Source organism: Gracilinanus agilis, chromosome 3 (genome assembly GCF_016433145.1).
Source record: "Gracilinanus agilis isolate LMUSP501 chromosome 3, AgileGrace, whole genome shotgun sequence".
Taxonomy (NCBI): Eukaryota; Metazoa; Chordata; class Mammalia; order Didelphimorphia; family Didelphidae; genus Gracilinanus; species Gracilinanus agilis.
In genome coordinates this window covers 191,234,865-191,306,953 of record NC_058132.1, presented here as the reverse complement: position 1 = coordinate 191,306,953, position 72,089 = coordinate 191,234,865, and positions in this window count along the sequence as shown.

Below are 72,089 nucleotides of genomic sequence, written 5' to 3'. Positions count from 1 at the left end.
ATAGGGGCAAGCACTCGAATGTCCCCGAGTCCATTTCAAAATTGTGATTATTCGGACAGGTCAACTCTCCCTGGAAGAATGAAAATACTTCATCTCTACTATATATAATACTCTAAAATATGTGTTCATGATTCTTCTATACTATACATAAAATAAAATACGTGTTTCTACTTCATCTATATTATATCTACTAAGTACTCCATAAGTACTACTATAAAATATTATATGAAAAAAATTCATCAAAAATATGAAAAAACTTCATGGATAACATAATACTGTAAAATACTTCATACATACTTCATATACTATAAAATAGTATATGTTGATACTATATATGAGTATGTATATTTAAAATAATATGAATTATTATAGAAAGACATTAGTTCTTTATTAATAAGGAAAGATAATAAGCATTAGCAAATTATTGAGGGAATGTAGCACAGGGAAAGATTCATTCAAGAAACTGGGCTTTACAGGGAATAATGGATAATGTTAGAATTTAGGTCAAGCTCTAGGTAAATCCTGGTATCTTTCTTTGGTTAACTCCTATTTAAAACAACTGACTGAACTAAGGTTTGGCACCTAAGATTCTCACTGAGAAAGGCACTGGGAACAAGCCTTTCTATTTTTGTGTATCGTACAGCACCAAATATGATCTAGGTCAACTTGCAGAAAGCTTCAAATCATCTTGTCTGGCTGACAAGGACTTTGCCTAATTGCAGATTTTCACCTGCTTTTCCCACCCTTTCCAAAATCTTAGGCATGAGACATCTGGCATCAGGAATTCTTGGAGAATAAAGATATAAGTCCAGGAAGGATGCTTTGGGCCATGTTTTCCATTTTTATTAAAAATCATTTCTTGTCTTCAGAAGCCTTTTCAGTTGGGCCAAATTTAGTCTAAGATCTGATTGTTTCCTTTCAATTTACTTGGCTGACCTAAGTATATTTTAATTATTGGTGATATTTGTGAAAATAACCAGGGTTCAGAATTTATAGTTTCCAGGTTTCTGGTAGCCACCATACATTTTGTCTTTATTGACTGATTGAGCAATACAACCTTCCACTATTCTGGCAGACTTCCAGTCATCTTTGGCTAGCTCTTGTTGCCTATCTGTTATTAGTGATAGACAAGGGTACCACACTGAGAGCAGCAGACTGGTGCCTTTGGACTTGTTACCTTTGCCTCGTAGGTGACAGGTGGAGAGTCCTATTGGAAATACAAACTACTTGCTATTCCGGTATTGTTTCTACACCTGACCAATAATACACAGGACAGGAAAGCTCTTCTTTTGGTCCACAAAAGCTCTTCTTTTGGTGACATCATCTAAAGTATCCCTGCAGAGAAGCAGCCACTATTTGGTATTCAGTCCTGATGATCATTTGACAAAAGGGATAAGATGGGGATCTGATCAATATTTGCTATTGATTCTAAGATGGAAGGTAAGGATTTTTAAAAAAAATTGTCTTGTCCCAACCTCTCATTTTTATAGGTGATAAAACAGACTAAGACGCAGAGTGAATTGCCCAAGCACCATGTAGCTTAGTAGGTAATATGTAACGTGTTGCCTTTGCTGTGTCATTTCAGTCCTGTCCTACTCTCTGTGATCCTATTTGAGGTACTGGCAAAGATCCGCCATTTCCTTCTTCAATTCATTTTCCTGACGAGCAACTGAGGCAAAAAGGGGTAAGTGGCTTACCCAGGGTCACTCAGCTAGTGTGGGAAGCCGTTCTATGTATTAAAACCTTTGGAGAAATAGGATCAAATTTAGGGCCTGTTATCTGGATTCCCTATGTGACCAATCCAGGCTGAGGCAGTCTTTGTGTTTGGTCCTGGTCACCTGAGCCCCAAAAGGCTCTGGTACTAGCAGGTAGGTTAATCCAAAATCAACTTGATCCCTCCAAGAGGCTATTAGGAGTCATTTAGAGAAACAGAGTCTGTAACAGATATTTTATCTGGATCCCATTACAAAATCATCGGCAAGTAAAACTGTGTGTATGATTTTTCTGCACTGCATGTCAGGAATGCAGACAGAATGGGCCATCTAAGATAAAAATCTGAGGCTCCTCTTTTGACTCAGTTTTGATCCCCACCTTTCTTAGAACTCCTATTGGAAAACTTTGAAGCGGCAGACCAGCATCTACTGAGTTAATGATTCCTCTCCTTGATAATTAAGAAGCCTGGACCCTGACAAACATTACTTAAGATAAGTCTGCATACTTAGATAAGTATGGCGCTTTTAGTCTTGACTTTATTTGTCCAGGTGCCTATAATCCTGGAAGATAGAACTCAATAAGTGAGCATCTCCATAAAAATATTTCCTCTCCCAGAATTATCCCTACTAATTGATGGTTGGAATTTGGCCATTGTCTTGGTACTTATACGTTTACTCTTTAGACTTTAATGGGTTATGTATGATCTGTTACCCCTTCATAGCTGTGTTCTTTGTTTGAAACCAGTATATAATAAAATCCCAAGCCCACAGACTTTGGAACAGCATGGGCTAACCACTAGTCTAGTTGTTCTCATTTTCTTTCTCCTGCCTTAACCATCCTATGCCACCACGCCGCTCAGGACCCCAAAAAATCATATAGAGGCATGGCCCCCTATAAGCTAGTAAATATCTAAGGCCAGGTTTGAGCTCCGGAAGATGAGTCTTCCTGATTCCATGTCCAGGAATCTATCTACTGTGCTACCTAGCTGCCCAGAAAGTAGCATAGCCTTATCTCATATCTTCTGGTCAAATGATCTTTCTAATTCATCATGTTTTAAATCTAGGTGAATATCAGGATGATTAATTGAAATAGGGGTGATGGGAGTGAGTAGAGGAGGTCAATTAGAGCTGAGTGGACAAGAAATTACTTTGGTTTTAGATATGTTAAGTTTGAAGGATAGCCTTGCAGAAACATTCAGCAGTATTATCTAAAACTAGTTAGATAATGAGGTCCTTATTTGTTACTGAAAGTAGGGGAAAAGATGATAATGATATAGCTATTCATCTTCAACTGGATTTGAAGGAAAATATCTAAAAATCATGACTTGTAATGCCATATTATATGCTGTAAATGAGTGGTAGGAAATTATAATTACATTCTTTCCCTTTCCCCAAACACCATGTAACACAAAAGAAAATAGAATATCCAGGGAAAGGATTTTCATAGTCATGGTATTTTAGTGCCTTCATTTTACAGATACAGATACTTAAAGCCGAGATTTTGTCTATAATATAACTGAACAGCTTTTAAGATAGCATTTAGAGAAGTATAGTCATGTTGCTATTACCAATTCAGAAAACATCAATTCATTTCTGCTAAAAAAAAAAAACAAAAAACAACTTAGGCTTATGCATCTTGACCCTGAATTGACCATAGTGGAAGAACTACCTCTCCCTTCTCATATCTAACCAGTTACCAAATCACAGGATCTTAACATAATAGGATTTAGAACTAGAATAGATGGTAGAGATTAGTCCAGCACCATCATTTTATTTCTTAAAACTATTTTTACTTATTAACCATTTTCCAATTCCATCTAAAAATTTTTAACAATCTTTTTTTATTTTAAGTTCCAAATTTTTCCCCTCTTCCTTGAGAAGGCAAGCAATTTGATTTTGATTATACATATAAAGTTATACAAAATATATTTCCATATTACCTATGTTGCAGAAGAAAAGAAAACAATAAGAATTAGGAAAAGAAAAGGTGTGTTTCAATCTGCATTCAGAGCTCATCCATTCTCTTTCTGAAGGTGGATAGCATTTTTAATTGTGAGTTCTTGGGAACTGTCTTGGATCACTGTCATGATCAAAGTAGCTATGTCTTCCACAGTTGGTCATTCTTGAATGCTGAATTGTTGTTACTATATACAATATTCTTCTAGTTCTACTCACTTCACTTTGCATTGGTTCATAAAAATCTTCCCAGGTTTTTCTGAAACCATCCTGCTTATTTCTTTTAGCACAATAGTATTCCATCACAATCATAACCACAACTTGTTCAGCCATTTCCCAATTGATGGACATCTCCTCCATTTCCAATTCTTCATCACCACAAAAAGAGCTGCTATAAATATTTTTGCAAAAATAGATCCTTTTCCCTTTTCTTTGATCGCTTTGGGATGCAAAATAGTGGTATTGTTGGATGAAAGGGTATGCACAATTTTATAGCCCTTTGTGCATGGTTCCCAATTGTTCTCCAAAATGGTTAGATCAGTTCTCAACTTCATCAACAATGCATTAGTGTCCCAAATTTCCCACATCACTGCCAACAGTTGTCATTTTCCTTTCCTGTTGTTAGTTAATCCAATAGGTATGAGGTAGTACCTCAGAGTTGTTTTAATTTAACTTAATTCTCTAATTAACATTAATTTAGAGCATTTAAAAAAATGTGATTATTGATAGCTTTGATTTCTTCTTCTGAAAACTGCCTGTCCAGCTCCTTTGATCATTTATCATTTGGGGAATGGATCTTGTGTTTATAAATTTGGTTCAATTCCCTATATATAAGGCCTTATTTTTTTTTTTATATTTTTTTTGAGTTTCCAGTTTTCCTACTAATTTTGGTTAAATTAATTTTTGTTTGTCCAAAGATTTAATATCATGTAATCATAATTATCTATTTTACTTCCTGCAATCCCCTCTATCTCTTGTTTTGTCATAAATTTCCCTTATCCACAGATTTGACAGGCACATTTTTCTATACTCCCCTAATTTACTTTTGATAACACCCTTTATGTCTGATTCATCCATTTTGACCTTATCTTAGCCAACAGTGTGAGATGTTTCTTCCAAACTGCTTTCTAGTTTTTTTCTAGCAATTTTTGTCAAATGTTGAGTATTTAACCCAACAACCTGAACCTTTGTGTTTATCAAACTCTAGATTACTATGGTCAGTTACTATTGTTTATTGTGTATCTAATCTATTCCCTTTATCCACCACTCTTTTTTTTTTTTTTTTTTTTTTAGCTATTGCCAGTTTGTTTTGATGATTACTGCTTTGGAATATAATATAACTTTAAATTTGGAACTGTTAGGTTACCTTTCTTAAAATGTTTCCCCCAATGATTCCTTAATATTCTTGACCTTTTGTTTTTCAAAATGAATTTTGTTACTATTTTCTAACTCTTTAAAAATAACTCTTTGGTAGTTTTACTATTTTAAAATTATTAAAACAATTATTTCCTAGTTTGATTGATATGGCACTGAATAAATAAGTTAGATAGAATTGTCATTTTTATTATATGGACTAGTCTACCTATGAGCAATTCATATTTCTTCAACTGTCTTTATTTGTTTTATATTGTGTTCAAGTGATCTCTGGGTTTGTCTTGAAGGTATACTCTCAAGTATTTTATATTGTTTGTAGTTATTTTAAATGGAATTTCTCTTTCTATGTTTTCTGATGAGTTTGTTTGGTAATATGTAGAAATGCTGATCATTTATGTGTGTTCATTTTATACACTGCAGTTTGCTGAAGTTGTTCATTGTTTCAACTAATTTTTTAGTTGATTTTCTGGGGTTCTCTATAACAGCATCATTTTAGAAATGAGGCTAATAGTTGAATCTACTTCTAGACACCTCTCAAAATCCATTATATTTTTTTCATTCCTACAACCACAACCCTATAGTAAAGGCTCTTGTTACTACCCTACAGGAGTTGTTGCAATGCCACTTAACTAGTCTTCTTCCATTACCTTTCCTCCTTTTAATATGTTCTTCACACTGCCAACAGATCTTCTTGCTCGTGTTACTCCTTTGCTTAAAACTTTTCTATGTCTCTTTATTTCCTAGCAAATAAATTCTAAATTCCTCAGCTCAAAATTCAAGATCCTTTGCAATCTGGAAGCTCCTGCTCTTCCACTCTTCTCTCACAGTATTCCTTTCAGCATGTTCTTTGTTCCAGCCAAAACAAATTATACATTGTCAATGAAACATATCCAACATTTTCCTACATCATACCTTTCTTCACATCCTTCCCTATGCCTAGAATGCTTTCCCGCTCTCATTGTTCCTTTTTGACATCCTACTCATCCTTTAAGACTCAACTCATATACCCAAAATTCCTAAATCAGCAGCCCCAGGAAAACTATGTTGGAGAATACCAAAAAGTTTGCAAATTGTGATTACTGTGCAAGTAATTGTGAAAGTAATTTTTGAAAGTCATTGGGAATGGGAGCAGTTCTGTAGTATTAGAAGAGGAAAAGTGTTTTAGTTTTCAAAAAAGACAAGAGGAATATAGTTTACAAATTGTAAGTCAGTAAGCTTGACTTAATTTTTTTTTTTTGCAAAATATCATTAAAGGGATGGTTAGTAAACATGTAGAAATCAAAGTAGTAATCATAAAAAAATCAGCATGGCTTCACAAAGAACAGATCATGTCAAATAACTAATCTCATTTTTTTCTTTATTCCTTTTTGTTCCAGATAGGGTTATTATATTGCCAGCTTAAGGAAATATTTTATAAATTTAAGGAATCACTTCTGGGCTCACAAAGGCTAAAATACTATGCCCATACTCTATCTATCCTATACCCATACATACAGTTTTGGACCTGTTTATTCCTGGGAAACTGAGTCATTAAAAGAGAACAGACTCCTTGTTCTCATATTCATCAGTTAGTTAAACCCTGACCCTGGACTTCCTAGTTAAGATGGCGGCAGAGTAAAAAGCAACTGCTTAATCTCTCCTAACCAAAACATAGAGGACTCCTTAAGAAGACATAAAAACAAATCCAGAGGAGCGAAGGGACCCTACAACAGGGCGCAGCATTGGAGGTATGTGGAATCGGGGCATTTCCATGCTATAAAGGGGTGAAACAGCTCTACTAAAATGTGAGCTGAGCAACCCCCTCCCCCACCCCATACCACCTACAGTGCCAAAGCCAGCACACAAGAGTTAGAGCAAGTTTGGGGCACCCATTAAGTCCTTGGCAGCTACCTGGGGTCACCAGGGCCTGCTCCTGAGAGCAGCAAGACTTAAGACCCCAAGAGGCTAAAGAACACGCAGACTTTGAACACAGACTCTAAGCACAGGCACAAGTGTGGGCATGGGCACAAGCCCAGACAGATCCTGAGTGCAGGCAAAGACTTGGATCTTGAGCGCAGGCGCAGACCTTGAGTGGGGACCCAGTGCAGAGGGGTACATGACAGTGGAAGCAGCGCCCTGAGAATGTTAAAGGAGCCTTAGGCAGAGGAACAAGCAAGGGGACCACCGGGAGGCATGACCCTGAGAACAACCAGACCTGAGACTTCAGGAGCCTAAAGAAAGCAGACAGACCCTGAGTGTGAGGATAAACCTAAGAGGGCCCAGGGCTAACAATGGCAAGCCAGAGACAAAAACCACAAAAGAGAAAGATCATCAAGAAGAAATCTATAACACTCGACAACTTGTACACAGATAAAATCCAGACAACAGAGCAAACATCAGAGGAGAACAAACAAGTAATCATATACAAACTTTCCCAAAATAATGAAAACTGGCCACAAGCTATTGAAGAATTCAAATCTGAGATGATGAGAAAGATGGAAGAGATCTGGCAAGAAAATAAAAGTTTAAAAGGCAGAATTTTGCAATTGGAAAGTGAGGCTCAGAAATCAAATGAACTGATAAGCAAATTGAACACCAGAAATGACCAGATTGAAAAGGAAAACCAGTCCCTGAAGGCTAGAATTGAGCAATTAGAAGCTAATGATCTCACAAGACAGCAAGAACAAATAAAACAAAGTCAAAAGACTGATAAAATAGAAGGAAACATGAAATATCTCAATGAGAAAGTGAAAAACCAAGAAAACAGGTCTAGAAGAGAAAATCTGAGACTCATTGGTCTTCCTGAAAAAGCAGAAATTAATAGAAATTTGGTCTCCATACTAAAAGAAATTATTCAGCAAAATTGCCTGAAGTTCTACAAGAGGGCAATATAGCCATTGAAAGGATCCATAGATCACCCTCTACACTAGACCCAGAAAAGACAACCCCCAGGAATATAATAGCCAAATTCAAGAGCTTCCAAGTAAAAGAAAAAAATTTACAAGAAGCCAGAAAGAGATAATTCAGATATCAAGGAGCACCAATCAAAATCACACATGATCTGGCAGCCTCCACACTAAAAGATTGCAAGGCTTGGAATGTGATATTCAGAAAGGCAAGAGAACTGGGTCTACAACCACGGATCAACTACCCATCAAAATTAACTATATACTTCCAGGGGAAAGTATGGGTATTTAACAAGATAGAAGATTTCCAAGCATTTGCACAGAAAAGATAAGGACTAAATAGAAAAATCGATATCCAACCACAAAAATCAAGAGAAACATAAAAAGGTAAATAAGAAACAGAGGGGAAAGAAAGAAAACTTGTATTTTTTTAAATTTGCCTCTTTAAGGGCTTCAATAAGATCTAATTATTTGTATTCCTATGTGGAGAAATGTTATGTATAATTCTCTGTAGTGAACTTTATTCACTATTATAGTATTCACTATTATAGTAATTAGAAGAATTATTCATAGGGAGAGGTTGGAATACTAAATGGTCTAAGATGATATGGGGGTAGGAAAGAGGTAGGTGAATAGTAGAGGACACCAAGAGAAACTTCAATGAATAAGAAAAATAGGATATTCTATTACACATAAAGAGGGCATGGGAAGGGGAAGGGATGAATACTATTATAAGAAGGAGAGGAAGAGAGCATGAAGAGGTAATATCTAAACCTTACTCTCAGTGTAATTAACCCTGAGAGGGAAGAGTAGCTTTATCCATTGGGATATAAAACTCTATCTAACCCTACTGAGAAAGTCAGAAGGGATAAACCAAGGGGAGCAGGGGAGTGGGGAGGTCAAAAAAAGGAAGGGGAGAAGAAGGGGGAGGAAATTCATTAGGCCTTAAAAATAAAAATAGGGGAATAATAAGGGAGGGGGTAGAAAGGGAAGTAAATCAAGGGAGGGGACAAGGGTTACTGGCATAAAGCAAACAACTGGTTTAAAAGGAAATAATGTAAGAAGAAGAGGTAGAACTAGGAGAGGATACCAGAATGTCAGCAAATACACAACTGATAATTATAACTCTGAATGCGAATGGGATGAACTCACCCATAAAAAGGAAGCAAATAGCAGAGTGGTTTAGAAACCAACATCCTACCATATGTTGTCTACAAGAAACACATATGAGGAGGGTGGACATGCACAGGTTTAAGGTAAAGGGCTTGAGCAAAATCCTTTGGGCCTCAAATGAGAAAAAGAAGGCAGGAGTGGCAATTATGATTTCTGACAAAGCCAAAGTAAAAATAGATATGAAGGTAATTACATCCTGATTAAAGGCAGTATAGACAATGAGGAAATAACATTGCTCAATATGTATGCACCAAATGGCATAGCAACTAGATTCGTAAAAGAGAAACTGGCAGATCTCAAGAAGGAAACAGATAGTAAAACCATACTAGTGGGAGATCTAAATATCCCTCTTTCAGATCTAGATAAATCAAAACAAAAAATAAATAAGAAAGAGATAAGAGAGGTGAATGGAGTCCTAGAAAATTAGATTTAATAGACATGTGGAGAAAAATAAATAGGAACAAAAAGGAATACACCTTTTCAGCTGCACATGGTACAGTCACAAAGATTGACCATGTAATAGGGCATAGAAACATTGCTAACAAATCCAAAAGAGGAGAAATAATAAATGTAGCCTTCTCAGATAATAATGCAATAAAAATAATAATTAGTAAGGGCAACTGGACAGGCAAATAAAAAACTAATTGGAAATTAAATAATATGATTCTCCAAATCCAGCTAATCAAAGAAGAAATCATAGAAACAATCAACAATTTCATTGAAGAGAATGACAATGATGAGACATCCTACCAAATTCTGTGGGATGCAGCTAAGGCAGTTCTCAGGGGGAAATTTATACCCTTGAGTGCATATATTAACAAATTAGGGAGGGTAGAGATTAATGAATTGGGCATGCAACTTAAAAAATTAGAAAGCGAGCAAATTAAAAATCCCCAGTTGAAAACTAAATTAGAGATACTAAAAATCAAGGGAGAAATTAATAAAATAGAAAGTAAAAGAACTATTGAATTAATAAATAAGACTAGAAGCTGATATTTTGGAAAAACAGGTAAAATAGACAAAGTACTGGTCAATCTAATTAAAAAAAGGAAAGAAGAAAACCAAATTGACAGTATCAAAGATGAAAAGGGAGACCTCACCTCTAATGAAGGGAAAGTTAAGGCAATCATTAAAAACTATTTTGCCCAATTATATGGCAATAAATATAGCAATCTAGGAGATATGGATGGATATTTACAAAAATATAAATTGCCTAGATTAACAGCAGAAGAAATAGTATACCTAAATAATCCCATATCAGAAAAAGATATTGAACAACCCATCAAAGAACTCCCTAAGAAAAAATCGGATACGCAAGTGAATTCTATCAGACATTCAAAGAGCAACTAATCCCAATACTATACAAATTATTTGATATAATAAGCAAAGAAGGAGTCCTACCAAAGTCCTTTTATGACACAAATATGGTACTGATTCCAAAGCCAGGGAGATCAAAAACAGAGAAAGAAAACTACAGACCAATCTCCCTAATGAACATAGATGCAAAAATTTTAAATAGAATACTAGCAAAGAGACTCCAGCAAGTGATCAAGAGGATCATCCACCATGATCAGGTGGGATTTATACCAGGAATGCAAGGATGGTTCAACATTAGGAAAACCATCCATGTAATTGACCACATCAACAATCTAACAAACAAAAATCACATGATTATCTCAATAAATGCTGAAAAAGCCTTTGACAAAATACAGCACCCATTCCTATTGAAAACCTGGAAAGTATAGGAATAGAAGGACCTTTCCTAAAAATAATAAACAGTATATAGCTAAAACCATCAACAAACATCATATGCAATGGTAATAAATTAGAAGCCTGTCCAATTAGATCAGGAATGAAACAAAGATGCCCATTATCTCCTCTATTATTTAACATTGTGCTAGAAACACTATCAGTAGCAATTAGAGAAGAAAAAGAAATTGAAGGTATCAAAATAGGCAATGAGGAGACTAAGCTATCACTCTTTGCAGGTGATATGATGGTCTACTTAAAAAATCCTAGAGAATCAACTAAGAAGCTTGTAGTAATAATCAACAACTTTAGCAAAGTTGCAGGATACAAAATAAATGCACATAAATCATCAGCATTTCTATATATTTCCAACACACCACAGCAGCAAGGGGTAGAAAGAGAAACATCATTTAAAATCATCCTAGACAATATAAAATACTTAGGAATGTATCTACCAAAAGAAACACAGGAATTATACGAAAACAACTACGAAACACTTTCCAAACAATTAAAACTAGGTCTAAACAACTGGAAAAATATTGATTGCTCATGGGTACGAGGAGCTAACATTATAAAAATGATCATTCTACCCAAATTAATTTACCTATTTAGCACCATACCCATAAAACTACCAAAAAACTTTTTTACTGAATTAGAAAAAACTATAACAAAGTTCATCTGGAATAACAAAAGATTAAGAATTTAAAGGGAAATAATGAAAAAAAATGTGAAGGAAGGGGGCCTAGCAGTACTAGATATTAAACTGTACTATAAAGCAGAGGTCATCAAAATGGTATGGTACTGGCTAAGAGACAGAAAGGAAGATCAGTGGAATAGACTTGGGGTAAGTGGCATCAGCAAGACAGTGTATGATAAACCCAAAGAGCCCAACTTTGGGGACAAAAATCCACTATTTGACAAAAACTGCTGGGAAATTTGGAAAACAATATGGGAGAGATTAGGTTTAGATCAACATTTCACACCCTACACCAAGATAAATTCAGAATGGGTAAATGACTTGAATATAAAGAGGGAAACTATAAATAAGTTAAGTGAATATAGAATAGTTTACTTGTCAGATCTCTGGGAAAGGAAAGATTTTAAAACCAAGCAAGAGTTATAGAAAATTACAAAATGTAAAATAAATTATTTTGATTATATCAAACTAAAAAGCTTTTGTACAATCCAAAACAATGTAGCCAAAATCAGAAGGGAAACAACAAATTGAGAAAAAAATCTTTATAACAAAAAACTCTGACAGGGGTCTAATTACTCAAATATACAAGGAGTTAAACCAATTGTTTAAAAAATCAAGCCATTCCCCAATTGATAAATGGGTGAGAGACATGAATAGGCAATTTTCAGGTAAAGAAATCAAAAGTATCAATAAGCACATGAGAAAGTGTTCTAAATCTCTAATAATTAGAGAAATGCAAATCAAAACAACTCTGAGGTATCACCTCACACCTAGCAGATTGTCTAAAATGAAAGAAGGGGAGAGTAATGAATGCTGGAAGGGATGTGGTAAAACTGGGACATTAATGCATTGCTGGTGGAGTTGTGAACTGATCCAACCATTCTGGCTGGCAATTTGGAACTATGCTCAAAGGGCTATAAAAGAATGCCTGCCCTTTGATCCAGCCATACCATTGTTGTGTTTGTACCGCAAAGAGATCATAGATAAATAGACTTGTAGGAAAATATTCATAGCTGTGCTTTTTGTGGTGGCAAAAAACTGTAAAATGAGGGTATGCCCTTCAATTGGGGAATGGCTGAACAAAATGTGGTATATGCTGGTGATGGAATACTATTGTGCTCAAAGGAATAATAAACTGGAGGAATTCCATGTGAACTGGAAAGACCTCCAGGAATTGATGCAGAATGAAAGGAGTAGAGCCAGAATAACATTGTACACAGAGACCAATACACTGTGGTAAAATAGAATGTAATGGACTTCTACTAGCAGCAATGCAATGATCCAGGTCAATTCTGAGGGATTTATGGAAAAGAATGCTACCCACATTCAGAGGAAGAACTACAGGAGTGGAAACAGAAGAAAAATAATTGCTTGAACACATGGGTAGAGGAGGACATGATTGGGGATGTAGACTAGAAACTACCACACCAATGCAACAATCAACAATTTGGAAATAGGTCTTGATCAATGACACATGTTAAAAAACCAGTGGAAATACGCTTAAGCCATGGGGGCAGGGGGCCCTCGGGAGGTGAAGTGGAAAGTAAGAGTATGAATTATGTAACCATGTTAACTTTTCTAAAAAATTAATATTAATAAATGTTTAAAAAAAACCTGACCCTGGCAATGTATGGATGTTTACTTATAACTTAGGTTATTTGCTCACATCTAAGGCTTCCCCCAAAGAAGAAGTTAAAAGATATTCATTGTATAATATGAATCAGAAAATTTATTGCTATATACAAACAAAATGAAAAATGAAAAATTCACATAATGCATTAACAGACCTGTTTAAATCAGGATTTAGTAATTTAACTTATAAGTACCAACCACATATGTATCAAGCACTATTTTAAACATTTTATAAATATCTCATTTAATTCTCACAATAACCCTTTGAGGTCGATGCTTATTATTATCCCTAGTTTAAGTGGAAGAAACTGAGACAGAGGCTAAGTGACTTGCCCAGGGTTATACAACTAGCTCTCAATTAAGGCTAGATTTGGACTTGGGTCTTTCTGACCAAGAGCACTGTCCATTGCATGATTTAGTTGCTACTAGCAATGATAGTATTGATTTGATTACTATTATAAGAACAAGAGGTAGAATCTGGATAGGGGAGAGCATGTGATGATCCTTTTGCCTTGCACATTAAGAATTGATAACTTTCTTAAGTATAGTACTTGTAACTTTATAGTTTCCATACTAAAACTTCAACAATTCTTTTTCCTCTTTTGAAAATTAAAAAAAAATTTAAATTAATTTAGAATCTTTTTCCATGATTACATGATTCATTTTCTTTCCCTTGCCTCCTCTCTCCAACTCCTGGAACCAAGGAGCAATCCCACTGGGTTTTACATGTATCCTTATTCAAAACCTATTTCCATATTATTAATATTTGCAATAGAGTCATCATTTAAAGTCAGCATCCTCAATCATATCCCCATTAAAATATGTGATCGATCATATGTTTTTCTTCTGTGTTTCTGCTCCCACAGTTCTTTCTCTGGATGTAGATAAAGTTCTTTTTCATAAGTCCCTCAGAATTGTCTTGGATCATTGCATTGCTGCTAGTACAGAAGTCCATTACATTTGATTGTATCACAGTGTATCAGTCTCTGTGTACAATGTTCTCCTGGTTCTGCTCCTTTCACTCTGCATCAATTCCTGGAGGTCTTTCCAATTCACATGAAATTCCTCCATTTCATTATTCCTTTCAGCACATGGAATAGTATTATATCATCAACAGATATAATTTGTTCAGCCATTCCCCAACAGATGGACACCCCTCATTTTTCAGGTTTTTTTTTGCTACCACAAAGAGCATGGCTATGAATATTTTTGTACAAGTCTTTTTCCCTATTATCTCTTTGGGGGTACAAACCCAGCAGTAGTATGGCTGGATCAAAGGGCAAGCATTCTTTTAAAGCCCTTTGGGCATAGTTCCAAATTGCCTCCCAGAATGGTTGGATCAATTCCCAACTCTACCCAGCAATGCATTTGTGCCCCAATTTTACCACACCCCCTCCAACATTTATTTCTTTCCTTTGCTATCATATTGGCCAATCTGCTAGATGTGAGGTGGTACCTCAGAGTTGTTTTGATTTGCATTTCTCTAATTATGAGAAATTTAGAACACTTTTTCATGTGTTTATTGATAGTTTTGATTTCTTTATCTGAAAACTGCCTATTTGTGTCCCTTGTCCATTTGTCAATTGGGGAATGGCTTGATTTTTTGTACAGTTGATTTAGCTCCTTATAAATTTGAGAAATTAGACCTTTGTCGGAGGTTTTTGTTTTAAATTCCCCCCCCCCCCCAATTTGTTGCTTCCCTTCTCATTTTGGTTGCATTGGTTTTGTTTGTACACTTTTTTTTTTGCAAGAAACTCTTACTGGGCTTTGCTTTCTTGCCTTCTCCTATCCTGAACTCTTAAGATAATGGTAGTTTCTTGAAGGTTATTGAAAGATGGTCATACCCTTGATCTTATCATTGCCCACAAATGTGCCATCTTCTATTCAAGAATTCTGAAATCCCTTTATCCTACCATAATCTATGGGCTTTTCACCCACCTCTCTGCCTTCCTTTATAATCTTACTCTTCATCCACACTGGGACCTCCAGTCCCTTGACCCCTCAATCCTCTCTCTCAGGCCATCTCCTCTGCTCTAGCCACTTTCCTTTCCTCTCTCCATCTTGACCTCTTGGGGAACTAACTCAACTCAACCCTGTCCTTCTCTCTTGAGTCCCCAGCCCCCTAATCATATCTCCAATCAAGCCTAGTCCTACCTAGCCTTGGATCACACTCCACAGTCCTTTGCTTTTGCTCCTACACAGTTGGGGCTGCTGAATGGAGGTAGGGAAAATCATACAACTATTTTGACTGAATCTACTACAAATTTATGCTAAGTGACCTCAATGGATCCTTTATTGCTACCAGACAACCCTACACTATCTCCTTTGTCGACTCATTATCTAGCTCTCCACAGTGGCTCTTCCAGATGTCTTCATCTCCTCCTCAAACTTGCCATGAATCCTCCATCTCCACTTTCTCAGCTGAGAATCTTGTCTCATATTTTATAGAAAAAATTGAGGCTGTTTGCCAAGAGGACCCTTTTCTATACTCTTGCTTATCTCTTATCACTCAGGTGCCTTCTTGCCACTATCTCCTCCTCTGTCTCCCATGATGAAGTAGCCTTACTCCTTACCATGGCTAACCCCTCTATTTGGGATCCCATTCTATCGTGTCTCCAACAGATCACCCCTCTGTCATCCTTGCTCTGTCACTAATTTTCAATCTTCTCTTCCTTACTGGCTAATTTCCTATTGTCACTTAACCACTCTAGCCATTTCCACTCTTTTGCCTTAGAACCTCAGCTTCCATTTTCTAGAAATCTCTCTCTCTCTTTGTGGAGATGTCATGAAGTACCCCTTTGGGGTCCGTAGCTCTCTGCTGGACTCCAAATCACAGTGATCTTGTGAGTCTTAAGGCTGCCTTTCCAATCTATCCACTGTGTCCTGAGCTCCAGATACAGATGTTCCTTTTAGCCTTCTGTTCCCAGGGACATTGCTACCATCTCTAGTGGGAAGCATCCCTCCTTTTGAAGTTCACAAGATCACCTTTAGATCAAAGGGTAAGGGAGGACATTGAGACTCTCTCTTTCCTATCTCCCAAGTTATTCTATCTCAGGGGCTTGACTCAAATTGCTCTACCATTAGGTCGGCCTGCTGTTGAAATACAGGAGTCCCATCTCGCTTGCTGTTTTAAGATTCTCTTTGTGTTTTGACCAAACGCAAGACACTTCCCATGGCTATGCAGCCATCCAATTTGAGCACAGAATTTACAGTTTTGAGTAATTCAACAGAGGTGTCTTCGAATTGTTCACACCTGGTTTCCAACTTAGATTGCTCATTCTCCAACTCAAAGAAAATTTCTCACCATATAAAGGTATTATCAGGGAATAGAGAGTCTTACAGCGAAAAGGCATATTCTCTCCCCTTTAATTCTTTGTTGCACTATGGCTAGTGTACATTATATAATATCATATATCTATATATGTTATCTTCCCTGCCATATTGGAAGCTCTATGAAGGTTGGGAGTATGTCTTAATTATTTTTGAATCTCTTCTAGCATCTTGCACAATCTGTTGTACATAGCAAGTGTTCGATGAATCATTTTTGAAGAATAAATGAAGGAAATCTCTGTTACTTAGCATCAGATGAAGATACAGGAGTGACTGATTGCTACGAAGTTTAAAAAAAAGTGAATATTCTTGATTTCATGGATTTTATGGTTTAGAAGGACAATACTTTTGATGCCTTCCCTCAAACCCTACAGTGGCCACTAGGAACTTTGTTTCTAGTTTGTACCCAGTAGCATCTGTGGGTTCTACCAAGAGAAACCTTCCAACCGAGGCTTCACTGAGACCTCATTTAGGATTTCCTTAGGTATAAATCAAGATCAGCTGCCACTGGTACCACCTACGTATACTTCCTCTTCTTTTTTAAACTCTTACCTTCTGTTTTAGAATCAATACTAAGTATCACTTCCAAGACAGAAGAGCAGCAAGGGCCAGGCAATTGGAATTAAGTGATTTGCCCAGGGTCACACAGCTAGAAAGTGTATAAGGTCACATGTGAACCTAGGATCTCTCATCTCTAGGCCTGGTTCTCTACCCACTGAACTACCTGGCTGCCCCTCTGTCTATGTAATCTTTCTAGAGGTTTCTCAGTTATGCCCTCAGGGTCCTGGAAGTAACATATTTTAAAGATATTATTATTATAATTTATGTTAATGCTTTTTGTTTTATATGAGTCATTTTCAGATACCTTTCAACTTCCAGTCCCTGAGTCACTTCAAATAAAAATAGTTAAGTAAAACAACTAATAAGGTGGCTGAATTTGATAGTATGTGCAATTCTTTTGCCCCTTTTCTCTTTTCTCCTTCTTGCCCCCCATCTCTATCTCTCTATTAGAAGGAGGGAGATAGGTTTATTTTTCCCCCCCTCTGGGACCAAAATTGGTTCAGCTTTCTGAGATGTCAATTTTCCTTTCATTATTCTTTTTATTTACATTTTTGCAGTGATTGTACTTACTATTCTTAATATTCTGATTATATTACTCTCTACCAGTTCTTCCTGTGTATTTTTTGGAATTCTTAATTTCTTACTATACACCGGAACCGCATTCAATTGCATTCATATGTCTCAATTAGACATTCTCCTATGGAGGAGAACCTACTTTATTTTTTAGTTCTTTGCCACCACAAAGAGTTCTACTCTGGATAATTGAGTATGTTTGAGTCTTAAAGATAAATCTTGAAGGCAAAGCATACTAAATATTGTTTGCAGAGCAAGAGCCATTTTTCACATGTAATGTGCCAGACAGAGTGCAAAACTGATGTCAGCAGACTCTCAATTCTTGCTTTGCTTCTAACTCTTCAGCCATTGAATAATTTCCTATCTGGTTGTAGGATTTTGAACCCACAGCTTTCTGGAGTCAGAACAATATGGCCTGGAATAACTTTCCATCCACTCTCTACCTCCCGTTACTTAAAGAATAATATTGGATGATTCCGGTGTTCTAAGATGTGAGGAATTTGAACTCATTCCCATCCACAACAAGCATTTGCTTGTCATTTAACATCACGGATGGGATACTGGCCTATGAGCTATAGATATGATCCCAGTAAATATAAGTGACTACAAAGAATAACTCTTCAACAATTTCTTTGTAGACAAAGAGCCCAGAGGATATGAGATGGAAGATGACCAATCTTGGGGTTTTCTATTGTGGTTTACCACCAGTCTCCTTATCATCATTATTCCTCTTTTTCATTGCTGGCAGGAGGTCATATGATAGGACAGTGATATAGTTTAAACTATTATGCTATTGCTAGGCTTATGTCATGCTAGTTTTTTCCATCTGACCCAGATGGTGGGTTGTCCTGGTCTCACTTTGCTTGACTGAGTTAGGTATTTTGATAAGAACAAACAGGTTAAGACTCATTTTTTTAAGGAGGCAGCTGGGTGGCTCAGTGGATTAAGAGCCAGGCCCAGAAAAGGGAGGTCCTGGGTTCAAATCTTGGCCTCAGACACTTCCTAGATGTGTGATCCTAGGCAAGTCACCTAACCCCCATTGCCTAGCCCTTACTACTCTTCTGTCTTGGAACTAATACACAGCACACTGTATTTATTCTAAGATGGAAGTTAAGGGTTAAAAAACAAAAGACTCACTTTTTAAAAATTAAGCATCAGGGACTGATAGGAAAGGAAAATCACCTCGTGGTATGACTATGGAAATAACTCAGTTTTCTTTTTCTGTGCACCCTTCACCACTAACTTTTGTGAGATTCATACAATTCTGAATTCTTAGGTTTCTCATGAAATCTTGGCAAGTTCAAAGTACCCTTTTCTGTCTGTAAAAGTATCCTTTGTTGAAAAAGAGATGTTTAATATGAAACTTAAAAAAATGCTGAGATGCAAAGGAAACTCATTTTATATGGCCTGAAGCCTAAGATTTATCAAGTTTTCAGAGTACATCATCGTGTGCCAGAGGACCCTGTACTGGTAGGTTGTAGATACTACATACTCATACTATTAGATGCCTAAAACTTCCAGACACTGTAAATACATAAGCAAAAGGAAGTTGAAAGAAAGTTTCAGGAACTGTGTATGTCAGGGAATTCCAAAGCATAAGAGAAATTTCTGTGGTTTGGTCGAGGGGGATAGAGCCAAGAAAGGGAGAGCCCAAAGTTGGAAAAAAAAAAGTGCAAGGTGAGGAGGTACAATCCTGAACATGCGAAGCCCTCCCAATAGACAGATCGTGGGCACAGGCATCATGGGAACACTATCTCCATCCTTCAAAAGTTTCCAGCCTGTTCTTCTTGAAGATTTTTGGTGGAAACTCCCATTCACTATTATAATAAATGTAAATGAAAGAACTGAATTCACTTTTCAGACATTTGTTGCATGGCTTATTTTTTTCTTAGTATGCTGAATGATGGACAGTGGTGAGATGGTGGTGATTGGGAAAGGCCAGGAAGAAAGTAGGAAAGTACCATATATTCAGACAGGTAATTAGTCAAATCCAAAGAAATAAAAAGGAGTAAAAGGGTTAGGTGGAGATCACAAGTCAGGTAGATATTGTGGTATCTAATCTATCTTCTTCAGACCTATGGCAGACCATCCCCCTTAACAAAATGTTCTTTTTTGCCTCTCTCATAATTCAGTTACCTTCTAAATTTACATGGCCTGCTACCCACTACATGAAGCCTTTTCTGATTCCATCTAGCTGTTGGTACCGCCCTCCAAGCCACACATCACACATATTTATTTTGTGCACATTCTGAGCAAAAGGGATAAATAATATTATATACAATCCACATGAGAAAAGCAATGAAACCTAACTACTTTTGACCCACTTAACAACATATATCGAGAAACATTGTTTTGTTTTTCCTCCATAATCTACATAATTACCTCAATTCTCATTTTATTTTCCATGAGTAGATGCAACCTATGGGGAACCTCATGACAGAGAAAATTACTCCTATAAAGGAAAAAAAAAAGCCATCCAATTACCAGCTAAGATTTTAACCCTGATCGTTCTCCAAATACTATATTTCAAGATCTTTCAGTGATAATTCTTTTTTTTTTTTTCTGTTTGAATCCCAGAGCTTGAGAGAAAAGTCTGTGTTCAATCTGAAGGGAATATGGCCTATTGGTAGCCATATCCTTAGAGTTAAGTTCATCTGGGGAAAGAGGGAGCTATTGAGAGGGAAGGGCAGCTAAGTGGCAAAATTGATAGAGTACTAGGTGTGGAGTCAGAAAGATCTGACCTCCTGAGTTCAAATCTGGCCTCAGACCCTTACTAGCTGTGTGGCCCTTGGCAAGTCTCTTTATCTTGTTTGCCTCAGTTCCTCATCTGTAAAATAAGCTGGTGAAGGAAATGGCAAATCACTCTAGTATCTTTGTCAAGAAAACCCCAAATGGGGTAATGAAGAATCAGGTATGTCTGAGACAACTCAACAACTCAACAATGTATTTGTGTTTACTCATATCTTGTACTTACTTTCTATTATGATAGAATATAAGCTCCTTGAGCTCATTTTTTAAAATTAAAATTTATCTTTACTTTATTCCAATAGCAAATTTACATTTACATTTCCCAAAGTTACAGGATTCATGTTTTCTCCTTCCCTTCTCTTCCCTCCCTCCTCCCGGAGGTGACAAGGAATTCCACTGGGTTATACATGTGTTATTATTCAAAATATATTTCTATATTATTCATTTTTGTAAGAATAATCTTATAAAACCAAAACCCCAAATCATCTACCCAAATGAGTATTAAATCATATGTTTTCTTCTGCATTTCTACTCCAAAAGTTCTTTCTTAGAGATGGATAGCATTCTTTTTCATAAGTCCCCTCAAACTCATTTTTAACCCAAAGCCTCATCTAGCATAGTGCTTGGCATAGCCACTTAATGAATACTTTTGCCATCTTTACTGTCTCTGCATTCACCATATAGGATGTCCAGAAACCACTCCATTTTGGAACTCTTGTGCTGGACTGAACCGTGCTGATAGGTTAAAAAGTAAATGCAAATTTACATAGCTCATTATATATAACCTCAGAATAAATCATGCTTCACATCTCATTCAGGTAGCTGCCTTTTTTTTTTTTTTTTTTGGCTATCCAATCTATCACTGAATTTCTACCTTCCTGCCCTCCTGTTCTCACCTTACTATTTTCCACCTTTTGTTCTGGGAATAGTAACTAAATCAATACGACCATTGCTGTCTGCCTTTTGCAGACTCAAATATCCTTGTAATGTCCCAGAAAAAAAGAAAAAAAATACCCTTTCTTTAGCCATCCTTCCCTTACATATTATCTCTCTAGTTCGAGCAGAAACTCCTTGAGGGGAGGGAATATCTTGTTGTTGTTTTTATATCCCCAGTGCTTAGCACAGTGCCTGGCACATAGTGAACACTTAATAAATAATATCATTCATACATGCATGCAGAAAACAAGTCAAGTTCACAGATTTGTGGCTGTATAAATCTCAGGGGTCTAGGCAGGGTGCAAAGTCCAAGAAGCCAGAAAGTTAATGAAATCAATACTTTTTTAGTATTGGATTTGTGAATTCATTGGCATAAGAAACTCACAGTGAAGAAATTCCTCTATTAGTGGAGGTCAGCACATTCTCTGCAAATTAAAAGCTTAGAAAATTACCTGAGAAATTGAAAGATTGAGTGAGTTTCTCAACGTTTCTCAGCCAAGATTTGTCAGCGGTGGGACTTGAGTCTGACTCTTCAATGCTGGGAATGAAATGCTGCCTCCTATTGAGGAAATGCCTTCATCCTAGGGTAGAAGCTCTATCCTTTGGCAATTTGGAACAATGCTGAAAGAGTTTTAAGACTGCCTGCCCTTTGATCCAGCCATACCACTGCTGGGTTTGTACCCCAAAGAGTTAATAGGGAAAAAGACACATACAAAAATATTTATAGCCACACTTTGTGGTGGCAAAAAACTGGAAAACGAGGGTATGCCCTTCAATTTGGGAATGGCTGGAGAAATTGTGGTATATGCTGGTGATGAAATACTATTGTGCTCAAAGGAATAACTAACTGGAGGAATTCCATGTGAACTGAAATGACCTTCAGGAATTGATGCAAAGTGAAAGGAGCAGAACCAGAAGAACATTGTACACAGAGACTGATACACTGTGGTAAAATCGAATGTAATGGACTTTTGTACTAGCAGCAATGCAATGACCCAGGAGAGTTCTGAGGAACTTATGAGAAAGAACTTTATCCACATCTAGACAAAGAACTGTGGGAACAGAAACGCAGAAGAAAAACAAATTGCTTGATCATATGGGTCGATGGGATGTAGACTCTAAACAACAACATTCCATTCCCAGTGTAACTATCAATAATATGAAAATAGGTCTTGTTCAGTGACACATGTAAAATCCAGTGTGTTGGCAACAGGGAGGGTGGGGGGAACTTGGGGGGAGAGAAAGAACATGAATCATGTAACCATAGAAAAATAATCCTAAAAAATTAAAAAGTAAAAAAAGAAGCTCTATCCATCGTGGTCTATTTTATTCTGACCCCTCTGTGGAGGCAGGTTTGTTTATAGTCAGGAGAGTCAGAGTCCTTAGGATACAGCTTGCTTGATCCAATCTGATTTAGGCAGAGAGACTGGTATTAAATGTATCTCTTCTAGACAGTAAGCAATTTTTGTTTTTGACAATCCCCTCTGTCCCATGGAACCCTTGCTGGAAAATCTATGCATGTAGGGTAAGTTAGGTAGCACAGTGGATAGAGTGTCAGGTCTGGTATTGAGAGGTCCTGGGTTTAAATCTGACCTCAGAAACTTCCTAGTTGTGTGACCCTGGACTAGTCTCTTAACTCCCATTGCCTAGCCCTTACTCTTTGTCTTAAAATTGATATTTGTTTTGATTCTAAGACAGAAAGTAAAGATTTTAAAAAAAAGAAAGAAAAAATCTGTGCATTTGTCCCTTCCACTGGATTGCTTATAAGGCACAGTAAAATGTCTTACAAGTTCTGGCAAGGACAGCCTGCTTAGTAAGAGATACTTTCTCAGTAGAACATATTAGCACTGTTCTCTCTGGTTTGTGAGAACATGTTAGGTTGTGGGTTAGTCCCTAAAATTGTCTTTATTGTCTTTTAAGTTTGTTCTCTGTTCCTACACTGGCCAAGGGCCCTTCTACTAACTGCTTGTAGGTTCATGAACTATGTAATGGAGTGCATGCATATACATAAGTTGAATGGACTTTTGACCAGGGATTAGGTCATTCCTTCCTTCCTTCATACATTCCACAAACATCACACAGTACAAAGTACCCGGTGCTGAGGTAGCTAGGTGGCACCATGCATAGAGTTCTTAGGCTGGAATCAGGAAGACCTAAATTCAAATCTAAACTCAGACACTAACTGTGTGACCCTACTCAGGACACTTAACTTTAGTTTGCTAAAATTTACCCAACTGTAAAATGGGAATAAGAAGAGTATCTAACTTGAAAAGTTGTTATGAGGGTCAAAGGAGATATTTGTAAAGCGCTTAGCATAGTGCCAGGCACATAGTGGGCACTATATGGATCCTAATTTTTATTATTAGGTAACAGACACAGCCTCTTAGGTCAAAGAATTTCCAGATCAGTAGAGAAAGTAAGAAATGTATCTGAATAACTATAATTCAAGTTATAATATGGTACTTTCACTAATATCCCACTTTAATGCCTTGTCGTTATACAAATGTGACCTTCATTTTTAAATAAATATGAATTTTTAATTTAGTTTCAATCTCCTGATAGTTGCCTGGCAGGACAATAATAATTTTACTTGGAATAACAATTTTATCCTGAAGATATATGTGTATATCTTCAGGTAATGGGAACGATTATCAGAGAACTTTGATTCATCACTTTTTATTAGCCAGTATTGACACACAATTGAGACACAAATTGATAACAATTTTTTTCACAAAATATGATGAAATGTTCCTGTGTTCTTTCAATTGATTCTAAAATCATAGATTTAAAGTTGGAAGGGAACTCAAAGATCATCCAGTCTATACCCTTCGTTTAATTTTTAAAATAAAAACTTATTAAGTTTACAAAATTACATTTATTAAAAATAAAATTTTAAATTAATATTTTAAAACATATATTGAACTTAAAAAACACCATCAAAATGGACATGCTCATCTACATTGTAGAACCATAAGGGAGGATCATGCATGAGACTGTGGATCTCCATTATATAGTGTTTCCTTTTCAAGTATGTGATAAGTCAACTTGTAACTTTCAAAGCTATCCTCCTTATTTGTGATTCCTTCTGGCTTTCCTCCTGTTCTCATCTTATTTTGGTCACCCTCTTCTCTCTTTTCTGTCCTAAAATCCTACCCCTCCTCTTACATCTAAAAGAAAAGAAAAAAAGTGAAACCCTTGTAACAAAGATGTATGTTTGCATAATCAAGCAAAACAAATTCCCACATTGGTTAACTTGCATTCACAAAATTCCTGAAGCAGATCTCAAGCTCAAGTTCGGATGGATCCTACTAAGCTGTAATGGTGTCACTACTGGACCTAGCAAGGGACAGTGTTGAATCTGCCATAACCTAGCTAAATTCAGAACTTTGTCACCAAGAGGTTGAACATCAGGTGATGATTTGATTTTGGGGTTTTTTGGTCACAGCAACGCAAGGAAACCATTTAGTAGGACAGAGAAGGGTTATGATCTATTTCAGTGGAACAATGAAATCACAACCTTTTGAAACAGTGAAGAAAAATGAGTATATAAGAGAGGTACATTGAAATGTCAAGGGAGCTCAGAACAAAAGGGAATTATGTTCATCTTAGGGGAAATTAGGGAAGGTTTCTTAAAGAAGGTATTTTAGCTACTCTTAGAATGATAGATAGGATGTCAGCAAGGGGAGAAGGGACTGGTAGAAGGGAAGGGTGTTCTAGATGGGGGAAATGGTATGAGCAAAAGCATCAAAATGTTGGGAATATTCTGTGTAAAGCTGTTTTAATAGGAGTATAAGGAAGGTAAAGAGAAGGGAGGAATGAGGTGACGAAAGGTAAATTTAAGACAGATTGTGGAAGACCTTGATAGGATAAGGATTTTGGATTTATTTATTAGACAAATGGGAGCTATTACACATTTATGAGCCAAGGTATGACACAATCAGACTTGGCTTTTGTACAGTAAATCTGGCAATGGGGTAAAGTATAGAATAAAAGAAGAAGAAACAAGAGGGAGAGAGGTCAGTTAGGAGGCTAATGCAATAGTGACATTGGGAATAGAGATTAAAGGATAGATATGATATATTTTCAGATAGCATATTAAAGGCTGGGAAATTTATTAGATGTGAGAGATAAAAGAGGAGGAAGTTTTAAAGTTTGATGATAAGGGATTGTTGGCATCATTAACAAAAACAGGAAATTCTGGGGAAAAAAGTAGGGTTTGTGGAAAAGATAATGAGTTCAGTTTTGGAAATGATGAGTTTAAAATGTCAATAGGGCATCTGTATGTTTTATAACAGAAAGACAGAATCACAAAATTCAATTTGGAGGGGACTATTCCAAATGATACTTGAATCCCCTCTATAGTAAATTAATCAATTATCAATCAAAAAACATTTATGAATTATTTACTAAGTGTGGTAATGCCAAGAAAGGTTAAAAAAAGTTCCCATTCTCACATTCTAATGGAAACAATATGTAAATGACTATAAAATATAAGTAATCTCAGATAGCAGGTGCTAATGACTGAAGGAACTTTGAAAGATGGAATTTGAGTTGAGAGGTGAAGGAAGCCAGGGAAACGAAGAGGCAGAGATGAGGAGAGAGTGCATTCTAGGAATGAGGGACAGCCAGTGCAAAGATGTGGATGTGGGAATTGGAGAGCCATGTGGGAAGAACTACAAGGAGCCTATGGTAGCTAGAAAATAGAGTACATGGAGGGGAGCAAAGTGTAAGAAGAATGGAAAGGTAGGAAGGGGTCAAGTTATAAAAGGATTTAAATGGCTACTAGAACAATTTATATTTGGACCTGAGGGTAATAGGGAGCTCCTGCACTTTACTGAGTATTCTAGTAGCATGGTTAGACCTGAACTTGAGGGAAATCAGTTCAGCAGATGTATGGAGGATTGATTGGAGTGAAGAGAGCCTTGAGGCTGGGAAACCAATTAGAAGTATAGCGTAGAGTCAGGGCGCCTGGGTTCATATCCGATTTCAAACATTTCCTAGCTATGTGACCCTGGGCAAGTCACTTAACCCCTATTGCCTAGCCCTTATCACTCTTCTACCTTAGAACCAATGCACAGCATTGATTCTAAGACTGAAAGTAAGGGTTTTAAAAAAAGACTCTTGTCATTATCCAGATAAGAGGCGATAATGGCCTGAACTACAGTGGTGACTATGTGAATGGAAAGAGAGGAATGTATACAAGAGATGTTGTGAAGGTAGAAGGGTTGGAATTTGGCAATGGGTTATATCTAAGAGTAAGAGTGGAATGACACTGGCTTGTGAATCTGGGTGACAGGGAGAATGGTAGTATTTTTACCATTAATTAGAGAAATTTGGAAGAGGGAAGAGTTTGGGAGAAAGATAATGATTTCTGTAATGGGCATGCTGAGTTTGAGATGTTCACAAGACAGCTGATGATGTGAGGCTGAAGTTCAGCAGATTAGGAAAGAGTATGTAAATCTGGGAATCTTCTACATTGTTTTGTTTAATTGTTTTCAGTTGTGTCTGACTCTTCATGAGCCTATTTGGTATTTTCCTGGCAAAGACACTAGAGAAAGACGCTACAGATGAGGAAATTAAGACACACAGGATTAAGTGACTTGCCCAGGGTGACACAGCTAGCAAGTGAGTGTCTGAGGCTACATTTGAATTCAGGAAGATGAGTCTTCCTGACTCTAGATCTGGCACTCTACCCACTGCAACACTCAACTGACCCCTATCATCTTCACAGAGATGATAAATGAACCCATGGGAGCTGATGAGATCACCAAGTGAAACAGTACAGAGGGAGAAGAGAAGAATTCCCAAGACAAAGCCTTGGGGAACTCCTACCTTAAAGGACATTAAGGTAGTTGAGGCAGCTAGATGATGCAGTGGATAGAATAGTGGATTTGGAATCAGGAAGTCTTAAGTCCAAAGCCTGCCTCAGAACACTTGTTAGCTGTGTGACTCTGAGCAAGTCACTTAACCTCTCAGCTTCCTCATCTGTAAAATGAGGGTTATAACAGCATTTACTTCCCAGAGTGGTTGTGAAGATAAAAGGAGATAGCATTTGCAAAGTACTCTGTAAACTTTCAGGTACCATATAAATGTGAGTTATTATTGTGATATAAATGAAGTGATATAGATGAAGAACCAGCAAAGGAGATAGAGAAGTGGACAGACAGGTGGGAGGAGAGAGATCAGTGTCACAAAAATCAAGAGATGAAAGATTTTGCAGGAGAAGGGAGTGATCAAGTGTCAGATGCTGCAGAGAAGTTAAGACGGATAAGGATTGAGAAAATGCCATCATATTTGACAACTAAAAAATCATTATTACTTTCAGAGAGAGCAGTTTCAGTTGAATGATGAGGCTGGAAGCAAGACTGCAGAGAATTTAGAATCAAGTGAGAGGAGAAAAAGTAGAGGCAATTATTGTAGGTGACCTTGTTAAGGAGTTTGATCAAAAAGGGAGGAAAGGGATATGGTATGCTATCCAGAGAGATGTATCAAATGAGAATTTTTAAAGGATTAGGGAGACACTGGCCCAAAGCAGTTTGTAAGAAGCAGGAAAAGAGGCAGGAGAAAGGAAGAGAATAAGACTTGCAAAGACAATCAAGATGATGGCAGGGGGAATTTGTTATAAAAAATGCAAAGGGTTGGGATCAAGGGTACATGTAAAGGATTTTGGGTGAGGGGAGTTTCCTTGGCAGGGGGAAGGGCTATCTCTTCTCATTTGATTAGGGAGAAATGATTGCTTGATGGCAATTAAGGGTCCAGTTCAGATTAGATAACACAACCTGTAGTAGACCCAATCAGCATAGTTTTGTGATTTTCTCCAATTAGATTAAGAGCAAAGGAGAAAGATGGTTGGAATAATTCACAATTGGGGGTTAATAAGTCATGATTGACAAAAGGACAAGGGGGTAAGGGATCTGTGGATGGAAGATAGTGTCAAGTTGATTTTGATTCACTGAGGAGTTAAGATAGGGAAGGGGGAGTGGAGTTAGTGCCAGCATGGAACCCTGGGAAAGAAAGGAGGGGAGGAAGGGATGGAGGTCATGGTGAGACTGAAAACGTGTCAGGGTTAATAAGACTTAAGGAAAGGTGGAATAAAAAGAGAGTATGATTAGATATTGGAAATTTATAGTTTATGAAGATGGAAGTGGGACCCTTATGGCTAATGATAAGAATAAAGATATTATCATCCCCAAGGGAATGTGAAGGAAGAGGTCAAATAATTTGAATAGACTGAAAAACTGGGAAATTAGGTTATTTGAAGGAATATCTATTTGTCTGTTGAAGTCTCGTAACATCAAGACAGTAATGGTTTTTAGCCTTTGCTTAAAGACCTCTGTGAAGGGAGAGCCATTATCCAGGGAATAGAGGTCCCAGTGACTATTGAGGAGAGTACAATCTAGCTAAGCCTCATGAGAAAGCATTACTTAGGGAAGGAGGAGAAGACTTAGGGCTGGTATTGGTCTCTTCCTCCCCTCCCCCATAAACTGGAGTCTGTGAATTTTGAAGGTCTGAAAGATTTCCTATTTTTTCCATCATCCTGTTAATGGTATCCCTGGAAGGGGCAACTGGATGGCTCAGTGGATTGAGAGCCAGATCCAGAGATGGGAGGTCCTGGGTTCAAATCTGGCCTCAGGATCTTCCTAGCTATGTGACCCTGGGCAAGTCATTTAACCCCCATTGCCTAGCCCTTACCATTCTTCCACCTTAGAACCAATACACAGTATTGGTTCTAAGACAGAAGGTAAGTTAGGTTTTAAAAAAAATAACATCCCTGGAACAGTTGATGGCTGTGTCTGAATTGAGAGCCAAGGACAGACTGGATTTAGATTCACAGTTCTACATAGATCCCAGCAGAAAACCATGCCTAAAGTAACTTTCGGGGCACCCTGAAAAAGGACTGCCAACAACCAGAATGCCGGTTATCTCTTTGTCATATTTGCTCTTTAAACTTGAGCCCACTAACTCCTGAATTTTGTATAATCTTTTCAGACAATACATAACTGACTTTTATTTTTACATATATATCTATCTGTCTTAACAATTACATGTAATAACAAATTTCCCCACAGGTTTTCCTAAGTTATATGAATGAACTTATCTCCCTCCTTCCCTTTCCTTCCTCCTCCCAGTGCTGGCAGGCAATTCGATGTGCTTTATACATGTATTATCATGCAAAATATATTTCTATATTATTCATTCTTTTAAGTGAATAATCTTATAAAACCAAAACTTCAAAACATAAACCCAAATAACTAATGGAAAAATTGTATGCTTGGAAGACAAAAGACCTTTAGACACATTTTATGTCAACTTTTCTTAAGGTTGTCTAACTAAATTGATTCATAACTGATTATCTTGGAAGGAAGAACATTAGTGAGATGTATAAGCTGTAATACTTAAAAGACAACCGCCTCAGTCCCGCAAGCCTACCCCTATAGCTCCAAGGGGATGTTATAATCAAGTTCTAGGGAACCCAACTTATCAGAGTGAATGGGAGCTGGGATAAACACCTCAAAGAATGTGCTTCAAATGTTTTTCCTAAAATGTAGTACTCAAACTAAACACAATATTCCAGTTGTTAGGTGATCAATATAGAGTAAAATGATACCATTACTCCCCATGATTTGGGTGTCTTGCTTTTCTTCCCTACTGAAGGCTAGGATAGTATTACACTTTTTAGCTTCTAAGTCATATTGTTTTCTCATAATCTCCTTGGATCTTTTCGGTATGTCTCGTCTCCCCTATCTTATTTTCTTGTGAAACTGATTTTTTGAAACATGTAAAATTTTTCATTTCTTACAATTCAGTTTCATCTAATTAAATCTGACTCATCAAATTTTATAAGATTTCTACCTTTCTCTACTTCAGTCAGTGAACATTTATTAAGTGCTTGCTATTTTCAAGGCATTGAGCTAAGTTCTGGGGACACAAAAAAAAAAGGTATAAAATGGTTCTTGCCCTCAAGGAGCATATATTCCAATAAGGAACACAACAATTAAATAAATTAGAAAATATAAGAGTAACCCCACCCCGATGCTGTGTGCTATGTCTGAAGGAGGTGTAACTCCTAACCCTCAGAGACAATGCTGAGTTTGCTGTGAATCTGTGTAAGGCACTTTATCAAACCGGTGCCAGACTTTCTTGGGGAGAGACACATTAGGAGAGAACATTCCAGAGGAGGAGAGAGAGACTTTGGAATGAAGACTTGTATGGGAAGTTGACTCCACTGTGTCTTTGCTCTTGTTTGAAATTCTAGTGTCTGATACAATGGGCCTACTTTAAAAAAGAAAGTTTTATGTGGTTTGAGTTGAAATCTAATCTCACTTCCAGTTGAAGAATTCATAAATTCTTGCAGTATATTCTTGCTTTCTTTCTTTTTTTAAATCCTTACCTTTAGTCTTAGAATGGATACTAAGAATTGGTTCCAAGAAAGAAGAGTGATAAGGGCTAGGCTGGGATTGAGTGACTTGCCCAGTGTCTTGAGGCCAAATTTGAACCTAGGACCTCTCCTCTGTAGGATTGACTTTCTTCTTCTTTTTTTAAACCCTTAACTTCTGTGTATTGGCTCCTTGGTGGAAGAGTGGTAAGGGTGGGCAATGGGGGTCAAGTGACTTGCCCAGGGTCACACAGCTCAGACACAGGAAGTGTCTGAGGCCAGATTTGAACCTAGGACCTCCCGTCTCTAGGCCTGACTCTCAATCCACTGAGCTACCCAGCTGCCCCCTGTAGGATTGACTTTCTAAGCAATGAGCCACTTTGCTGACTTTTCTTGTATATTTTTTGATATATTCTAATCTGTTTAACTTCTCTGATTTCTGTTTTCTATTTACTTGCATAAATGGGTTACTTGTCATTTTATCTCTGGGGAATTGTGGAGTTGATGTCAGAGAGAGAAGAGATCAAAAGGGAGGTGGAGATAGACACACACATTGAGATCTGAAATGCAACCTTGTTACTCTCCAGAAGAAAAATGTGCTGCAGATGGAGACCCAGACAAATATCCTGGTGACAGACAGACTAGGGAATTAGAGATATGAAGAGCAGGGAGTTGTCATTACATGGTCACAAGAAGGAGAAGAAGGATCAGCATAGCAGGAAAACTTAACATGATGATGCAAGCCAGATCTAACTGTTTATTGGTCCTGTGAGTCATATAAGCAGGAAAGACCTTTGCTAAAGGAGGACCTGGCAGTGGGACAGCTACTCATTCTAAACCTTGAGCTCTTTTTCCTCTGGGGTCAGGTGAGGATACACCTAGGACTCTCTACTCAGGGAAAAGTGATGCTTGCCAGAGGGGAAGGTTGCTGGATGTTCTGACTTTTTCATGTATGTGTGTGTACATATGTATGTGTGTGTGCATGTACATGAAATCAAGGTAAAATAATAAGTCAGGGAAACTGTATCAATTCCTGCGGAAAGAAGAAGCCCAAAGAATTCTTGATGGCTATTTATGGGCTTTGGCATGAATCTTTTTAATTTTCTATAATATTAAATAAAATGCTCTCCTATATTTGAAGTTTTATTAACCTAAGCTAAGGGGCTAATGGTTCTTGAAGTAACATATGCCAATATGTAATGTTCTAGGGGAAAGTCTGGGTGGGGACTAAATATCAAAACATCAGGCAGGTAGATACCATGAATTTAGTCACATATCTGGAGGCAGAGATATACTTATTGAGAAACCTTCAAGTTTGATCTCAGTCCATGTGAATTCATAGATTTGTTAGTGAGTCAGGAAGATACAGATGGACATTGAGAAAGAAGGGGAGGAGATGTTAAAGATAGCTCTCAGGTTGTGATCCAGAGTAAGTACAAGAATGGTGGCTCCATTTATAGAGCTGGGGAAACTGGGAATAGAATTAGATTTAGGAGCAACAGAATTGAACTCAACATAGGATATATTAAGTTTGAAATGATGTCAATTATAAGTGGAGACAACATAGAATAACTGAAAGATCATTGGTTTTGTAGTCCTGGAATCATAGAATCATCAGAGATGAAAGGAACTACACATGGCACCTGAACAGGAATCTCCTTTATACTCAATAAGTGGTCTTAGACTCTGAAGATTTTAATCCTTGATGATCCATCATTGCCTGATATCTCCTTTTCCATTTTTGTTTAATTTTAATTTTTAGTAAATTATTCCTTATGTCAAGCCTACATTTCTCTCTTTGTTATCTTCCACTTATGATTTCTAAGTGGCCAAACTGCTCTGGGACCAAATAGAATATGTCTTTTTTTAACTCTTCCATGAGACAAGTTCCTCAATTACTTGAAGAAAGCTATTCCATTTTCTTATACCATCTCTTTTTCCAGACTAAACATCCTCAGATTCTTCATCTAATTCTTATATATCTTGATTTCAAGATTTTCTATCATTCTAGATGTCCTTCTCTGGAGTTGTTCTCTAACTTATCACTGTTCTTTCTAAAATGTGCCCTGACTTGAATTTTGCCACTCACTAGCTATGTAACTTGAGGTCAGTTATATTTACTCTCTGGAATTTAGTTTTCTCATCTGTAAAAAGGGAAGTTTAGAATTATTTCATGATCTCAAAATTCTTTGAAAAGGAAAAATTCTGTAATTTCCAAAAAAAGTTGAAAACACAAGATGAGATGAAATTAAGGACCATATAGGTGATTGTCGAAACCATAGGAGTGGAGAAATTTTTAGAAGGAGAGAATACAGACAAAAATGCAGAGGATAGATAACTGAGTCTTGGAGGGATGCCCTTTATTAGGGGGAAGAAAAGGGGCAGTCATAGAGATAGCTAGGAGGAAAATAAAAAAATAAGTTGAATGGAAGTCAAGGGAAGGTTTTACAATTGAGTAGAGTGGATTGAGGGTCAAACACAAAGAAGATAAAGAGATTCAGAACTGTCAACCATGCTGCTCTACTACTTGGAAATGATAGCACTAGAATGGGGAAATGAAGAGGTGAACAATTGTCCATTGACTGCAATTATTATAGATAAATAGAATGAATTGCTCAGGTCACAGCAATATTTTCTTCAGATTTAAAAAGGAAATGAATCTGATGTATAATTGCTTCAACACTTTGTGTAGACACTGCTTCAATCAGTAGGTATCAACACATCTCACCATCTTCCTATGGGATTTATCATCTTTTAGATGCACAGAAAGGACCAGTTTTCTAATATTATTGACTATAGAAACACATATTGGAAGACCATTGAACCCATATCTGAACAAGAATCATATTTTCATATTTGCATCATACTTGATGAGATTTTCTGGCCCTTGTTTGAAGATTTCCAGCAAGGAAACCTCCTGAGGCAATCCATTCTACTTTTGGACAATTATTACCATATTTTTCTTATACTTAGCCTAAATTAACCTCTTTGTATCTTCTATCCATTGTGCCTACGTATACCCTCTGAGGTCTAAACAGAGAAAGACTAATTCCAGGTTACATCCCTTCAACTATTTACTTTAAGACTGCTATCATACTCACCCTGAATAAAGAGCAATAGATTTGGATTCAAAGTTCCTGAGTTCAAATCCCATCTCTGCCACTTACTACTTGTGTGAAGTTGGGCAAGTGATATAATTGATCAAAACCTCAGTATTCTTATTTGTAAAAATGAATAGGGTTGGTAGACTGATTAGATGATCTCCAAGGCTCCTTCCCAGTACAAATATATGATTCTGTGATTCAGGTTAAATATTGGTAGGTCATTCAACTGAACATCATTGGAAATTTGAGTTCAATGCTCTTAGTATCCTGGCTGCTAAGCTCTAAAAACTACCTATTGTAGAAAATCTAATACTTCTGGATGATTTTTCAGCCAGAATTTTGCCTCCTCAAGAGAAGGATGGGATGATCTGAGAATACCTAACCATGAATCATTTTTCACAAAGCAGTATATTTTGTTAGGAAAGTTGGAAGAGGATTAAAAGGGTAAAGGGCATTTTACAGAGAATTTTGGCCCTGTGTAAAGTAGGAGGTGCTCCCACAGTGGTGTGATAGACTAAACACCATGTGGGGACACAGCCAGTATGGGGTAAGAGGTTGCCCAAACCAACCATCTAGAGGACTTTGGAACCAGGAAGAAAGTGCTGTACTGATACATGATACATTGGTACTTTGTACTAAAACATAAGCACTATGTTCTGGAAAGAAGGTTCTGGTATTCAAATTAGGAACAACCTTGGGCTAATCATCAGTGTTGCTGTGGTGGCCAGTTCCTGTGTAGAAGTCACTGCCTAAGGGCCTCTTGATCTTTTTGAGGACAGTCTTTTCTAACTCTCAGGTAGAACTCTCTGGTAATATGATTAATTTTTTTAAATAAGCACGCCAGGTCTCTTCAAGCTCTAAGAGTTAATAATTTTGACTAGTTCAATGGGTGTACATTGTTAAGATCCCAATCTCCCACTTCTTTGTGCATTTCCTTCTCCAGAGCGCACTGTTCTTTGTCAAGGTGTTGAGATGCCCATGTTAAAAGGGAAGCAAGGTCATTAGATCCTTTTACTTAGACATTTTCACCAGTAGAATATCACATTAGGAGGGTTCTTACTCCCTTTTGAATTATTTTTAGTATTGGATTTATACATGACACACCATTGAAATATAAAATGGGCTTCCAAAGACAGTGAATAACTTTTTATGCATAAAAAGTGTTGATAGAAAAAACTTATGCATTGTAAGATGCCTTGACCTCAAAAACTCAACACTACAGATATGTCAGGAGCACAGCACTGAAAGGTAGATAATATTAATAACCCAAACAATCACAATAAAATATTTAATAAGGAAGGAACAGCATGCTAAATATTTTATTTATTCTTAGATTTCCCAAAGTACTCTCAATGCCCAGGCCTTTGAACACACACATATATATCTAAGTACCCCAGTTCTATTTTTGTCATTGTGGGAATGTTTGTGGTTCACTAGTTAGAATGTTTTAAAATGAGTGCTCCTAGCAAAGCAATCTAATTGCCATTTCACAATGGATCAGCAATACCGTACATGACGAGGTAGCATGGCCAATCTAGACATTTTCAATATCAGCAGTCTCCGTGTCTCCCCTAGAGTGTCTCTAAAATTGGAATCAGGAGGTTTATCAGTCAGCTGGAAAGCAAAAGAACATTCTTAAGAGGTTCAGTGATTTCAGATAGTACATTTTCTGTAGTTGCATAGTGACACCATATTTCCCATGCAATGCTTATTGACAAAATGGGTGACCTTCATTGATGCTTACGCATCTTCTTTATCTTCCTGTGAGTCATTAGTAATTGCTTGGCAGTTAGCTGCTGTGGCTAGCCTAGCTCTGAATGTGTCATTTTCATTCATTTGGAAACTAAGGAGGTGTGCTTTGCCCCAAGTATTGAATGTCAACAAAGTAAAGCTATTTTGGACCAAAATGAGGAGACATTTCCAGTTAGTGCAAAATGCAACAACCTCTCCAAACTTGGGCTTAAGCCACTTGTAGAATATTAAAGTGGCTTTATGGATGGACTTGTATGCAGGATAACTAGGGCCAGCAGGGAGCTATGGAAGGCAAAGAGTAATGATATGATTTCATTTCTGTAGCTGGGAACACTGACATTGCCACTTGGAGGAAACAGAGGCTAGCAAATGTCTATGTGAAATGATGAAAATGTTCTTCAGAGATGAGATGGCATTGAATGGGCTGCTTTTTTAATGGATGACTCTTGCTTGTAGGGCCATATAAGTAAAAAAATCACATTTAAATGGAGAGGATAGTACTGTGGTCCAAACTGGAGGAAAAGCATAGCTATCCTGGGACTCTAAAAAAGTTGGCTAATGAAGAGCCCCAAAGAGACTAACAGTGTTGCTCTACCGTTCTGAAGTTCTAGAATGTTGAACTGCATCCAACAGCCAGTTTGTTGCCTAATAATGACTTCTGGTAACTAGACCCATAACTAGATTGGGGCCATGGACCACTGGAGTTTTGCTTAAGGACGCTAAAATTTTGAGTGTGTTATTTACTTCTGTAGCATAAAGCAACTGAGCTTTGTTTGTACCTCAATGACAAAAAAATGACCACATAATTAATTAAAATAGGAAGCTTCCAGATATAGTTCACTTCCTCCCCCACTGTGGCCACACCCCAGTTAATTTCCTGTATAGACATCCACTGCCATCCCACTACTAACAGCAGTGGTTTTCCTGTGTCCCCTCTTCCTTTATTCTTTTCAAATGAATTGTTTTCTAAAGTCAAAATTGCCATGTAAAGCTCTGATGGTAATTGTCCCTGTCTTCCTCATTCAAAGTGCCTACATTCCTTTTTTAAGTATTCAATATAAGTGCTTATTAGAGGGACTGAGTCTGTAATAATTGGGAGAAGGAACAAGGAAAAGAAAAATAGAAAAATAATTCTAGGGATATAATTTGGAGTCAGAGGGACCGGGGTTTGAGTCTCCAAACTCTTATCTGTTTAGGTTAGGAAAGTTACTTAATTTCCTGGGCTTTTAGTTTCTTTATCTGTAAAATGATAGCATTAGATTAGATGCCTTCTGAGATTACTTATAGCTTTAAATCTATAATTGTATGTTATGGCTTCATCTTCCTGATTTACCATTACATCATATGGTAATAACAGGGAAAGCCTCAGCCAACGCCCTCCCCTTTTTAATGGCTTAAACTTTTCAATGAACAAGTATTTTCTCTCCTTCCTAGATATATCCCCACTCCATTAAAAGATAAAATAAAATAAAAGTCCCATTACAAACTTACATAATCAAGCAAAACAAATTTTCCCAGTGGCCACAACCAAACAAAAATGTGTCTCAATCTTCACTTTGAGTCTGTGTATCATCATGAGTCCTCTGAAATTGTGGTGGGTAATTGTGTTGATCAGAGTTCTAAAGTCTTTCAAAGTTGTTTACCTTTATAATGTCAGAATTACATGATTTTCTCTTGGTTCTACTCATTTCACTCTTTGTCATTTCATAGGAGTTTTGTCATATTTTTCTTAAACCACCCCCTTCATTATTTCTTCTAGCATAATAGTATTCCATTAGTCCCTACTATAATTTGTTCAGTCATTCCCCAATTGATGGGCTTCCTCTCAGAGAGCTGCTATAAATATTTTTCCTCTTTTTTTGATCACTTTTGTATTGATATGGCTGGATCAAAAGGAATGAACAATTTAATAATGTTTTGATCAGTTCCAAATCACTTTCCAGAATGGTTAGATCAATCCGCAGCTCTACCTGTCAAATCTAATTAATGGTTCTAAGGCAGAGGAATGGCAAGGTCTAGGCAACTGGGATTAAGGGACTTGCCCAGGATCACACAGCTAGGAAGTATCCGAGGCCAAATTTGAATTCAGGTCCCCTCAACTCCAGGCCTGGCTTCCTATTCACTGAATCATCTGACTGTTCTTCCACCAACACTGCTTTAAAGAATTTGTTTTCCCATATCCTCTCCAGCATTTGTCATTTTCCTTTTAAAATTTTTTTTACCAACTTTGCCATTTGATGGGATAAAATGGATTTCACAGATGTTGTAATTGATAAATGGTGGAAGTATATGAAGAGGCACTTTTCAGAGGAAGAAATCCAAATTATTAATAGCTGTATTAAAAAATGCCCTACAGCTAGGTTGCTCAGTGGATAGAGAACCAGGCCTAGAAATGGGAGCTCTGGGGTTCAGAAGTGGCCTCAGACACTTCTTAGCATGTGACTCTGGGTAAATCACTTAATCTCTATTGTCTAGCTTTACCTCTTTTCTCCTTTGAAACTTAGACTTAACACTGATTCTAAGTCAGAGAGTAAGGGTTTAAAAAATACCCTAAATCACAAATAATTATAGAAATTAAAACAAAACCCTAGTTATGTGTTAATTTGTTACTTTTGCTCTTAAAAACCTGGTTTGACCAGGGCATTGTATGATATGATTAGCAATACTACTTGCTAGCTCAGTCAAGAAAGTAGTCCAGCTCAGCTGTGAAGGGCAGGAAGGCAATAGCTTTAGCCAGTAACTGTAGGGAATGAACTAACCTCTCTCTCACACTGGAGCTGCTTACTGGCATTTAATAGCAAAGAGAAATAGGGCTTCCATTGCTGGTATTCTGAAACTGTTCCATATCCTACATTTCATGCATATTAAAAACTTAAAGCTTGCTATCCATCTCCCTTTCCCATGGGTTGGAAGATTAAGTTCAGTTTCATGGGGCCAGATATGTGAATCTAAGCTAGATTAGCAGGGCAGATCATCATTGCTCACATTCTCTTTTAAACTTTCTTGATGTTAGGCCTAGGATGCCTGCAAATGTGGCTGCCTTGTGTGCACTAAAAGCCACCACCATTATTAGTATCTCCTTAAGGAAGGCAATTCTATATATGGGCTTGGTCCTGAGGACATTAGGCATTCAGTAAAAAAGTAAGGAGTGAGAAGAAAAGATATTAGGGAGGAAAAAAACTGATAGGGAAGGTTTTAAAGAAGGGGAAAAACCATGACAATATTTATGGAGTCAGCCCCTGTATTGCACTTAGCATCACTTTCCATCTTGGAAATAATTTATAGTTGCTTGTATTTATATAGTGATTTATACTCTTGAAAGTACTTTCATGTACATTCTCATTTCTCTATTTCTCCACTTTGTAAACTCACATTGCTCACACTTAAAAGGTGGGTTCTTAATGTATGTTCAAAGCATAAAGCTCCTGAAACACATAAAATTGGTGGGCAGGCACTTCAACCATGTTATAGGTGACCACCATGCAAAAGTGATTTCCTTTGCAGGTTATTACTATGTGGCACATTTCACATACTGATTATGACCTGTAGGAATATCCCAGCAGAGCCCATTGTTTTACAGCAATATTCATTATACTCTGTATGTTGGAGTGTAGCATATTTCCAGTTATTGCAGAAGCTTCCCAATGGTTTTCAAGGGTATTTCTGACTATTGTAGAGTAGGGAACAGGGAAACATTCACTTGCTCCAACAATGACAAATTAGGGACCAATTTCTTTTTGAAGTTTCTGCCATGAAGATGTTTAGGAATGAAGGGCCACTGATTTTTAGTTATATATATTCTTCTACTTAATTAAAGCTTAAATGTAAGCACATCAGTCACTCTGTCAGTCAATCAACAAGGTATTCATTAAGTGCCTTCTAATATATCAGGCTTGGTGCTTAGATCTGCGGATACAAAGAAAGGCAAAAGACAGTCAAGTTCCTGTTTTTCAATGGAGAATATAATTTGTAAACAACTTTTTTTGAGCAAGATACAGATGGAATATGTCAGAGATGTTCTTATAGGTGTGAAGGGTTAAATTTTTGGTAGGAGTTTGAACAAAAGTCAGGAGAGCAGTTTGATAAAACACAAAACACTTAGTTTATTTTGAGGAAAGTTTAGATAGGAAGTAGAAAGGAGGAAAGTGAGAGAACTCTTATACCTACACCTAAGATTCCAGTCCTAATTAAAATTTCTAAAAAACCTTAAATCTATCTGCCTTCAAGGACAGTGTCTTCTGCCAGGCCTGGCCTGGCCTACTCTCCTACTCTGACTATCTAAGAATTTACCCGCTTTCTAACTACCTACCTAAGCTGATCAATAATCAATAAGGCTTTTAAGGCCTTAAATCCATTTACTCTATCCAAAACTGTCAGTTAGTCAAAAACTGCCAGTCTCAGAGAGGGAGCCAGAAATTGCTGCTCCTTTCCCCAGGAGACCCAGAGACAAAAAGCCCCTTTCCAAATGCCTGCAACTCACCTCCCAACTCTCAGCCACACCCTCCTAACTGGCACTAACTGACAACCTGCACAGCAGGGGAGGGGGGGGGGGGCTCTTCCTCAGAAATCTTTTTGCTCCCTTGCCTCTTAAAGAGAAAAAGAGAGAGATTAAGAAAAACTCTCTTAACATAGGGAAGGTACTATGAATAAGGATGAAGGCTTGCATAGAAAGGAAATCTTTACCTGAGTCTTGAAAGGAAGCTGGGGAAGCCAGAAAGCAGAGATGAGGAGGGAGAGTTTCAAGCATGGAGGACAGCCAGTGAAAATGCAGGGAGCCAAGAGATGGAATGTGGAGTCTATTTGACTTTTTACCCAGTCACCAGCCAGTGGTTAATACATGTAAGATGGCTTTATTCCCAGGTTTAGATATTATAAATTGATTGTCAGGTGTAAAGTCTTGCCAGTTGAGTAGTCCTTTGAACAATAATTCTAAAAATCCTTGCGTTGAATTGTCTAAGCCAAAAGACCTGATCCCATTGTCATCTTTCACCCCTGAGTTGCAGGGATTTAGGGGTTAATAGGAACCTGCAGAGGCAAGCCCTCAGAAGAGGGGAGCAGTTGACTGATGGCTCTTGGAACAAGGTAAGAGTTGAGTTGCCACAGAGGGACAGGATGTTTCCATTAGTTAATACCTAGACTGTTGGTGCTGAAAGTTATAACAGAAGCACAGGTTGAGAACATCATGCTAAGGGAGTAACCAGGATGACAAAGCTAGTTCAGAGATGCCAGGAGAGTCGAGTCAAGGGCAAGTAAAGCCTGAAGGGATTGCTGTTGACTCTGCACAGCTTCCTTCTACTGGTAAGCTGAGATATGTTAATGATGTTCTTTTTAGTTTCTGAAAGGAATGCTTGGGCTTACTTACTGGGAAGCAGGAGCATGACAATTCTAACTACTATTCAAATGAGCAGACCAAGAGAGAGACCAAAAGATTATTAGTTTCTGTTTCCTTTTAGAAAGTATTTGCAACATTTCCTTTTGTTTTAAGTGAAGCCATGATAAAAAGTGTTATAGGAACTTAGGATATCAGACTGGAAGGGATCTTATATATCACAGCATTCTAAATGTAGAGCTAAAAGGGAATCAGAGGTCATCTAATCCAAACTCCCAAATTTTTTACATAAAAGGAAATTGAGGTAGAGGTTAAGTGATTCATTTAAATTCATACCAGAAATACAAGACGGATCTGGGATTTGAACCCATGTCTTTTGAATCCAAGTCTAGTACTCTTTTTATTAGATAACCCTGCATCTGGTACAACATTCATTTTGCAGATGAGAAAAATGTCACTTCCACAAAATGAAGTGATTTGCCCAAAACCACATAAATAGTAAATACTAGAGGGTAACAAAATCACAAAGAACTAAACATAAAATAGAATAGAAGAGATTACCTAGTTCTAGTAACATCAACATGTTCTACAGCATTTCTGAAAAGTAGATGGTCAGCGTCTATTTGCATATGTTCAGTGATGAGTAGGTGATTCACTACCTCATAAAGCAGCCCATTATTTTGGGGGGCAGTTGAGAAAACAGTTGTACAGCTTTAGGAGGGACCACTTACAAACTCAATAATTTATTCATTCTATTTATTTAATCTTTCTCCCCTCTCAGAGTCATCACCCTATGCATCACTGTTGCACAGTTTATTCCCAATCCACTACATCCACTTAGCTACCAGATATAATGTTGACAGAGTTGGGCAGTGGTGGCAACTTGTGATCACTCATACCTGTAATCAATCATATTCTTTCTTCTACTCTCTGACTCAGCATCATTTGGGAAAACTTTTAGAATAGCCAAGTCTGATCTTAAGGCAAAAAGTACCCCATTCTCCCAAAGTCCTTAGAAATATAGGGAGTGTTTAATCTATGGGCTAGATGCAGATGGGCTGAATAGTAAGTCTGTTTAGCCCTCAGCATGAACTGTGGTGATCCATGTACTTGGGAATGAGATTTCCTGGTTGGCTCCGGGGTTTAAAGATGATATAGTGCAGAGACACAAAAAGTTTGCAGCCCTTATTGGGGAATTTACCAGGAGATGCATAGTAGATAAAGTGCTAGACTTGAATCAGGAAAATCCAAGTTTAAGTCCTTCCTCAAACACTTACTACTTATGTGACCCTGAGCAAATCATTTAACTTCTCATAATTTTATCAACTGTAAAATGGGGATAGCACCTATTTCACATAATTGTTGTGATGATCAAATGGGTTCTGGTTTGTGAATTTTTCTACTTATTTATTCATGGTCTCATGTCCAACACACCAGTTTCTACTTGTCTTCATGTCATTATTCCCCCCACCATTTTCAACTAGTCATTGTCATCTCCTATTAGGGCAGAAACTGGATTGTTTGCTTTTATTTGCATCCTCAGTCCCTTATACAGTCTTTGGCACATATTAAGTATCAAAAAAATGCTAGATAGTTTAGTGGATAGAGCACTGGGCTGGAAATCAAGAAGACTCAGCTTCAGGAATTCAAATTTGGCTTCAGACAATTACTAGATATATGATCTTGAGCAAGTCACTTAACCCTGTTTACTTTAGTTCCTCATCTATAAAACGAGCTGAAGAAGGAAATGCCAAACCATTCCAATATCTTTGCCAAGAAAAAACCTCAAATGGGGTCAGGAAGAGTCAGACATGACAGAAACGATTCAACAACAACAACAATAAATGCTTATTCATTCATTCATTCATCACACACACACACACATTGAAGAAGGAACTGAAATACCACAATGAGAAAAAAAGCAAAGCAAAGACACTTTAAATTTTGAAGGGGAAAATCTAGAAACTACAGGGAAATTCATTAGATCAAATGGCTTAAAAAGTGTGGTTTCTAATTTCACGAATAGAGCCCTGGACTCGAAGTGGGGAATCAAATCAAATACAATCAAATCCAGCCTCAGACATTTACTAGTTGTGTGACCCTGGACTAGTCACTCAACCTCTGCCTCAGTTCTTCATCTGCAAATTAGGGACATACTGGAGAAGGAAATAGTAAACCACTCCAGAATTTTTGCCAAGAAAACCTCATAGACAAAGTCCTTAGGCTCATATAGAGTAGAACAAGTCCAAATGGCAATCATTATTAAAGAAGAGAAAATGGGAAAGAAAAGGTCATGAATAAGACAGAAGGTCTTTAGAGGAGATAGTTTTTAATATCCTTCAGAAGTTAAAAAAACGGCAGCCAGAAGAGAAGTCTTTTGTTGGGGACCAACCTTTGGGGCAGAGGTGTGAATGGTTTCATCACAGTCTTCTTTATTGGATGGAGAATGCTAGATTGGTTATACCCTAACTCTAGCACTGGACACAAACACTTTATACCTTTTAAAGGTTAATATAACACTAAAGAATCAATCATTTAATCAGTGTGGGGAACAAATAATAATAGTAGTCAGCATTTCTATGGTACTTTAATGTTTACAAAGCATTTTACATTTTATTTTCACAACCACTTCGAGAAGTAGGGCTTATTATTATTCCTATTTTACAGATGAGGAAATTGGTGCAAACAGAGGTTAAATGATTTGCCAAGGGTGACTCAGCTAGTAAGTGTCTGAGGCTGTATTTGAGCTCAGTTACCAAAATAGGTCCTCCCCCTATTTTGTGGCTTAGCCCTAGGGAGGTGTTTGAGATATATAGACATCGTTTACCACCTAAGTGTGGTGTCAGAAACAGAATTTGAACCCACATCTTTCCAACTGAACTCCAACATTATGTTCATCATGTCATCCTACTTCTGATGGATGAATGAAAAATAACTTATCAAGTGCTTACTTATGTGCCAGGCTCTGAGGATACAAATACAAGTGAGTGTCCTCAAGGAGCTTACGTCCTAAAAGGAAGAGACAATATATAGAAGGAAGCTGTGGCCAGGGAGAGTGTTCTGGTTTAAAAGTCACAGAGATAATAAATGGATCTATTAGAGAACCGACTGACACACTCTTTGAAAGAGTGATGGCAGTATGGATTCAGAGCAGGAGATGGAGGTGGGAGGGTTGGGGTATAGCATGGGTGACAACATGAGGATGGCCAGAAGATGGCTGGGATGGAATGGGATGCATGGCTGGAGCTGACTAGTCCTAGTGAGTAATATGACACTCAAAATGCCTATGCAAGAATGGGTTTCAGAGCCAAGAGGATTAAAGCCTAAAGAGCAAGGTCTCTGCAGGTCAGGTAGCCTTGAAGGTTCAGCAGCAGGCAAGGCAGATGGCAAGAAGATATGCCCTTTATATCTTAATGTAATATACTGCATTTTTGCTTTCTTTAAGACCTCATTCAAATCTTAATAATATAATCTGGTCCAGGTTTTCCCAGGGGCTCTGGAGACCCAAAATTCTGTTTGCTCTTGGGAAGCATGATTGCAAAAGGTCGTTTTATCAATTTGACTTCTTTCTTGTACCTGCAGTTAATCTAAGCAGAATAATCTTTAGTTTAGGTCTATGTTTACCCAAATATAACAGTATGCTCAGCTATACAGGTACTCCAAGTAAATAATGGGGTTGTGGTGCATTTGGAATAGAAACGGCTTTATTTCTCCCATTACAGAAAATTCTTATAAGATGCAAAGGACTAATAGAATCTCATGAATAAATATAAAATATTCAGCCCATTAGACTCCCACCAAAAGTAAAGAGCTTTTGTGAGCAACTAAGAATTCACCATTAACTTCAGACCTGCACTGTTTGGGTGACTGATGGAAAAGCATGACAAATTAGGAAAGTCTAGATCCCTTACTTCCCCACTTCCCCTCTCATCTTTCCTTCTCACCCTCTACAAATGAAGTCATAGCTTTAGTCCATCAGTTGCAGTGCAATCTATTGACAATCCTCTTTCTTAGCAGGCCACTTTCTTCTCCTAGGTTCATGCTCCCGAGGAATGAACTAATGATGAAAAAGTATTTATCAAGTGCCTACTAAATGGACAGCCTTGTGGTTTGGGATGACAATAGAAAAATAAGGTAGTGTCTGCTTTCAAGGAGCTTACAATCCAATTGAGGAGACAGTCTATAGAGAAATTTTTTTCCCTTTATGGGTTCTGGCACCAAAACCTTTTTTACTCAGAAATTTTAGAACTTGGAAATACTTGAATTTGGGATTACCCATCAAGTAACCTTCAAGTCTGAGAAAATCCATTTTCAGGAACTCCCATTTCTGATTCATTTTCAGAAAAAGGTAACAGAAAGGAGGATAAAGCACTGAACAGTAACTTCTCAGGCTTCAACATGTGTTTTTCAGGAAACTGTCATTTTCTGCTTTAGTCAGATGGGCTGAGATGCAAGAAATCCTCTCCCCTTCTTTGTAGACCTCCAAGTAGAGTCTTGAGGGAGAGAAAGGTGATGAAAAAGGAATGAGCTTTTTGAGTTTTCTTGACTATGGAGAAAGAATGATTTCCAAGAATCCATCTTCCTTTCCCACCCCACACTCCCTTATGCTCTGTAGTCAGTTATCTTGGAGGAAACTCAAGTAACTGGGAACCAGTTGGGAACCAATCAGATGAATGAATACCTTGTGTCATCTCTGCAAGAGTTTACCTTTATGAGAGCTCCATTCAAGGTCCATACCATGAAATTTCATCAAGACAATTTCAGAGTCTTTTATTTTATTTTTTTTAAACCCTTATCTTCTGGTACTAAATATTGGCTTAAGACAGAAGATTGGTAAGGGCTAGGTAATTGGGATTAAGTGATTTGCCCAGGGTCACACAGCTAGGAAGTGTCTGAAGTCAGATTTGAATTTAGGACCTCCCATTTCCAGGCCTGGCTTTCTATTCACTGAGCCACCTAGCTGCCCTGCCAGGGACTTATCAAATTGATTAGGTACTTCCCTGGTGAATCCTCTTTATAGTAAAATACAGGGTATTGACTTAAATTTCCCTCACTGCTTCCTACAAACTTGCCAAATTAAGGCACTCCGTTTGCACACATTGTTACTATCAGCTGGTCATACATATGTTGTACATAAGAAAAAAATATGTCTGTTTCCTTTTTTTTCCTGGATACAGTTCTATAGACAGAAATGCAATTCAAGGCTATGCTTTTGGGATATGTTAATGAGCATCAAAGACCACTGCAGATGGTGACTGCAGCCATGAAATTAAAAGACACTCACTCCTTGGGAGGAAAGCAATGGCAAATCGGAACAGCATACTAAAAAGCAGAGACATCACCTTGTCTACAAAGGTCTGCAGAGCTATGGCTTTTCCAGTGGCAATATATGCCTACAAGAGTTGGACTATAAAGAAAACTAAGGGCTTCAGAACTGACACTTTTGAACTGTTGTACAGGAGAAGACTTGAACAGCAAGATCAACTAGTCAGCACTTAAAGAAATTAATTCAGACTATTCACTGGAAAGAAAAATACTGAAGCTAAAGCTTAAATACTTTGACCACATAATGAGAAGACAAGACTCCCCAGAAAAGATTAAAGACAAAAGAAGGGGATGGCAGAGGATGAGATGGATAAATAGTATCATTGAAACAATGAACATAAACTTGGACAGACTTTGAAAGAGAGTGGAGGATAGAAGGGCCTGGATTGCTACAGTTCACAGAGTTGCAAAAAGTCAGGTATGACACCAACAATGGACATCAGGAAATAAGGGGGTTAGGACTAACTAGATCAGAAGATGGCTTTGTTTGCTTTTAAAAAACTTCAGTGCTCAGCAGTGACTCACCTGCTTCCTGAAGCCACACTGTACTCAGTGCCCTCTTAAGTCAATTTGAATAATTTTTTCACAAGAATCATAAAACTGAAGAACTCAGAGACCATAGAAGTTATTTGATCCAATTACTTCATTTTACAGATGTAGAAACTGAGGTCCAGGGAGATGACAAGATTTGATTGCATGGGTGGCAGAGTGCAGCTAATTAGGCCATCACCTATCCACCTGACCTTCATCTTGTCACTGGACTTTGATAACTGTGGAAGAGGGCATGAGGCTGACAATTTTGTGCACTTTTCTTGTGTGACATTTTCTGCCTCACTAAAATCCAATTCATACTTAAATCAAGGTCTTCTTCAGGAGGAAGGATGAACAAAAAAGTCTTATACCCGTTCTTAGAGAATGCTGTATGTTCTAAAACTTCCTTTTTCTTCCTATTTTCTCTCTCTCTCTCTCTCTCTCTCTCTCTCTCTCTCTCTCTCTCCCACCCCCTTTACTTAGTGTATTGATCTTAGATGGGTATTGATGCTGTGGGAAAAAGATCTGATTAAATTTATCTGCAGAAAGACATGATGATAAATCCTGATATACCTCCTAGGGATATTCGCATTATAAAATGATGCTTCTTAACTAGAAGGAAAAACCCTCTAACATTAGAATTTCAGGAAGTGTGATAGGCTGGTAGGGAAACATTTTAGGATTCATCTTCTTGTACCCTTCCAATTATAACATAAAGGCAATTGCCTATTCTACCTTTGCTTTTGCCTGGACCTGATCGTTTTCATTCACATCACCGCTATTTAAAAAGCATTTGTCTACAAGCTGCTATTCAAAGAACGTTGAACAGACATGTCCTCTACTCTCAAGCAGCATTCAACCTAATAGGAACAGCAATGACTTGAAGAAATAAGAACATAGAAAAAAGGCAGTGAATGATGATAGAATAATGAAGCAACATTTTCATGGATTCACAGTATTTTAAAGTGGAAAGGAATTTTAGAGGTCACTTAGTCCATCCTCTGGTCTAATATATATTGTATTCTTACTTTCTATACTGTCCCTAAGTGGTCAGTCAGCCAGCTTTGTTTTATTAATGCTGGTGACAGAATGGCATAGTGGAAAGAGTCCTGGATTTAGAGTCAGAGGACTTGGGTTGAAATCTCTCCACTGCTACTTGTTATCTGTGTAACCAAGGATAGCTCATTTAATCTCTGAGCTTCAATTCTTCATTTATAAAATTAAGAGTTTGACTAAATGGCCTTGTCTCTAAAGTCCTTTTTGGCCCCAAAATCTCACAAAACAGCATATTGTATTTGTGGGCAATTTTAATCATTAGAGAGTCTTTTACTGAATAGAAATCTGCCCCTCTATCTTTCTCTGTTTTTTTTTTGGAAGCACAATCAGAATCCTTTGCACAAAAAGTCCCATCCAACTGCCTACCCTCATCAAGGCTATGACTCATGGGGATAGCACACTTAATGAGCAGATATAACCTCATCGAGTTGACCAGGCTTTTCTTTTAAAAATTTCCACAAAAGAAAATGACAATTCATTCTTCCTAAACTCATTCTTTACACTCTGTGCCAGACAGTTAATATATCTTTTCCTCTTTTTGTAGTCCATCACCCCCTGCTCTGGTTTCCATTTTTTCTTCATAATCCAGACTTTAGTGCTAATCAGTTCAAATTTATACTGGCCTCATCTCATCCCTTTAATACCTTGCTCCCTTTTGCCTTTCAAAATATCCCCTTCTCCACCCTACCTGATCAGGCCCCCTCTTACCTGGTGATATCAATCTATTAGGTCACCCTTTGATTGGGAGCTGAGCTATCCACTTCTCCTCAAATTCCTTTCACACTTAGTGGCTTCGTGGACAAACATATACCCACTTCCACTGTGGGTTAGAATGACCTGATGCAGCTCCCCTGATCTAGACTTAATCTCTTTCCCCACTCCACCCCCAGAGTTACTGCACCTTCTGACTGGCACTAGAAGCCAAGACACTGGAAGCCAAGTCTATCAAGGCCAAATGCATCAGCTACCCCTTCCCAGAGCCTTCCCTCTGCCACAAAGGACAGCACCCGGGCACGGGGAACCCTAACACTTCCCCCCTCCCTGAGACTCTGGGGAGGTAGAGTGGGTGCTGAGGAATCTCATGGAGGTTTGCTCCTTGGCTGATGCCTTATCTAGAAAGATCTCAGGACCTAGCTGGCTGCCCACCCTGTCTCTGGGTCCCAGGACCTGGCCTAAGTCCTTGGACTTCTCCTCCCTGGAACTTGGCTAATCTCCTGAATATCAATAACTTGTATATCATCTACTGATACCTCTGACTTGTTATTTATTTCATTATTCCTTACCTTGAAACTACTTTGGATTTACTGCATATATATTTTATATTTACATAGGTGGGCTTCTTCACCTGTTGAATCACCTTTCTGGGTCTTATTTTTTCCTCACTTTGTAAAAAAAGGTCTTGGACTAGGAAGACAATCTAGAAGGCAATGAATTACAGTAGAACAGTGGTTATTAACCTGGCATTCATGGATCTCCAAGGCATCTAAGGAAAGATTTCTGAGTACTCATGAGCTTGGACAGGAAAAAAAATTACAAGTGAATTCTAACAGGCATTTAAAGAACAATTAATTCCTCTGCTATAAAACTGTTAAAAAAAAAGTTAAAGGAGTCTTTCTATGACACAAATATTTTCTTGTACCTAAACCCAGGAGTGCCAAACAGAGAATGAAAACTATAGGTCAATTTCTCTAATGAGCATTGTTGCAAAAAATTTTAATAATATATTGACAATCAGGAGTATATATTTGAAAGGTCTGATGCTAAAAAGAGGTAGTTATAGATCAAGAATGCAGTCCTGGTTCAATATTAGGAAAATTATGAGCATAATTGACCAGATTAATAATCAAAGCAACAAAAATCAAATGGCAATTACAATACAGAAAAACTTTTTGACAAAATTCAATACCTAGTCCTGTTAAAAACACTAGAAAACATAGAAATAAATGGAGCTTTCTTTAAAATTAGTGGTATTTATCTTAAAGCAGGAGAGAGCATTATATGTAATAGGGACAAGCTAGAGACCTTTCCAGAATGATAATGATTAAAGGAAGGATATTCATTATCATCATTAGTATTAAATATTTCTTTAAGTATTATTTGGTATTTATTTAGTATTACATAGCAAAGATATAATTACATTATCTAAAAAACAGGTGGGGTGTCACTGTGAAGCCCAAAGGCCAAAGGACTTATTCACCTAGTTGTTTAGATTAGGAAGTTGAAACAATAAGTGACCCCAAATTCAGAATAGTAAATAGTAAAATTTAAAACATTAAAGTCTTTCATTTTATAACCCATTATAGTAACTCAGACATGTATGAGTATTGGGAAAACCTGTAGGAATTCTCAGATTACATTCCCTTTAAACAGTACATGACATTTCCCTCAAATGGTAGATTAATGATTTAATGACAATTTAGACAATCATACCTGAAATCAAAAACTCAGAACAGTATTAAAATATAGTCCCAAGGATATGTATCTCAAATAGTAAGCTTTACTAATCACAGTTTAGGGATAGATACAATTATTATTGTTTTTCTCATGTAATTGCAAGAGTTAGTTAGCAATAAGCACACACAAAGCATTATGTTTTTCATTCTTTAAAGTTTAAATCTGTTCTGTAGCAGCAATCAAACATTAGAAATGTTGGAAATAATTACATTCTGAATTACAAATCCAAGATAGTTCACTTGAAACATAGAACACTGGTTGCTCTAAGTTCCCATGCTGACGGATATCTATATCTTAAGGAACTGCTTTAGACACAAATAAAATCTTTAATTGTGGGGTCTATTAAGACTAAGCTGACTTAAAGTTATAACTTTGATATATAATCCAGGCACAATTTAATAATTTTTACAAGCAATGGTCTTACAATTAATCAGATAAAACTCCCTCCTTATAAATCAGTAGGTAAGCCCTCATTTCAGCTGGGAGAGGTCCTACTTTCTCATTAGACTATTTCAGTATTTTAGAACTTCCCAACATTTTTTGTCAATTTGTCTCAAAGAGCTGATAAGATTTTTATAATCCCTTTAAGGCTAAAAATCTAGGGGTCTGAGAATCTTCAAAGAACTTTACAAAAGAACTTTCGTACTTTTCCTACACACTAAGTAATAATCATTATCTATTTTAAAGTTAAGTATGCCCAATTAAAATAAATGCTTAATATTTTAAACATTATGACTTTGCTTTCTAATAGCTCAATTTATAATGTAACAGCAACTACACTAAAAAATAGATGTTAATTTTATAAGGAAACAATTACATTGCCTTCTAAGCATTGTTTTTTTTTTTTTTGACCCTTGTACTTCGGTGTATTGTCTCATAGGTGGAAGAGTGGTAAGGGTGGGCAATGGGGGGTCAAGTGACCTGCCCAGGGTCACACAGCTAGGAAGTGGCTGAGACCGGGTTTGAACCTAGGACCTCCTGTCTCTAGGCCTGACTCTCACTCCACTGAGCTACCCAGCTGCCCCTAAGCATTGTTTTTAAACTCAGAATTTCTTATACAATGATTTCTCCAAAATCACAATCAAGAAAAATTAGAAGGCTAACAATAACATAAATAACATTATAGATTTTTGAAGCATAAGATAAAATTTATTGTCCATTAAATAATATCAATTAATTTGAATGCATGTCTAAATAATCTTATATAGAATATTACTTCATCCAATATCAATATGGGGGATTCTATACTAATCTCATTGAAAGACCAGAATAGTGTAATTATATTTTTCATTCTTATTCATGAAGATTCTAAAGTATGTCATCTTAATGTCAAATGTCAAGTGTATTTTACATTAATGTTTGATTTACCTATACAGGATCATACATCATAATTATCCAAATAAGAGAACACATCCCACTTTAAATGAGACCACATTATAATTTATTTTTAGGACAAATTCAATAAAAAATCTGGAACTGCAATTATAGTCAAAGCAGTTCCTTTAGGGAAATTTATATCTCTAAATGCTTACATCAATAAAATAGAAAAAAGCAGATCACTTAATAGGTCATGCAACTAAAAAACCAAAAAAAAACCAAAAAACAAATTTTAAATCCTCAATTCAACACTAAGTTGAAAATCCTGAGCATCAAAGGAGAGGCTAATAAAACTGAAAGTAAAAAAATCGTTAAAAAATTAGTAAGACAAGGAGATGATATTATGAAAAAATAATAAAATAGACAAACCATTAGTTAATTTGATTAATAAAAAGAAAGAAGAAAAACAAATGATTGATATCAAAAGTAAAAAAAGGCAAATATACAATTGATGAAGAAGAAATTAAGGCAATTATTAAGAGTTATTTTTCCCAACTATGTACAAATAAATCTGATAATCTAAGTGAAATTGATGAATATTTTTAAAAATAAAAATTACTCTGATTAACAAAAGAAGAAATGGAATATTTGCACAACCCCTTCTCAGAAAAAGAAATTGAAAAAGTAATTAATGAATTCCCTAAGAAAAAAGTTGCTGGGCTAAATGGATTAAGAAGTGTAATTCTACCAAACATTCAAAAAATAATTAACTCCAATACTATATAAGCTATTTTTTCAAGTAGGTGAAAAAGGAATTTTGCAAAATTAGCTAAATAATGCTAATACCTAAATGAGAAAGGGCAAAAATTGAAAGAAAACTATAGATCAATCTCCCTAATAAAAATTTAAATAAAATACTTTCATGGAGATCATATCATACATGACAAGGATCATACACCATGTACCAGGTAGGTTTTATACCAGAAATGCAGAGATGGTTCAATATTAGGAAAACTATCAGCATAATTGACCACATTAATAACAAAACCAACAGAAACCATATGATTATCTCAACATATGCAGAAAAATCTTTTGACAAAGCACAATACCCATTCCTATTAAAAATGTTAGAGAATATTGGAAATGGAACCTTCCATCAGAATTCCATTATTATCTATAAAGGAGATAAGCTAGAAATGTCAATAAGATCAGGGGAAACAAGGATAATTATCACCTCTAGTATTCAGTATTATACTATAAATGCTAACTATAACAATAAGAGAAAAAAAAATTGAAGGAATTAGAATAGGAAATGAAGAAACAGTTGTCACTCTTTGCAGATGATATAATGATATACTTAAAGAATTCCAGGAAATCATCCAAAAACTTAATCAAAACAATTGAAAACTTATGCAAAGTTGTAAGATATAAAATAAGCCCACATAAATCATCAGTATTTCTATTTTCTACCAACAAAGTCCAATAAGAAATAGAAGAGATTCCATCTAAAATAATTGCAGACAATATAAAATACCTAGGGGGGGGGGGTCTACCTTTCTATCTCTCCTTTTCTCCTCTCTCAGTGTGTTCTTCTATCTTATTCCTTAGTTTTTTTAGACATCATCCTATCCTATTCAACTTACTCCCTTCCTTCTGTCTAAGTATATACTCTTAATAGTCATAAAAGTCTTAAGTACTTTTAATATTTCAAGTACTTTAAGAATGTAAATTATCATAGGTATCTTAAGTATCTTATCACTTTCATATGTAGGAATGCATCCAGTTCAACCTTATCAAAGATATTGTTTTCACTTTTCTTTTACCTTTTTAATGCTTCTCCTGAGTGTCAAATTTGATCATTGAATTTTCTTTTCATCTATTGTCTTTTTATCAGGAAGGCCTTGAAGTCCTCTATTTTATTAAATGTCAAATTTTTCCTTTCGAGGATTAAGCTCAGTTTTGCTGGACAGGTGATTCTTCATTGTAATTTGAGATCCTTTGCTTTTTGGAATATCATATTCCATGTCCTCTGATCCTTTAATGTAGAAACTGCTAGGTCTTGTGTAATCCTGACTCTGCCTTCATGATATTTGAATTGTTTTCTTCTAAACTGTATTATTTTTTCCTTGGCCTAGGAGTTCTAGACTTTGACTACAATTGTCCTGGGAATTTTAAATTTGGTATCTCTTTTAGGTGATTGGTGGATTCTTTCAATTTCTATTCTCCTCTTTTGTCTGTGAATATCAAATCAGTTTCCTCTGATGATCAGGCTCTCTTTCTGATCATAAATTTCAGGTATTTCAATGACCCTTAGATTATCTCTCTTGGATCTATTTTCCAAGTCAGTTATTTTCTCAGTGAGATATTTTAGATTTTTTTCTCTCTCTTTTTTTCATTCTTTAGAATTTATTTTATTGTTTCCTGATGTCTTATGGAGACATTAGTTTCCATTTGTCTGATTCTAAAAAATTTTAAGAAGTTATTTTCTTCCTTCAGCTTTTGTCTTTCCTTTTCCATTTAGTCAATTCTACTCTTTAAGAAGTTGTTTTCTTCAGTAGATTTTTGTGCCTCCATTTCCATTTATGGTCCAATCTAGTTTTTAGGGAATTGTTTCCATCATTGAAATTTTTTTTTAATCCATAGACTCACTCTATCAATTTTCTTATTTATTTTTAAACTACTTTTCAACTTCTTCCAGGATTTTTTGGGAGGGACCAGACACCCTTTCAGACTTTCCTTTGAAGCTTCATCTTTACCTTATGACATTATTGTACTTTTCCAAGGCTGTGTTTGGATCTTCTCTGTCATTACTTTCTAAGGTCAGGTTTTTGCTTTTGTTTTTTGTCTTTTGCTCATTTTTCCAGGGTGTTTGTGTGTGTGTGTGTGTGTGTGCGTGTGTGTGTTTTGTGTGTGTTGTGTGTGTGTGTGTGTGTGTTTTGTGTGTTTTGTGTGTGTGTGTGTGTGTGTGTGTGTGTGTGTGTGTTATGTTTTTGGTTACCTTGCCTATATATTACAGTTTTGCTCTGATCTTGGGGTAGAGGGAGCAATGTAGTCTGCTCTAGTGCTTGGAGTTGGTCTGGCTTCCTTTGGATCCCAATGTGTGCACTTTGAGGGATGGCCTGACTGGATTGTTGTGGGGAGACTTGAAGATGTTTTGTCCAGCTAGATTCGACTCTCCCTTGCTGGCAGTTCTTCTGGTGTCTTTTGTCCAGGCTGGTCCCTGCTTTGCTGGTTTATTCCCTTGAGCTGGGCAGATTCCCGCTCCATTATTCAAGGCTGCCTGCACTGGACTGGACCCCACTCTCCGACTTCCCACAATACTGCATGCTGACTCTCATGAGATTGGTCCCTCCTGCTTTCCTTTGTCTTTATTTTTTGGTGTGTGGATGATTGGAGATGAGTTTGGGTGAGCTTGGAGCATTTCTTACTCCACCATCATAGCTCCTGGAAAGCCACATATATGCCTTTTAAAAATCTAAATTAGTCACTGACTTCCCTGTGAATCCATACTAGTGTCTTTAAACAAATTCTTATTTTCTTCCTCATTGCAATTATCTTGTATATTGCTATCCTTTCACTTTATATCACACTGTGGAACCCTAGCTAGTTTTGGGAGAAAATCTTTAAAAGTATATTTGTTAACCTGCCAACTTTCTGCTTGTCCCCTTCATTCTGCTGAATAGACTGGCACGGGAGGCTTTTTGACTAGGAGAGTATCTTCTTAGTGAATTGGTGTTTTAAGGGTTTGATGAAAGCATGTTTTTTTTTCCCCATGCAAAGCTTTTAAAAGTTTCACCCTAAATTAGGAAGAAAATCTGATTGATCACAGAGGGTTATTTGCCAGTAGTTACAGGAAGAGCCCTAGTCTATTCAAATGAAATTGCTAATGGAGTTTTCAGTAATGTAAAAATGTATTGTGGGTCATTGTTTTTTTTAAACAGTAATTTGTCCTTGACCTCAGGATTATTATAGAAAGTTGTCAATGCAATTTAACAGTGATGAACATTACTCTGCTTAGTTCCCCTTTTAAGAAAGGGAATTATTTTTGCTTTCTTGCAGAAACAAATGTAAAGATGCAGATAAAAAAAACAAACTAGGAAGATGAGAATGTCATTATGCATAGTGTTCAAAATTCTAGAGACATAAGATGACAAATAAGCCTATCTTCTCTAAGTTTGGAGTATTGGATTATTGACTTCCTAAAAGTCTAAAGAGAAAGACATGAGAAATTGAACAGTATTTTATAATTTAAAAAATTATTGCTATATTTTGTTTTATATTATCTTCATCCCCAAGTATATCTTTTCCTCCTCCCCTACTCAGAATCATTCATTTTACCAAAGAGCAAAACAAGAAAGAGAGAAAATAAACAATTCAGCAAAATCAGCTGAGGCCAGCCAAAAAAAAAAAAATAATGTCCTAGGCCTATAGCCACACAGCTCTTCAAATAAGAGGGAGGCACATGTTCCCCCCCACCCCACTTTTTTAGGACAAACCTTGATCACTAAATTTGAACTGTATTTATTTTCATTTTTGTAGGTGGTATTCTTTCCATTTACAGTATTTTAGTTGTGTATAGTTGTGTATATTTTTTCCTATTTCCTAGTTCAATTTGTCTCATTTTACACACACATAGTGGTTACAGGAAGAGTCCTAGTCTATTCAAATGAAATTGCTAATGGAGTTTATGTATGCCTTCCCATGATTTTTTGCATTCTTCATATTCATTTTTCTTATGACACAATAATAAGGCTAGTTTCATTGTATCTACGATTTTATTAATATAGGGAACTCCCAGTTGAGGAAATTCCATCTACCTTTGTAGGTCCACCACAGTCTTCTACCTTATGCTCTTATCCAGGGGACTGAGAGCTTAAAATATTAGATACACAACCAGCATGTGTCAAAGGCAAGACTTTAATTAGAATCTTCCTGGCTTTGGAGCCAGTTCTCTTTCTACTCTGCCATGCTGTACAATAATATTCCTTGGAATTAATGTATCACAATTTGTTTAGCTATACCCTCATGGGTGGGCAGCTACTTTATTTCCAGCTCTTTGCAACTACAAAATTTCTGGTACATATATAGACTCCCCCCCCCCCTAATTTTAATCTTCTGGGATATGCCTAGGAGTCAGATTTCTGGGTCAAAGAGTCTGGACATTTTACTCACTTTGTTAGCATAATTCCAAATTTCTTTCCAGAATGATTGGACCAACTGACAGCTCTGATAGCAGTGCATTAAAGTGCTTGTCTGGGGAAGCATTTAAAATAAGAATTATATGACAGTCCATCACTATTACTTTGTCAATAACTAGCTATTGTTCACTCAACTCCATAGAATGTGCTCTTGGCACTGTCACTTTTTTCAAATCTATGAAGCTGCCTTGGAAGGATAAGATATTATCCAAGAGATGCATATTCGGATATGATCAACTGGTGACACGTGATCTTAAGATTGCTTCTATCTTTAATTACTTAATAAATGTTTAGTCTTATCTAATGAATCTGGGTTTTTCTTTGTATCCACTAAGCTATAGAATCTCTTCTTCATCCACTTAACTTATGCATTATCCTAAAGCAATGCTGATGAAAGGAAACTTTGTCATTGTTGCTTAGGGAAAAGAATGCACAACAACTTCAACTTGGGTGGATATTTTCTCTCTATTGACATCATAGAAACACAAATATAAGCATTAAATATTGATATTCCATCAGATCTTTGCTGGAGTGCAGCATACTAGGCTAAAGGGCAACCATCAGGAGAATGGTGAGTTAGTGCCCTTCTGCATGAAGAGATAAACTCAACATAGTGGTCACTATATGGCCAGAACTGTATATACTTGATCTCTGAGACTTGACTTCCCAGAACTCTCAATAAAACCATTGAATTTTTTTTAAAGAAACCTTTACTTTATGTCTTAGAATCAATATCTAAGCATTGGTTACAAGGTAGAAGACCAGGAAGACCTAGACAATTGGGATTAAATGATTTACCCAAGGTTACATAGCTAAGAAGTTTCTGAGGTTAGATTTGAACCCAGGATCACCTGTCTCCAGACCTGGCTCTCTATCTACTAAGCCACCTAGCTGCCCTTTCTTTCTTTTTTTTTAAATTTGTTTTTGCATTTTTTTCCTAGAAAGAGTACTTTTTTCTCTTTTTTATTTTCATTATTTAAAAATATATATTTTTACTGATAAAGAATATTTTTCCATGATTACATGACTCATATTCTTTCCCTTCCCTCCTTCCATCCCCCTCCCATAGCCAATGAGCAATTCCAGTGGAATTTACATGTGTCATTGATCAAGATCTATTTCCATATTATTAATATTTGCATTGGGGGCAACTGAGTGGCTCAATGGATCGAGAGCCAGGCCTAGAGACTGGAGGTCCTAGGTTCAAGTCTGGCCTCGGACACTTCCAGCTCTGTGACCTTGGGCAAGTCACTTGACCCCTACTGCCCACCCTTACCACTCCTGGGCCAAGGACGGTCCCTAGCCTGGATGAAAAAAGGAGGAGGGGGGGCAGCTGGGTAGCTCAGTGGATTGAGAGCCAGGCCTAGAGATGGGAGGTCCTAGGTTCAAATCCGGCCTCAGACACTTCCCAGCTGTGTGACCCTGGGCAAGTCACTTGACCCCCATTGCCTACCCTTACCACTCTTCCACCTATAAGTCAATACACAGAAGTTAAGGGTTTAAAATTTAAAAAAAAAATAAAGATAAAAAAAAGAAAAAAGGAGGAGGGTTGGGTTTGGGGCTAGCAACCCCACCCTGTAAAAACTACATCTGCTAAAGAAACTGCAAACTAAAGTAGGGGCAGCTGGGCTAGCTCAGTGGATTGAGAGCCAGGCCTAGAGACCTAAAGGTCCTAGGTTCAAGTCCAGGCTCAGACACTTCCCAGCTGGGTGACCCTGAGCGACTGTATGTCCCATTTGGCCCTATGCTCCTAGAATGGAGTCCCAGGCCAAAAAAAAAAAATATTTGCATTAAGTTGATGGCTTAGAATCTACATCCCCAATCATATCCCCATTGTCCCATGTGATCAAGCAGTTGTTTTTCTTCTGTGGTACCTCAGAGTTGTTTTGATTTGCATTTCTCTTATTATAAGAGATTTAGAACACTTTTTCATGTGCTTATTGATAGTTTTGATTTCTTTATCTGAAAATTACCTATTCATGCCCCTTACCCATTTATCAACTGGTGAATGGCTTGATTTTTTTGTACAATTGATTTAGCTTCTTATAAATTTGAGTAATTAGACCTTTGTCAGAGGTTTTTGTTATAAAGATTTTTTCCCAATTTGTTACTTCCCTTCTAATTTTTGTTCCATTGGATTTGTTTGTACAAAACCTTTTTAATTTAATGTTATCAAAATTATTTATTTTTCATTTTGTAATTTTTTCTAATTCTTGCTTGATCTTGAAATCTTTCCTTTTCCACAAATCTGACAGGTATATTATTCTGTGTTCACCTAATTTACTTATGGTTTTCTTCTTTATATTCAAGTCATTACCCATTCTGAGTTTATCTTAGTATAGGGCATGAGATGTTGATCTAAACCCAATCTCTCCCATACTGTTTTCCAATTTTCCCAGCAGTTTTTGTTAAATAGTGGATTTTTGTCCCCAAAGCTGAGATGTTTTTGCATTCTTTTTTAAAATTTAAACATTTATTAATATTTATTTTTAACATGGTTACATGATTCATGCTCCTACTTTCCCCTTCACCCCCTGCACTCCCCTGTTTTTGCATTCTTAAAGGAAAAAGGAAAAAGAAAAACTGACAAGAATTTAAAAAATACTCCACCACTTTCTGTCTTAGTCTAAAATGTATATGTTGAACTCAGCGCAAATTACCTATATTTGTAATACTATCCAGAGGTATTTAATGATCAGAATATTCACCATAACTCACTGAAAGATCATCAGTCATCCTCATCCTAGCAATGTTTTGCTCTGAAGAAAAAAGTGGGCATAGTGTCTTCATTGAATATTTTAAAAAGCCTACTGTAGTCTATCAAGATTCAATAGCAAATGTTGACACAAAGAAATACTTTTTGCCTACATTTAACTTAATTAGAAAATGAAATTGACAAGAATGTTTCATTTCCTCAAACTTTCTGATTAACCCAAATTTTACTATTCTAAGAACTTGATAAAAGAGAATATGGGAGTTAACAAAAAATGACATTAATTTTAAGTGTCATAATAATAAGGATGTTAGAGTTGGTCCAGAAGTTATCTGGCCCAATCTCTTCATCTCATGGATTCTGCTGCCCAGAATTGGTTATTATGATTATGGCCAACTGAAATAAATATTCTTAAAATAACTTAATTCATGAGGATAAACTAGAAACCTTCCTAATAAGATCAAGAGTGAAACCAGGATACCCACTATTACTAATATTATTTAATATAGTATTAGAAATGTTAGAAGTAAAAAAAGAGAAGAAAAAGAAATGGAGGAAGGAATTAGAATGGGCAAAGAGGTAATAAAACTAGCTATTTTTGCAGGTAATATAATGGTATCTGTGGAAAATCATAGAGATTCAACTAAAAACTAGTTGAAACTGTCAATAATTTAAGTAAAGGAGCAGGATATAAAATAAACCAACATAAATCTTTAGTATTTTTATATATTACTAACAAATTCCTGTAATAAGAGATAGAAAGAAATATTCCATTCCAAATAGCCACAAACAAAATAAAATAGTGGAGTTTATTTGGCAAAACAAATAAACTTTGAACTAGTTTATGTGAACTATGTGAACATAATAACGCTTTTTATATAAATTAAGTCAGATTTAAATAATTGGAAAAATATTAATTGTTTATGGACAGACAGAGCCAATATAATTAAAATGACAATCCTGTCTAATCTACTTATCCAATGCCATCTCAATCAAACTAACAAAAAAATCATGTAATTGAGCTGGGAAAATAATAATAATAAAATTCATAAGAAAAAAGATCAAGAATGTCAAGAGAATTAATAAAAATATAAAGAAAGGAGATCTGGCAGTACTGGATTTTAAGCCATATTATGATGTAGTAATTACCAAACCTATCAAATATTAGCTAAGAAATAGAAAGGAATTATCAATGGAATAAGACTGACAAAAAACAAACAATGGGTAAAAAATTATAGTGACCTCGCGTTTGACAAAAATATAGACCCAGGTTATTGAGGTAAGAAATCACTATTTGGTAAAAATTGCTTGGACAACGGGAAAGCAATTTGGCAGAAACTAGATATAGACCAATATTTACACCACTCATTAAGAGAGGCTCAAAATGGATACATGATCTAGACATAAAAGGACTTATCATAAATAAATTAAAATAAGAAATATACTATTTATCAGCTTTCTGGTTAGGCGAGGAATTTATGAGTCAATGAGAGATGGAGAGCACTGTGAGATGTAAAGTAGATAATTTTCAGCACATTAAATTAAAAAGGTTTTGCACAAATAAAAGAAATATTGCCAAGATTAGAGGGAAATCAGAAAATTGGGAACACATTTTAATAGTCTCTTAGATAGAGATTTCATCTAAAATATAGATAACTGTCAAATTTATAAGAATAAGTGCCATATCCCAATTGATAAATGGGCAAAAGATATGAACAATTTTTGAGTGAAGAAATCAAAGCCATCTAAGGGTATATTTAAAAATGTTCTAAATCACTACTGGTTAGGAAATGCAAACTAAAACAATTGTGAAGTATCATCTCACACCCATCAGAATGGCTAAAATATCAAAAGGGCAAAATGACAAATGTTGGATATGGAAAGGTGGGGACACTAATATACTGTTGGTGGAACTGTGAACTTACCTAACCATTTTGGAGAACAATTGGGAAAACTGTTATAAAATTTCCTGTAAAATGTGTATATCTTTAAACCAATAATATTGTTGGGTCCTTTTTCTAAGGCGATAGTGGAAAAAGGAAAAGAACCTACATGTATCAAAATATTTATAGTATCTCTCCTTGTGGTGGCAAAGAATTGGAAACTGAGGGGATGCCCATCAATTGGGGAATGGATGAACAAATTGTGTGATTGGGATAGAATACTACTGTACTATAAGTAACAAAGAGAAGATAAGTTTAAAAAACACTTGCAAAGAACTACATGAGATAATGAAGAATGAAATGAGCGAAACCAAAAGAACATTATATATAGCTACAAATTTAATATTTGAAAAATAACTTGTGAATGTTCCCCTCCAGAGAATGAACTGGGAAGTAGAAATATGCAATACATAATTTATGTATATGTAATTGTTTCCTGGATGATGCCTTCTAGGGTGTGGAGAGAGTAGGGAGAGTCTGAAAAAAAAAAGAGAAAGAAACAGCTGGGAAAAAAAATGAATGTTTCATGGAATTTGCCTGCCAAAAAAAATTCATTGACATTTTCTTAAAAAAATAAACAAACCAAAAAAGAACTTACCCAAAGCAATTATTTGGGCTTCATTTGACATTTTAAGATGAAAAGACTTTTGCTAGGATAAATGACGAGATATAAACAGAATTGAGGCCTTTCTTTCACTCAGTCCTGGGTTTGTTCATTAGTTGGATAAATCACATCTTGGCCCCATGTAAGACAGGAAGGCATTTTTCTTATTTCCTAGGAAATTGGAAAGTTAAAGCTCTTAAGCAGGATAACTAGTGGAAACATATAATTATGTTTTGCTGTTGGTTTTTCCTCTGCTGGTTGGTTGCTCTCTCTTGTCACTTGCTTTTATTCTGATAGTAACAAGACACTTTGAAAGATAATCAGGGCCGAATGAACATTTATAGATGCATTACTACGTACTATAGACAAAGTTAGAGAAAAATATTGATGTTGAATAGAGCCCTGTGGGTATTACAGAACTATGGAATGGAGCAGTACACCAATCTGCAGTTGATGAGTATAATCTTGTCCCTGAAAGATAAAGTTAAATTGTCTACCCTGCAGAAAATCAGTACAGGTCCTGAATGAGATATAAAGTAGTTGAGAGTTTGAACCTCATTTCTACTGAAATCAAACATGGTCCAGCTTCATTGAGAGTATAGAAAAGCAATAGATGAGACAGACAAGTTGAAGACAGTCTTTGAAGCAAATTGCTTATAACAGTGAAAAATATATGAAAGGAAAAAAGAAGTAAAGGACAGGAGAAAATGAGATTCAAAGATTAAAAAGTCATGAAAGAGAAATAGGGAAGAACAGGAAGAGAGCAGGGAACTGAGGGAGAATTTCCAATTCTTTTTGAAGCTTACAGAGATATAAAGACAAAGGTGGAAAAGCCCCAGATGGAGTGTATGGATACTCCTTTGTCTTCTGGTTGCCTTTTTACAAACTCTTTGATCTTAGAGATATATTCATGGACTTTTAGAGTAGAAAAGAGACAATTATCTATTCCAAACTCCCCTTGTTTTTACAGATGAAGGAAGAGATCCAGAAAAATGAAGTGATTTGACAAAGGTCAGATAGTAAGTAGCAGAAATAGTACCTCTTATGTCCTGTCAAGGCCTCTTTTCACTACATTAAGTCCATTTTTGCTTCTTTTTTCCTGTTCTGTTTTCTTAAAAAGCTAAATATTCTGGAGAAAAGGGTGGATGGCCCAAAAATACAGAGTTGGATTCAATTAAAAGATTCCAAGGGCTTGTTGTGAACAGAACATTGTGCCCTAGCACTGGGAAAGATGCATTGTTCAGATACGACATGCTTAACAATTAGTCTGGCTTCATTTGGCACAAGAGGACAGGCTTTTGCTATCATGAGCAATTAGAAACCAAACCCTGAAAGTTTTAGGTGAAGGGATGAGGTTGTTGGATATACAAGGACCAGTTAAAGGAATAGGTATGTTGAGATTTAGGGAGATGAGGTGAGCACTATCATGGATTTTTATGATTATTATCCTTAGAATGTTAGCTCCTTGAGGGCAGTGACTGTCTTTGATTTCCCCTTTGTATCTTCTGGAGCTTAACAGAGTATCTGAAATGTAGTAGGTGCTTAATACATGTTTATTGACTGACTTTAAATATTTTAAGGGTTGTTGTGTGGGAAAAGGATTAAACTTTTCTTCTTGGCCTTGGTGAACGAAAATAGAAATAAAAAAACCCTGTTATAATAATCACCTCATTTTAAAGGGTAGTAGAATGGCCCTTAGGGCCCATGTGGTTATTTCCTTTTCACTTTTAGGCAGTTTATCTTAGATGAAAAGTGATGGGTTTGGTTACAATCTCTCCAAGGTTAGGCTCTCTGCCTAACTTTTATTTATATCTATTTCTAGTTAAGCCCTGACCTTTTTGTGGTCAAGATAAAATTCAGTTTACTGGAAATGTTTGTGTAACAAAACAGTAAATTATAATGTAGTATCTATGGACTGATCAGGTACCAGAAGATGGGGGTATTCTGGAATTAACTTTTTCTTGGCACTTCCTTCAGTTTGGGCCTTCTGTTCTGAGATGCCAATAGAACCAATGACTCTCCCCATTATCTACTATCTTCTCAGCCATAGCACTCCAGTGTCTTTGCTCCTTATTTGTATCCTGGAATTCCAACCTTTTGCCAAGCTCTTGAATCCATCTCTTCTCAGATAGAATGATAATTTATAGATGATCTCTAGAACATGATCAGTTTTCTTAGCTTAAGCAAACTTAATTCTTGTGGAACCTTAATATACTCCCCCTGCCCTCCTGCACTTAGTCTAAAGGCCTATGAGACTGATTGATTAGGTATCTTGATCACTTCTCACTTAAGTGAAATAAGGCTGAATAAATCAAACATCTCAACTTTACCAGAGCAACACTTAATAGCTGGATGATATCGGGCAATTCTGTGAGTTTCAGTTTCCTCATCTGTAAAATGGGGCTAACGATAATTCATCTACTTACTATATGGGTTGGTTGTGAGGATCAAATGAAACTATATATGAAGTCCTTTGTCAACCTTACAGCACCATATGTGACTCAGATATTATCAATGCAGTAGAGTGGACTGCCCTATGAGTTTAGATAAAACCTAGTATGTTGCCTTATGTAGCCCATTAGAACCATGAAGTCTTACAATCTAGAGCTAGAAAGGTACTTATAGATCATCTGGTTGAAGCTCCTCATTTTATGGATGAGTAAACTGAGATCCTGAGAAGTTTAAGTAACTTGCCTAAGGTTGTGCAAGTGGTAAGTGCCTGAGAAAAGATTTGAACTTAAGTACTGTGACTTTGAGCTCCATGTCCTTTCTAGTTTTATTAAATTTCATATTTGGAAAGGAAGCTAGAGATAATTTGTTCCAACCTTTCTTATAAAAATATGAATTTCAAAAAATAAAAAAATATATGAATTTCTTCTACACTTATGCAGCTGGATGACACAGTGGATAGAGTGCCAGGCTGGTAGTCAGGAAGGCTCATGTTTTGAGAGTTCAAATCTGGCTTCGGGCAATTATTAGCTGTGTGACTCTGGGCAAGTCATTTATCCTTGTTTGCCTCAGTTTCCTCATTATAGATTTTATAAAATGAGCTGGGGAAGGAACTGGAGAACCACTCCTGTATCTTTGCTAAGAAAACCTCAAATAGGGTCACTCAGAAATGACTGAACAAGAAACATCTACCCTATCCAGCCTCTTCTTGAACACATCTAGTGTTGGGAACTTAATTCCTTCCCTCCAAGCCTAACTCCTATTCCACCATCTCCTAAAGGCAGCCCTTTTCATTTTGGGCCAACTCCAATTATTATAAATTACATTGAACTGACTTTCCAGCCACTTTCATGTAACTTCTACCTATTCATTCTAGTTCTGACTTCTGAGACCCAAAACAAGTCTAATTGCTATTCACATGTTGTTGTTGTTGTACAGTCATGTCCAACTCTTTGTTACCCAATTTTGGGGTTTGCTTGGCAAAGATACTGGAGTGGTTTGCCCTTTCCTTCTCCAGCTGATTTTATAGATGAGGAAACTGAGACAAATGTTAAATGATTTGCCCAGGGTCACACAGCTAGTAAGTATCTGATGCCAGATTAGAACTCAGGAAGATGAGTATTCCTGATTCCAAGCCCAGTGCTCTAACCTTATGACAATCTTTTAAACAAGTTAAGATAGTTATGATATCCTATCATTTTTCCTTTCTCCAAACTAAACATCCCTAATTCCTTCAACCAATTTTTCTATAATATGATTTTGAATCTTCTTACCATTTCAGTTACTTTTCTAAAGTGTTATCATTTCTAAAATGTAATGTCCAGGGTTAGATAATATATTATATATGTGTTTTGAAAAGGCCAATGTGTAGTGGGACTATTGTCAAAAAATCTTCTGTGCATCCCTTGTACCTCTAAGATAATAGACAAACTCTTTAGCCTAGCATTTAAGGCCCTCTGTAACCTTACTTGAAACAACCTTTGGGGTATTATTTCATAGTACAGGTATCCCTTCCCTTTCAATGGTGGGTTAGGGATATGGTACTTCACAATCTGGAAAATCTCTGTAAAATGTTTTGGTCCTCCCTTAAAACTAGAGAAGAAGTCTGAATTTTTTCTTTTTCTTTTATTGGGTGTTTACAGCATCTTATATGCCTTTGTGAGTTAATAAACCTTTAATTCCCATTTAATTTCTTTTGTTGACCCAATATAGATAGAAACCATGATGGGGAAAGTTATGGTGTAGCAGGGCTACCTGTCTCCCTTTTGCCTGTTTGATATCCTAGGCAAATAAGATCACTAACTTTTCTTTGAATATGATGTACTATGTTCCACCTTTGCATTTGTATAGGTCTGTGTTGATGAACCTATGGCACATGTGCTGGAAGGGCTGCTCCCCTACCCCTCTCCTCACATGCCTGAGGACAATTCACTCATCATCCGCCCCTCTACCTGGAGGCCCAATGGGAGGACTTCCTCCCTTCCCTGTCTGGGCTAAGGCAGGGAGCTCGCATGTGGCATGAGGGTTGCAGTTTGGGCACTCAGTCTCTAAAAGGTTTGTCATCACTGGTACAGGTCATTTCCCATGCCTGGAATTTACTGCTTTCTCATCTCCCCTTCCAGATTCCTTATCTTCTTGTTAGACTTATTTCAAGTGCCACCTCTTCTACAAAACTTTTCTTAATTTGCCAGCTATTGTTACTCTCTCTCTTCAAACTTAACAAAGCACTTTATACAAATCTCTCCTTTGTTCCCCTTTAGTCTTTATTTGTGCATGTATATCTGGGTACAAGGTGAATCTCTCCATCTTCATCTCCAGTAAAATGTAAGCTTTTTGAGGGAAAGAACTTTTGATTAAAAAAATCTTTGTAGGTAGCATAATTTCCTGAGTACAGTAGATGCTTATTAAATATTTAATCAACTTCAAGATTGATCACATGAACTTTATTGGTTACCACAATAGATTTCTTAGATTGAATTTGTAATCATTCACAGAGTAAAAACAACCAGTATAACAAAAAATAAAATAACCGTCTTAGAACTGAAACAAACCTCTGGGGCCATGTGATATTAGCATTGTCTAAAGAAGAATCCCCTCCACAATGCCTTGCTTTTTTTGAGGATATACAACAATTAAAATTTCTTGTCTCCTGAATAAGAGCTTTCATATTTTGGATAACTTGAACTGGTAGGGGTTTTCTGCACATAAGGTTCAATTTATGCAACTTGAATATACTATTTTTAGTTTTGCTCTGGAGGGCCCAAAATAAAAAAGAGTTTGACCTTTATTCACCATGAAGACAGTTCAAATAATTGATGTTCCCCTTCTAAACACTTTTTTTTCTCCAAGTTAAATGTCCCGTTTTCCTTAAACCTAATCCTGAACGGTATGGTTTCCAGACCCCTTGTGATACTGATAATCTTCCTCTAGATCTCTTCCAATTGGTCAATGCTCTTCTGAAAAGATAGCCCCCAAAACTGAACTTGATGTCCAGAGCAGTGTGCAACAGGGCTATTATCTCTTTTGGTTAGGACACCATATTTCCATTAATGTAGCCTAAGATCTTATCATCTTTGGTTCACCATGGACTTGAGTATATTGAGCATGTAGTCAATTAGAAGCTCCAAGTATTTTCACATGAATTTCTCCCTAGCAATGTTTCCTTTATTCTATATTTACAGAACTGATTTTTTTCAACTAAAGAATAGGAATTTACATTTTTCTATATTCATTTTTTGTGAGATTATATTCAGTCTACAGTTTCAACCTGTTGGGATCTTTATGGTTTGTGATTCTCTCATCCAAAGACTTAGCTATCCTTCCCAGTTTCTGGACATGTTCAAATTAGTAAGAAGGTGATATATACCTTTGTTCAACTTGTCACTTTCTTTACTGTGGCCTTTTAGGCTTGGTGAGTAATGTCAAGGACACCTGAACTTATCTAAGAGCTTTGCTGAGCTTACAGTGATCTGGCTAATGGTTATAGGGACCAAGCTTGCTGGACATGTGTAGTGCAAGTTTCCTTTTTCCTAGAAGTACTTTATCTTCAGAAAAATACAGCCCTCTCACCTCCCATGATACTTACTCTTGTAGCTCATCCTTCACAACTCCTCAAATATAGTGCAAGCTCTGGCTTGAATTTCTTACTTTAGTTATGGTTTAGCAGTGTCATTATAGTGTGATTGATATACACTTAAAAATGTAATGACAGTACATCAGTTTATCTTCCAATTATATTTAAAAAAAATCTTTCCTTCTGTTTTAGACTCAAATATAGGACAGAAGAGCAACAAGGGCTAGGCAGTTGGGGTTAAGTGACTTGCCCAGGGCCACTCACCTAGGAAGTGTCAGACCAGATTTGAACCCAGGTCCTCCTGACTCCAGATATGGCTCCTTATCTATCCATCGTGCTACCTATCTGCCCCTATATTCCAGTTATCTTGACCTGATTACTACTGATTTATCATTCCTATAGTTTTCATATGATTATCTTCCTCCTATTATGGTGTCTATTGCATCCTAGAGTGAATGGGAAGGGAAGGAAAATACCTCAGGCAAGAGGATTTGCTGAGCCCTTTACAGGAAGCAGTCCACCTGCCATTCAGCTCTCACCTGTGGCTCCAAGAAACTGTAGCATGCTCAGTGGCTACACCCTGGTAAACTCTCTTGGCAGGGTGGATAAAATAGGTTGAGGGGAACTGGAAGGCCTCAGACCCTTCAGTAATTTAGAGGGGGTGTCTCCTCCAGGCATGAGAAGACTTCCTCCTTTCAGAAAGGGTTCATGAGAAAATGGCCATGAAGGTGGTGGGTCGGTGCTGTGGAGCACTTAGAGCTCAGTTGGACATCAGAGAAGCTAAGCTCATCTACTGAATCCTGAGGCCATCATCACTGTCTTTTCACTGAACTTTTGTCTTGCCACTGAAATTTGATGACTGGAAGAGAAAGTGGAGTTGATGACTTTATGCAACTCTGCCTTACTTAAATTCATTTTATGAGTCAAAAGATATCAATAAGGCTGATGTCATTTTGGTCCTTTTTGAGTATTAAGACCAACAACCAGCTAACTATTTCATGCCACTTGTATCCTTGAAATTACATGCTTTTAACAATATTCTTCAACCAATATGGTTATTTCTAAATAGCATGAAAGGGACCATATCTGAGCCACTTGCTCCATTGTCTTGTTTTCTTATTTTCTGACTACTATTGCATAATTCATGGCAATTTTGATCCATTACCTATGATTCCATTCAACTAATGTTTGCTAAATATCTCTGATTCACATCACACTGTAGTAGATATAAATCATGGATAAAATAGAATAAGTCAAGAACAGATCTTTGGGAAACTCCACTGGGGATTCTCCTTTAAATTGACATTGACCTATTATTTACCTCTTTTTTGAATCCATTCTAACTCTGTCTTCTAGATGGTATTGCTCTATTTTATCCACAAGGATATTATAATTGATGTTGTCATCTTTCTGAAATACTAAAACTAATAAATAGTTTTTATTATTTTTTACTTTTTATTTTATTTTATTATTTTATTTTATTTTATTATTATTTACATAATACTTTAAGATTGTTATCTCATTTGTTCTTCACAACAATCCTTTGTTAATTTGTAGAGTGGAGAGAGTAACCTCAGGGTTTTAAAAATATATGTTTCTCTTATCATTAATTTGGAGAATTTTTTTCAGGAGTTTGTTAATATTTGCCATTCTTTTCAGAACTGCCTATTTTTATCCTTTGACCACTTATTTGCTGGGGAATCTGCCATTGTATTTTTTTTTAAACCCTTAACTTCCGTGTATTGGCTCATAGGTGGAAGAGTGGTAAGGATGGCCTTGGGGGTCAAGTGACTTGCCCAGGGTCACACAGCTGGGAAGTGTCTGAGGCCGGATTTGAACCCAGGACTCCCGTCTCTAGGCCCGACTCTCAATCCACTGAGCTACCCAGCTGCCCCTTGCCATTGTATTTTAAATTCATTTCTGTTCTTCCCCACCACATGGAGTACATATGTGTTTATTTGTGGGGAACATGTGTCTCAGGTCTTTGATGAAATGTTTTGTAATGACTATTCTTGCCAGACCATTTGAGTAAATGCCTTTACTAAAGTACTAAGTCTACTGGTTAATAGTAAAGGAGAAACACAGTGGTAGGGGCTTCTGAGCTAGTTTTAGAGGGATAGCTTTTGTTGAGGTAACCTTTGAAAGTAGTATTCCTGGCTTTCAATCTGCTAGGCCTGACTCTCGAGCCACTGAGTCACTTAGCTGCCTCTCTCATCTTTTTCTTAAATTAATTCTTTGGCACTGAATATAGCTAACACTGATGGGCAATTCTATTGCCCATGCATGGTTATGAGTTGCCATTATCCCTAACTTTGTGTCATATATACACTCAATAAGCTTATAATCAATGCTTTTCCTCTAAGATGTTGATGGCAGATCCCTGGGGTACTCCACTGGAGAACTCTTTAAAAAACCCCAAACCCTTACCAAGTATTGATTCTAAGTCAGAAGAGCAGACAGAATTAGGTTGAATGACTTGCCTAGAGTCACACACAGCTAGGGAGTGTCTGAGGTCAGATTTGAATCCAGGTATTCTGGACTCCAGACTTGATGCTGTATCTACTGTTGCTGCTCTAGGACTTCCTTTGAAATTGACATGCTTATATATTTGAATTTGGTCATTCAACCAGTTTGGAATCCGCTTAGTTACACTATCATCTAGCCTACCTGAAGTATAGCATCAAGGTCAAAATCTTTGTTTTAAAAGAAATAAAAAGACTGAAACTTTGGAAAATTACACTGAATTAGATAGACATTTCAATCCTTTCTGCAGTTTAGTCTTCTGATTTGATTCTGATTTCCTGGCTCTGAATGCCTATTTTGACAGAGTTTTCAGTTTGTCTCAGCTCTTAGCTCTTGGTGCTTCATACCTTTGTACACCAATGTGCCAACCCATCTTTTTATGTGTGGGCTTTCCTTTCAACTCCCAAATCACATTGTCTCATTGATTGATTACCCTTCCCCTACATCATAGGCTTGGGTCTACTATACCTAGTTAGGAGAATGGGGACACAATAATGCCCTTCCCCATCATGAAAACAAATCTCAATCCTTAGTCTGTTGAAAATCTTCCCTTAACTCAAGCCTCAACTCAGATGTCACCTTCTCCATGAAGTCTTTCACCTCACCCTAGGACTTCAGATAAAAATCTTTCTTTCTTCAAGTTTCTCATAGCACTGTTACCTGGTGCTAGGTTTTTAATATTTATTTCATTTCCCCATATGATAGAAGCATGTCTTCCCTTATACCTCAATCATTTCCCACTGTCCTCCTTGAGAATAGGGTATATTTCTCATACTGCCTCTCTCTCCAACATAACAAAGAATACCTTGCAAATAGTAACATCTACAAATGATTGTCAAAATGCTGTGGACATGAACAACAAATAACAATAGAATTAAAGTTGTGTTAATAATTTTGGGGGGAATAATAGATTCAATTTAAGTGGAAAATTGTATACTTTAAATAATAAAAATCTTGAATATGGAGGGTAAAGAAATTTTGTTATTAATCTGAGTGAATTCAGGGTGATTGGTCAGCTACCGTTTTTAGCACTACGAAGAATTAAACTCAGTTATAGAACCTGTAAGTGCTTGGGGAAAGAAAGAAAGAATGAATGAATTATAAAAACAGGAAAGATAAAGAAAGGGGAAAATGGATTTTCTCTGCATTGTAAATAAAGGAAAACAGACTCTCTGATCTAACTAAAACTTTATTTAAAAGGAAGAAAAAAACCGGAGCTCTAGCCGCTTGAAATTAGCTAAATCCCCTCTTTCCCTCCTCCCCCTCGCCCCCCAGCAATATTTTCAGAATCAAAGGTACCTCCTTGGCGCCGGATTGGTCCTTATAAAGACCAATCCCACGCCCGGAAGTAGGCGGGGAGGGACACCTGGGGCACGCTGGGGGATGCTGTTTCCTGGGCCACAATATTTTAAAAACCACAATGGGACAGATAAAATATAAAAGAAGGATTCATAAGATCTTAGACTTGGGTAGGGGATGGGGAAAGGAAGAAACATTTATTAAGAATTTACTATGT